A 63,623-nucleotide genomic window follows, 5' to 3' on the forward strand; every position below is an offset into this window, starting at 1 on the left:
ATTAAATTAATAAATAAATTTTGCAAATAATTGGATTTTCCTTTTAATCCATTGTATAAGATGAACTTTTCAAAAACCTATATTAAGCAAGACAGAGAAATTAATTCGGATCATACTATTTTCTCTTGAGTCTCCTTTGTTAAGGTTGAGTTTTTTTATATACTGTAAGGTTGAGTTCTTAGTTGAGTTCTTAGTGCTTTTATTTGTGATTATCTCACTATCATTGAGTGATTCATTACTTTTTTATTTGTTTCTTTATGAGCAAAGGTATTTTTTTCCTTGGTTTACATTTGAGGATTAGTGATCACTTATTTTCTAGGACGTGTGATCCCTTAAGCATAACTGGAGTGGTTTAGTGTGAAGTTGTCAAGAAGGACTTCCTTGAATGTAAGGGATTTGTTGTTGTATACTTTGCTTGGATAATGGGAAAATCTTAAATGTAACTTAGAGACTAGTTACAGAATAATTAAATCTCCGAAGCACAATTTCTCTATCCCTACTCCCTTTTATTGACTTGTTACGATTGTTTGATTTCTTAATTCTCTCCAATTATTTTCAATTGAATCAATTTGATTTTCTCTTCTTCTTTAAAGATTTTATCCTTCACAATTAAATTCATCTCCTTGAATTTAATTGGTTAATTAGACGTTTTACTTTGCCGCCTGCAACTCTGTAGGAAAAGAGGGCAATGTTGATATCTACATAGGAAGTAATTACTGTTAGGACATCGAGCAACTGAAAGTAAAATTGGTAAAATAAAAATCTCTAAATAATATTTTTTAATGATGTTAAGTTAAATGAACTAAATTGCGTATTTCAATATAAAGAGGAAACGACCGTGTAATACTTTCATCTCTCAAAAAGAGGGGTGTATTATTTACCTTAACAGTGATAAGTTTTTATTTTTTATTTTTTAAGGAGAAACAGTGATAAGTTAAATGAACTAACTTGAACATTTTAACATAAGGAGAACAATGTAATACTTGCATCTATCAAAAGAAAGGAGTGTAATTTTAAAAATCAAGATAAAAAATGCTACCTTCTTAAAAAAATACATATTTATTTACTAAAAGAATAAAATTGAATGTACTTATTTTAATTTTTTTAATTAAATTTAGAATCTATATTTTATTAAGAGTCATATAATATTTTCTAATAATATTTTAGTGCGTTATAAAAATCATTGTAGAAGAAATAAATATATTTAATTTTAAAAATATGAAGATATTTTTTTATTTAATAATAGAGTATATTAAATTGGATTTTTTAAGACTTTATATACTTGATTGGCTGTCGATGTGCTATTTCATCCTACAAATGGCGGCAGCTAGACAAAGAATAAAAAACTGGATCAAATACAATTTCATTGTCTGTACCCTAGTTTTCGTTGTCTTATATTTTTCTTCTTATTTGTTATTTTTGGATGAATCACTGTATGAAATTGAAACCCACAATTTTGTTTTTAGTAGTTTAAGTTTTCAGTTATGTGCAGTTTAATAATTTTTTATTTTACCAAAAAATATTATCTGTCTAAATAATATTTATAAAATACACAAAAAATATTTATATAAAACATTAACTAAATACACATACAATTATTCTGTAAAAAAAAAATACACATACAATTCTAATTTAACAACCTACGTTTCACGTGTTTAAAAACTTATTTTTGAAACAATTTTTTCATGTAATTGATCACACACGTAAGATGAGTTAGAAAAATACCATAAATATTAACAAGAAAATAAGAAACAAAACAATGAAAAAAAGTAGGAAAATTAGGGGGGGAAATCGTGCAGATGCATGAAAAGAGAAAAAAAAAACCCTCAAATGAGTGGCTATTGCTTATTGGGGACGGGATCATATAAATGAGAGAGACAAATTAAAATAAGCGGAAAACAATATTCAAATGTGTTAAAAATATATACAAAAAAGAAACAAAAATAGGAGAAAATCATCGAAACGAGTAAAAATATACAGCAAATGGATAACAAAATTTGTTGAAAATTATGTAAGTGGACAAAAAAAAATTCAATTAGTGAAAAACTATGAAAATAAACAAAAAAATAGTAAAATGGGTAAAAGAAATATAACCTAAATTGATAGAAAAAAAGGCGGAAACAAACATGCCAATAATTTTTGTTATTACTTTTTAAAAAAATATATTTCATAGACTATTAATAATGTAACATTTTATTTTTCATAATATATATACATAATTATAAAAATACATATAAAGAATATATATATAAATATTATTAAAAGGATAACCATAAGTTACAGTATACTTCCTATGTTCCTAATTCTTATGTTAGTTATTATAAGACTGTTATTATTTTTGTTAAAAGATGATTTTTTAATTTTTAGATGTATTAATTATTTTTTTATAAATATTTTTATTTAAATATTCTCTTAAAAAATTATTAAAAAATAATTAAGTAGATAAAAAATAGCAATTTTAAAATAATAATTCAAATAATTAATAAATTTAACGTGATTAATTAAATAAATTATTTTTCTAAGACTGTAAATTAATTAAAAGATAATTAAAAAAATCTTATAAGTAGTTAAAGAAGAAGAATTACTACGCAAAAAAGAATAATAGTTTGATACTGATCTCAAAAGCCTCGATTATTGTCGTTAAATATTTTGGATGATGCGAAATCAATTATGACTTCAATGAGGATCTTCTCTTAAATAACTTTCTGAACTTCACTGACGAGGGCTGCCTATCTGTCATTACAGTTAATAATGTCTGACAGAACATGCGACTTTATTTACATTTTCGTTTTTTTTTACTCTGCGACCACAATAAATTCATTGTTTAAACATTACAACAATTATGTTTTATTTTTTATACAGTACATTTATTTATTCTTGTTGTTATATGATTGATGGTTGGGATACCTCTCCGCTACTTAGGTTGGAAAAAGGGAAATTGTAATAGTGTTCACAAGTTCATTAGTTATATAGGGAAAATATCTTATATACCAAAAGAGGGGCAAAGTTTTAGCCTCGTTCTATTAGTGTCAATGAAGTGAGGAAAAATGAATGTACAAAATAAATTATTGCTAAAAATTACAAGTGGATGTGGTTGCGATCACTCCGCATTTTTCAGGTTATGTGAGTATGTTATAATTAGTCATATGATAATGATATACGAAATATCAGGGATGAATTTAGGAGCTACTTTATTTGATTTTTGTATAATCTTTTGGGGTTTAAGAAATAAGACTGTCCAATCGTACGTGTTCCATAATCTGAAAAATAAAGTGGAGGAGGATATTTGCCGCAATTGACTCCGTACTTGAGAGTTGAGATTGTTCACACACAAGCTAGGCGCAAAGTAGGAGAGGAAAAAGAAAATTAAAGACCTCTAAAATTCTAAAGTCAGTCTATTTGGTTCGCTATTGTAATTTGACTGATTTCAAACTAAATAAGGAATTACATATATATTTTTCTTTTAAAAATGACTTTTTTTTATATAAAAAATTCATCTTTTTTCAACTTAAGGTTTCATTAAATATTTTTGTTAGTAATTAAGATGATTAATTTGTGTGTCTTGTTCACATGTTTGAAAGAGATTTTCAATTTTTCAAATGTCACACTTTTGAATTTCTCCATCTCAAGTTTATCTTAGTGTATGTTTGACAGTGGAATTATTTCAAGTTTTTTTAGAATCTTGGGTTAAAAATATTAAATTTATGTTTGGTATGACATTTTTAACATTCATTCCCAAGGAACTAACATGCCTAGAAATATTTTTTTTTTTTATGTTTATAGCTAAAACTCTTTAGGAAGAGGTGGTAATCCAAAGGAGAATTATAATACCTATTGGGAAATGCAAGAGAAAAAATCCAAAGAGATTTAGAAACAAACAAATCACACAAGAAAATTTGATACTACAATTTAATTCAAAGTCTTATGACATCAAGTTTATGAGTTTTTTTTTTTTAAGTTATACATTACTCAACTTGTTTATTTTTATCCAATGTGAATTTCAATCTTTCTCTCAAGTGAGTTTCTTTGATAACTTCCTTTCAAGTGAAAGTCTTTTTCATCCATGAGTATTTAATAGTGACACTTAAAGCTTGCTTAATCATTGTTGTCAACTCGTCCGAGTCGTGACCTGATCAAACCATCAACTCTAATACCAATTGTTAGGAATTCAATGAAAATTAAATACTAGGACCATCTCCATTAATAGACTACAAACAAATTATATAAATAATTTTGATATCACACTTCAACTTAAAATCTTAAGACATAAAATTTATGAATTTTTATCACTTATATGATATTCAACTTGTTTATTTTTTTCAAATATAAGACTTCACATTCACATTTAAACTCAAACAAGACCATAAGCCCCACCCCGAAAAGAATAAAAATACCCAAACTTGTCCTTCTAGAGAAGCACATGCTGTAAGGCAATCTGAAGCAACACCAGGATTAGGCGATTAGCTACTAATTAAAGAAACAGCTAAGACGAGATACCAATTTGAAATTCATTGACAATCAAACTATTATTCGGGTTGACATTGATAATCAAACATGGATGGAGTTAGAGCTTAAATTCATTTAAAAGATCATAACAAGGACCGATCCAACGATAAAGTTGTTTATGAAAGGCTTAATGAGACGTGCACCCCTTACTACAAATATGAAAAGCTGAAAATAAAGCCTTAAGTTATTTTACCAATGCACAAGTACTCAATATAATTGGATCCAATGGACGAAATCTTCCTCAACTAACTAATTAGGGATACAAGACCCTCATCAGTTAACGTTGCCTGTCCAAGGAATAGCTGCAATGATTTAGAAGATATTCAAGACCTGTCTCACCGAAGGGACGCCTCCAGGCAAAAGAAGCAATTCCTTTTATACGGTTTTATGAATAAACTCGAGAAGCAATGGACAAGTGTTAATTACTATGACTTAAAAAACCATTCAATTTAGAAAGCTACCAAATTATGAATTGAGAATGGTTATTTCTTTTGTCATTATTGCTCCATTCCAAACCTATTATTATTTAAAATTTCGTGAATCAAATTAAACGAGACGTATTTGGGCATTAACTTGTTAACTCACCAATTGATTTACAGATGAGTATGAGTGTATGACTGCGATTCCGACAATGAATGCGACACAAGCATGTCAACTAAATAATTAGTTAACCAATCTTCGCAATCAATTTTCCCTTAGCACCCATGTCGTAGAAAACTACAAATACAAGCTATAGGTAGTAGTATTTGGCTACTTGCTGACACAATTCAAGTAAATGTTCGATTTGCAGTGGTTGGTGTGGATTAGACAAATTCAATTTATGAACCATGACGTGTCGTATCCAAAACTCGGTATTTATTGTTGGGATGAATTTGATATTTTTGTTCTAATTGAACCAGAATGATTTATGTCTAAAATTTTAATACGAATATTTCGTGCTAATTTTGGGATTGTTTTATGTCTTAATTTGATGCATTTTGTAGAGTTTAATTTTAATATACTATTAGTGTAAAGATTTTTATACATTTAACTAATTAGAAACCATTTTAAATATGATTTAAAAAATATATATAAATTAGTTAAATTAATCTGCATGTCCCAGTTGAAAAATGGATACAAATTGAAGAAAAAAAATAAAATAAAAAATTAATAAAAAATTATCAAAGAACTGCAAATTTATTTAACCTTATAAATCCAATAATTTTCAATTATATGATAATTTAGGCTTGAATGACAAGATAAAAAAATATTTATAATGTTAGTGTATTTCAATTAAATTATTGCTTTTTTTTTTTATCTTATATCATTAAGTAAAACTAAAATGGTTTTCACATCAAGGATTGTAGTTTTATTTTTTCATCTATAAATTTTTGGCTGTGGGATTGGTGAGGGGGAGGGTGACAACCTGGTTCGATGCTCCCCTTTTCCTTGATGTCTCTTCTCTTTCCCCCCTTTTTTTTTAAAAAAAAAAAAAAGAAAAAAAAAATTCTACAACACATACATTTTTTTTACAGAGTCTCCAACACATGCATGGTTCTTCCGGGCGTGTGTAAATGGTATAAGACTATACTAATAAAATAATATATTATATTAGTGTGGGTCAACGTTATAAGACTAGTTGTATGTAAGCGTTATAAGAGTACACGGATGAAATAATACACTACTATATTACAGATAATTTATTAGTATACAAAATGTGTCTGTAATATACTAATAAAGTAGTAGTAGTACATTATGTTACATATAATTTTAAGGTAAATAATTACTTTGTTTTTGAATGAGTAATTCACTTATGAATGTATTTTTTAAAATATGTAAATATAAAATTTAGTTCTCGAAAGTGTAAAAAGTACGACAAATATATTTGACCGTTAATTTATATCCGTCACCATTAATAAAATAATCTACGTGACACAGATGAATAAATTTGTCACTAAAAAGATTATTAATGTGGTGATCTTTAATTGCCAACATATGAACATATTTGTCATGTAACATTTTCTTGACTTTTGATCTTCCCACACTCAGGAAATAAGGATATTTGTGACATTAATAATTTTAAATAAAAATTCATCCTTCACGCACATTACGCCTCTTTTTCTTCTTTTGGCGTTCCTTTCCCAACGCTGACTCTTGTTCTTCTTCTCGCACACTTCCATTGCTTCCTTCCCCAAGGTGCTTCCTTTTTTAACGCACTGTGTTCCCGACGACGATCGCCATAGCATTTTCTTCTTCTCTATCGCACACCCAGGTTTACATTTTTTCGTTTGTTCACTCATTTTTCTACGCTTTTCATCACTTTTTTTGTATGTGTATGTCATTTTTTTGATGTTATTTTTGGTTGGTCGTAACGGCACCATCGTTGTCCGTTGTGGTCATTGACAATTGTTTTGGGGTTTCGATGGTGGCCGTAATGGTGCCATCACCGTTGTGTTTTCCGTCGTCGTCATCATCCATTTGGATTTTGAAATCTGGAACACAGTGATTCATTTTTCCTCTGTTCTCAAACTTCTTCTCTTCTCTATTTTGGGGTCATTTTAGTGATATTGTGTTTAAGTAGGGTTTGTAAAAATACAAATAATGATTTTTATGTTTACCTGTAGGATGTGTGATGAAATCACTCTTATTTTGCACCATAATGATAAATTCATACAAAATGCAAATGGGGCATTGAGTATGTCGGTGGTGAATTCTGTGTCTGGAAAGAAGTTGAAACATATTTGGTTAGTGTGTGGATAACCCACAAATTGTGCAAAGTTTGTCACAACTATGTGAAGTTTGTTTCAATATATTATTTGGTGCTTGATACTAGTTTACAGAGGCTGGAAAATGATCGTGATGTGTTTGTCTATGTGTAAAATTGGGCTTGCTGATACAAAAAAACAAGTGCGTGTATACTTAGAACATGCTGATCTAGAGGAGGGGTCTTCTTAATGAAATTGGGTCAGAGATTGAAGTATATGCATTGCCTGTAAATTATAGTGTAGAAAAAGTGGTTGAGGCTGTTCCTGAGGACTCTACTGAGAATGGTACTGAAGATATGGATGTTGATGGTGCTAACAATGTGGGTAAAGGTGATTTAGATGCTAAAATTGAAGTGGTTGGAGTTGAAACTATACCTTATGTATAAGATGCTGAACTGAAGTTGTTGGAGTTGAAACAAAACCTGGTGTATAAGATGCAGAAACTGAAGTTGTTGGAATTGAAACTCAAGTTAACAATGGTGCAGATGCTGATGAAGTTAAAGAACATGATGAGGATGTTAACTTTTCTTATCATTCTAAAAGTGACCTAGACTATGTATATATGTCTCTAGAAGATGATGGACAATCAAGTGGCACAAGTAATGATAATTACCACTCTGAAGAATTTCAATCTCTTCCCAACAGTGATGATGAAAGGGACACCAATTCTAAAATTGTTTATCATCAATGCAATCCTAGAAGTTGTTTTGGACAAGTGCATTTGAAGGTTGGGATGGAGTTTAATACTATCAATATGTTTGTTGAAGTTGTAAGAGACTATACCATTTTTAATGGCAAAGATCTGAAATGGGTAAAAGTTGACACCATTCGAGTTAGAGCACGCTATAAACAAATTGGATGTCCATGGGAAAATTTTTGTTCATGGTATGAAGTTACAAGAAGCTTTCAAATCAAGACTTTTTTGGAGGAGCACATAGTGGAAGGGTCTTCAAAAATAAGCTAGCTACAATGAAATGGGTGACAAAAATGGTGATTGATAAGCTTAGGGTTCATCCAAACCTAAATCATCTGGAGACACATGAACATCTTAGAGAATATTATGGTGTGCACATTGATGAAAGAAGGATGTTTAGGGCTGTTGAAGAGGCTCGATCGCTGGTTGAGGGAAGTATCCAATTGCAATATGCTAAGCTTTGGGACTATTCACATGACTTAACAAGAAGCAATGAAGGATCAACTGTGAAAATGAATTGCATTCCCATACCTAGATCTTCTCCACAATTCCACTGAATTTATATATGTTTAGATGCATGCAAGCAAGAATTCAAGGCTGGCTGCAAACCTTTTATTGGTCTTGATGGTTGTTTTCTGAAAGGGTACTTTGGCAGTCATTTGCTTGTACCAGTGGGACAAGATGCAAACAATGCATTTTTTGTGATTGCATATGCAATACTAAATGCTGAAGATAAAGATAATTGAAAGTAGTTCCTCACATTGTTACATGAAGACTACAAGCAATATGGTTGAAATTTCATGTCAGACATCCAAAAGGTGCAATTCAATTGTCTTATTTTCAGTAATTATGATGCAAAGTAAGGTTTAAATATAGAAAGTTGATTCCATGCATGCACATGTGATAGTTTTTGTGTCATGCTAGCAATATCATATATGTTTATGTTGTGGATATTTTTGTTAGTAAGTATAATTTTTTAAGGATACAAATGTCAATAAGTTATAAACATCAGGGTTATCTTTGTCACTGTAGTAAATTGTTCCTCAAATGATTTGTCAAACTTTTTCTTTTCCATAAATGTTGCTTTTATTAATTGTTCCTCGACAAAGGCTAATGAAATTGAGAAACAAGGAAAAAAGAAGTCTAAATTGGTTTATATAATCCTTCAATATCTGAACTTATATTGGTTTATATATCTTTTTGTATCATTTAATTCTCCCTGTCTGCATTTTCTTTCACAAGTTAAATATGAAATTATATTGTTCTGTATAAATGCCCTTTCTTGTTTTAATATTTAATATGTAATGTTCTTTATATTCTATGTGTAGGGGTTGCTTCTTGCAATGCAGGAAGTTATGCTAGGTGTTAAACACAAGTATTGTGTTATGCACTTATGGAGGAATTTCTCCAAGCAGTGGAAAGGCAACAGGTTAAGAGGCATAGTCTGGAAATGTGCATAATCAACTACTGAATCAGAATTTAATGTTAGTATGGAAGTTGTCAAAAGGAAGAATGAAAAGACATGGACTTATTTAGACAAGTGGCCCCATAAATCATGGACCAAATCCTACTTTAGTGAAAATTGCAAAGTTGACAGCATAACCAACAACAATTGTGAGTCTTTTAATGCAAAGATTCTAAAGTTAAAAAATAAGCCAATTTTGAGTCTGTGTGAGGATATAAGAACCTATACTATGTGCAAGATGACAGCTAAGATTAGGACCATTGGTACCTATGCAACAGTCAAGGCTTGAAACGGAGAAAGTTGAATCCAACAAATGGATTGCAAATTGAGTTGGTTATCCTGGTGGAACTAGATTTGAGGTATGCCATTATGAAACAAGAATTGATGTCGATCTACAAAACCAGTCATGCAAATGTAGGATGTGACAACTTACAGGTATACCACTAAGTTACTTAAATTTGTCAATTTTGGATATTATGTATTGCATCACTATGAAAATTTTGTTTATGTACACTGGTCTGCCTTGTAGGCATGTGATTGTTGTCATTAGATACAATAACCACAGACCAAAGGACTACAGTGATGGTATCTAACCATTGGATCTTACAACGCAACCTATGAAAATTACATATGCCCTACCAGGAGTCAACAATATTAGGAAAATACACCTTTTGATAGGCCGATACCACCCCATATTAAAAAGAGACCTGGTCGACCCAAAAAATGTAGAAGAAAGGATCAGAATGAAAGTCAAGTCAACAATAGTAGACTAAAAAGATCATACAAAGAGGTTACTTGTACTAGATTCAGTCTGAATGGTCATAATAGGAGAGGATGCATTAATGGTGGTGTTCTACCAAGACCAAAAAAGTGGAAACTGACTCTTGAATAAGAGACTAACAGAAATGCAACCACAACAACACTAGTAGGATATTTCTAAAAATCTAATTAATTTTTTTATTGTTCCCGGGGCATGGTTGTAGGGGGTTACCAACATAATACATTTGGTTTAGGACATGGATAGGTTGTCTAGGCTTACTGCAACCATACTTTATTTTGTATTTCTTTATGTAAGCAATAGAATTCATTAATAAAAATCTTACTTGACAATAATAATAGTGCTTTGAATCAAATGTGAATTCTCTGTGTAAGCAATAAAATTCATTAATAAAAATCTTAATTGGTTTGTGCTTTTGCATGTGGAATTTGGTTTCAAAGTTTATTGTCTTGCCTCGTAGGGGGATTACTTGCATGTAGACATTTGCTAAAGTTGATCTTGGTGACTTTTAGCATCGCTGTCAACTTGTAAGGGTTATTAGGAGAGTAAATAAGAGCATCATATCACTTAATTTGTTATGATTAGTTATAGATGTTAGTGCTCAATAATCTATTTATCTATAGTTATACTAAATTTGTGCAGAGGCTAAAACACATATCAACACTGTTGTTAGTCCCCTTGTTTGTAGACATATTAAAGCTTCAACACCCATATGTTTAGGATTTCAATACTTGTTGCTCTTGGTCATTTTTAGTTAAATGCTTAAATTAATTTAAGACTATTACTGGATAGCCATATAGTAGGCTTTAACTAGGCCCCCAGTCACTGTCGAACAGTTGCATCTGTCATTGTTAGATAGCCAAAAGTAATTACTTTCTGTTTGCACCATTAACATAAATCTCAAAATCTTGTATCAATCTGATTCTTGAGTAAGGTAGGAATGAACATGGACTGAAATGAATACCTAGGGACCTGGAACATTCCTCTCCTATGAATTCCAAAAATACATGATAGTCCCCTCTCTTGGCATCAAATTGAATTTCTTTTTGCATATTGGACTTCAACAGTGGAGTTGTGAATAACATAAAGGCTATAAAGAATACAACCTATACATGACATATTTTGATGATCATTCTCTATATTCGACATATCGAATAATTTGTGGATGATTATGGTCTCCAAAATTTTCAAAAATATGTTTGCAATGCAAGTTGCAAAACTCTAAATCCAAGTCCAATTGTACAACTTCAGTTTGGGTTTTATTATTGCTTACAAGTTATTTATGTTATATGTTACATATTTGTAGGATGAGAATAATTACTCTCAATCTGCTCCACAAGTTGAACAACCTTCAACTAATTTGGAAATTAATCCAACTCCTAATGCTAAAAGTGCTCCAGCTCAAAGTGTTCCAAGTCCAAGTGTTGTGAGTGGTTTTAACATATAATTGACTAGTTAATGTTAAATTATGTTATGCATAACTAATCACTATTTATTATCGTAAGAAACAATCTTCATATCTCCACCAATGTCAATTGCATTTAGATCACCTCCAGTTAGGCCTCCAGCACCAATTTAAATTATATTCCCAGATGGAGTATCTCATATAAGAACCAACCGAATTACATGAGTTTTATACCCACACCAGGACTGCCCCGTCGTCAAGATTCGAAGAAGTGAAATATGAGATATATTTATATTTTATTTATAGTAGATTGTGACTAATTATTATAATTTGGATAAATTTGTAATGATTGATACACTGTTACAATGTTTATTTTGATAAACTAGTACAATATTTGTTTTGGATAATTTATATTCTGATAGACAAATTATGGTTCATAATCAATATTATTTTTATTACTATGTTTGTTTTAAATTATGTTTGTCAAAATATTTTTTTTAAGTGATTATTGTGATATTATACTTGTAACGATAAAAAAATGACAAAAATTTACCATAAAATTATATTTTACCCTTAAATGAAACAAAATTTGGGGTCTAATAAATTAGTCTAATAGGAATATACTGATATTTAAGTCCAATAAAAAATTACTAGCATTTTCGTCTAAAATTAGTAACTTATTGACATTTTGGTCTAACGAAACGTACTAACATTTAGGTCCAAAAAAAATACGAGCAATTTCCTCCAATAAAAAAATATTGACATTTTCGTCTAACAAAATATTACTGACATTTACGTTCAAAAATGATATCTTAGTGACATTTTCGTCCAATCTATTAAGCATGATCATGTTGACAATCAATTTTGTGACAAATTCATCCATTTGTGTCATGTAGGCAACTTTTTTAACGGTAACTGACAGAAGTTGACGACCGGATAAATTTGTCACGCTTTTTACATTTTCAGGGACTAAATTTTATATTTATGTCTTTCAAAAACGTATTTATCAACGAATTACACAATCAGAGATAAAAATAACTATTTATCCTATAATTTTACTAACATAAATGTGTATCGATGTGTGTAAACCTTTTAAGACAATACTAATAAAATAATACATTATATTGCAGACAATTTACTAGCATACAAAATGTGTGTAAACGTTATAAGACTATACCAATAAAATAGTACATTATATTACATATGTACAAAATTAATTTTAAATAAAATATTTATCGATTAAGCAGTCATGTAAACAAGAAATGTATCTTTGAAGTTTAAACTACAGATCTTGTACTAGTCCAGCTTGGAATTTGGTTATTTGGAACAGAAAACGTGAAGAAGGCCATTGAGCCACGACCAAGCACTGCTCACGAAGAAGGAACAAAGTAGGGTGGGAGTATAGATTTAGGGTTTAGGGTTCTGAATTTCTAAATTTCAAGAGATCCCATACTGTTGTATTGCTAGAATTGAGTGAAAATGACATCCAATTGTTGTAATTGATAGAAAAAAGTTTCAATTAGGAAAAAATACCCTTTATTACTATACTGTTGTTTTAGGATACTAGATTGTGTGAAGTTGGGGACCAAACTCCATAAATTGATATGCATTGATATTTTGTGAAAAAACTTGCTCCTTACCATGTGATCCAACGTGATACTGATACTCTGGAAAACAACTGTAAATTTGGTGCATTTGTCTAAAGTCTAAACTATTCCATCCTCACGGGGATAAATCTACAATTTTTTAATGTTCAGTATGTTAATTAAAGTTTTTTTTTTTATCAAGGTTAATTAAATTTTTTAATCCGTGCATGTGTGATGTGTGAATATGAACTTGTGATGGTTGGTTTTTTATTCTGGGTATTAATGTAGATGTAAAATGAGTCTGGTAGGTGAAAACTGAGATACAGACAAATTTGGATATAGATGTAGATTTTTAAATTGAAGAAAACTCAGTATTTACATTTTCGGGTGTGGGTGCTTTAGGGGAGGGGGTAATACTCTATTTACGACTTTTTAATCCGAGTTGATACTTCTAGCATTAAATGTTTTTCTCAAGTTGGATTAAATTAGTGTTACATTCTTGTGGTCAACCCTGTATTAGAGTAAAAATAACGTAATAATAGTAGTATAAAGTAAGAGTAACATTAAAGTCAAATCTATATATGACCTTGGCTATGGAGACGTGTTTTAAGCCTAGAGCCTTGTGCGTGGCCACTACCGAAACACATACTTAGATAATTATTTTTTTCTGGAAAAATAAAAGAATTCGTTATTTTTTTTTCAGTTGATCTCCTTTTTCCTTTTTATACTTGTGTGAGGCTGATTTTCGTTTGAAGTATCGAAGTTTCCTCTTCTACAAATATTTTTTTCTATGCTTGAACCCCTCTATTGTATGATGAACTTATACTAGTCTAGCTTGGAATTCCTTTCCTTTTTCCCACTAAGGTTTATTCATATAGGCAATGTCAATAGTATTACATCATAGGGTCATATTTAAAATTTTTCTTAAAAAAATTGTGTGGATAATTACTTATACCTAATTTAGACCCATTTACGGAGTAAAAATATTGTCCATTATTAATAAGTTCTATGAATACCTATTTGATCTAAGTTGAATTACCATTTCTAACTAAAAATTTAATTGGATAAACAACGACCCCTGGACAAAAGATTGTTTCAACGCTTGTTCACTTTTTATTTCTTGACTTGTGGAAGTACTAGTACTATTTTTAAATGCGAAGTGATGAGGAAACAATGCTAGTTGAAATCAGTAGCATTTTAGATTTAAATGATTAAACAATGGAAGTTTTAAGATTTTTTTTTTTTTTTTTTTGCTCTGCCAAAGAATACTATCATGCAAGTTCTAGCAACATTACAATTATTAAGGAATAAGAGCCATGAGAACCATACAGAAAACTTTATTGGTGATAAGTAAGCATTTCGCATTAGATTATTATTTGGGTGTAATTGAGTTGATTAACTTGGATTAAAGAAAACGTTCAAATTGACTTTTAATTATGCATGACTTATATATAACTACAAATTGTAGAAAGATATTATCCATATGGACAAAAAACCGGATTCTGAATAGTCCAAATTGTGCCCCAATACAGGATGTCATATACATTTGTTAAATTAGATATTAAACGCAACTGTTCAAGAGACGTTATTTTATTTTAGGTATATTATAATCTACAAGGCAAAGTTCATTACCTTCTTAATTGGGGAGAAGGGAAACATATGAAGTACAGTTCCGAGAGACCAAAAGCATATTCAGTCGAGATCATCGATCCAATCTGAATTATAATCAAATGAGTTAGTCAAGGAATTGTATTCCCATTTTTTTCCCTCACAAACTCCCTTCAATTTTTCTTCCTGTTTTAATTTCTCTTCAATGATCTCATGTGCATAATTTTTTTAGTTTAACTTTTATGCATTATTAGTATAGTGTTTTTTTTTGTATTGTCCACCAATAAAAAATATTATTAGCATGTTTTTTAAGTTAGTTATTTTAAAAATTAATAGACTTATTCTACATGATAAGTTTTAAATTTTAATTAAATAACAATGCAAAAATCTTTTATATTATTTCTACATAAATTATTTACTTTTTTTTTAATCTCTCCATTCCTTCCCAAAGAAAAGTACAAATGTAATTGGAGGACAATGTCAAGGATGTCAAGTTAATGCAGAGTGAGTGAAGTGCGGGTGTTTACTTAACCTTAATTTATTGAAATCGTCACTATCAAGAACGTGATACTTCTACTACTAGCTAAAGACTAGTACAAAACATGTGGAATAGTTTAGCGGGAAAACTATGTACACAGCATAATTTAATTACTTTTTAATTAGCCATACTTAAGTCCTATATAGACAAGAATATTAACCTTAGCAAGTTGGAAGAAATAATCATGTGAGGTATTAATGAGTGACATGAAATTTAGCGCTCTGGAATAATGCTTATATCGGTTTTCGATGACCTCTTACATATAATTAAGCACCTGACACTTAACAAGCCCTTGATTAAGGAGTTATGTCTGTCATGTTGTCAAAGTTTTGTGCTTCTTTCGGCACTATGTTGAGGAAACTGAATGTGTATAATCTGAAAATCAAAATTCCCTTCAATTTCGGTTTCTCTCAAAAAAGTCAGAAACTGAACCTCACAGTTTATCCATGTGAAAAGTTGAACAAACTGTGATTGTCATTTAACTAAGTATAGTTGAGCTTATCTCCACCATCGTGCATTATTCTTGTACTTAACTGTTTTTATCTAGAGGTAGGAATTTCCAATTGCCAAATAACTAGGATCTTAATTATTTATTTATATTATTGTCATTAGCTATAAGCCTAGCTAGTACTGGATCCTATATGTATAGTACATTGATGTCATGAACAATTTGCTTAATTAGGTGAGACACAGTAAGAATGAGATTGAACTAAGTTAAAAATGTTTCATTTTATCCCCTTTCAATTAAACTAAGAAAACGCCCCAAGTCAAACTCTCAAGGTAGGAGTAACTTATTTCCAATTTTTTACAATTTTGAGTTTAGTTTTCAGCTGAGAGAAAAAATGTATTGGGATTCTGAGTTTGCAGATTCCCCTGTATCTAGAGATAAAAAATCTCCTTTCTAGGCGCATTGGATATAGAGTTCTGTTGATGTTCTGATGCTCCTAAATATCATGTGAAAAAAGGGTTGGAAATATGACCTACCCACCACATTGAGTAAGTACTACTGTGGACACATCTATGGTACCTACCTTTTTTTGTTCTTATCTTTCTTGTTCTCTTTTTATATATGAAAAAGGGACCAATATAACAAACCTACACTAACTTTCTCAAACAAAAAAGAGAAAAGCCAGAAAGAAAAAAGAAAGAAAGAAAAAGCTACTCAAAGAATATCATATAATTCATGTGTTTTTTAAGATATGTTCTTAAAGTTAACCCTCAATGAAAGATTGAAAGGAATTAAACCCTACAACTTCAATGCATGAGTTGTACTTTTTTTTTTTTCATGTTAAATTAGACAAAACATGTCAATTTGTTCCTATCTTTTCTTTAGTCACCAACTTAGTTTTTGCATTATAGCTAGGTCTTTCAGCTTAATGACCCCGTTAGCAATAAATCTCCATCAAGAACATTAAAACAAGAAGAACTTTTATAGTCAAACTGGACAAGTCTCATTCTTCTTTCCCCCTTTTTCCTTTTTTTAAACAGTAAAAGAGAAACACACATGTTCAGACTTCTCAATTTTTCGGTTTGAAGACTTTGCAGCACAATACACACAGCTAATTGCTTTCAAAATAACCAACTTTGACAAATCTTGAGCAAATTGGTTATTGGTATATACCATCTTCCCAGTAACATGCGCATTATTTTGCGCTCTACTCACTCTCGAGCATTGCCTACAATTGTTACATTTGTTAGTTGCTTTGATTTGGATCGTTCATCCAAAACACAATAATCAATTGTTCGCTGCAGACATACTAATTTTGTCTCATGCACAATCAGTCATCTTCCACTTTTTAAGGTCCCCTTTTTTTTTCCTTCTTATCTGAAATCTCCAAAATGGTCCAAGCGAAAATAAACAAGTAGACTTTAACGACCACGTAAATCAATAATCAATAATTACTATAAAGAAAAAAATATATCCCGTGGACTCTCCTTTTGATATGCTCATAAAGTCATCACTCTGTATCTTTTTGCGCTTGCCATCACTGGTTAACTAACCAACTACTCCCTCTAACGTATTATTCCATTCAATGCTTGTTTTTAATTTTAATAATATTAATTAATGTTATAATTAAGATGATATAGATTTAATAATATAAAAAGAGTAACTGTTAGAGATATGAAAAGTATAAATCATTAATGTATTTTTTCCATAGTAGTTTAAGTTTTAAGTAGTTAATATGGTAAATAAGTTTTTTCTAAAGTCTGTTAAATAGCAATGTATTCACTCTTAAGTCTTAAGATTATAATATATTTTACATTAGATTAATGATAAATAAATTTGTAGTATATAGATAAGTTTAGATTCGAGAAAACTTTTTTTATTGGATTTAATTTCTATGTACTTTTAATATAAAAAAATTATATGGTCAATCAATCAAAACTCATGATAAATATAACTTTTAAAATAATATTAAAAAGTAAACAAATTAAACATATTTAATAATTTATAATTGAATCAAAATAACAATATAAAATTACTTTATATTATCAATGTTTTAGACTACTTTCTCTTTTTCATTTAAAATTAACATGACATAAGTAATTAAGAGTTTGATGCTTATCACTCAAAAATATTACTCCTTGACATGATATAATTAAGAGTTGGATTTTAACATGATATAATCTATACTAATATATAAAAGGAATATAACTTTGTGTAACTATTTTTGGTCTCCAAATTTTTAGACCATTTTATCATTATTCTTAATAATATTAAAGTAATAACAATAATTAATCCTCTTTAATGATGTAAATTAAAACTGATCTACTAACCAAAATTAGGTAACCACTCACTAATCATTCTTCATTTTCATTGAACAATTTTACCTTTAAACCCTTTTTTTAAATTTTAATTTTTTTAACTTACATTAACTTCCCACTATTTTTATATTATTAATTTTTTTATTCTATCATTTTTTATTAACTGCATTTAACTTATATTTTTTTATTATTTAAAAATTTAGAGAGACAGAAAGTATCTCCCTTTCCATGATTAACATAATGTAAGTAGTTAAGAGTAATATAGTTAAAATAGGCCTAAAATTAATTGAGCTGTTGTGGGAACTTATAGACATGTTAAATTTAAACTTCTGAAATAATTAATTTATGACAATAACAGTTTCTTCTAAAAGCATCTAAGAAAATTCTGGTTGTCTTCTCCTATGGGCCATTTTACACACTCAATTGGGCTAAATTGTAGATAAATACATGAATAATGAAGGAAATGAGCAACCAAATCTGATTGCTTGGTCCCACTTTATACACGGATGCAAACAATTTATGTTAAAATAATACAATAACTTTAAGTTTTAGGTGTTATTTGCTATAACGTCTTGGAAACCATTTCTTAGCACTATTCAACTAATGAAACTGTCGGTAGCCAATAGCCATCGTTCCTCTACTACCATTGATAGCTAGACAGCAATTATTATAAGTGCAATATGCAATAACTTCAATTTTTTTTTTCTATTGAAGAAGTGCAATTTGATATTATTAAGAGGTGGTCGGTGATTTTGGAACACCATGTATAACACGCCATATATATATGGCAAAGTTGAATTGGAAGTCTATTTAGTTTAACCTTTGTCTCTCTTAATCTAACCAAAATCCAATTTATCAAATCCTGATTTTTAGGTGTGATAGACAAATCACAATGCAAACTAGCTACAATAGAAGGGGAATCTCAATTACACCATTTCTTCTTTAATTTGTCGATCAAGAAGAGAAAGAGTACCCTGAAATTGAATTGCGTGTCTACAAAACGTAGATCATAGAGACCCACTTGGCAACTCTCCTTGACTACACCCACCATACCCTTCTTTACTTATTTCCCAAAAGCCCCATTCCTCCATATTTTATTAATTTTTTTACAAAAATTACAAAGATTTAGTTTAGAATTAAGAGAAAAAAAAGGGAGAAAGAGATTATAAGGAAAAATCTCTTTTGTCCAACTCAAACTCATTAAAGATTATGAGTAATTAAATTAATTTTATGCCCACCTAATCGATTTGTTTTCTCCGCTTATAGAAAAGCAAATTTAGTCATAGTCATTGTTTAATGACAATTTCTTTTTCTTTTGTATAATTTTGTCCCTTTTTGTTCCAAAAGAAAAAGAACAACCCACTTCTATTATGTAGCTATAAATTTTTGTATCTTTCTTCCCGGTTTGCTATTCTTTCCTCTACAGAATTCGACTTTTCTATGCGTTTGTCACATTTTTCTTTGGGTAAGTAATCGGGTCAAGAGGGCAAAAAAAGCTACACCGAAATTGTACGTGCTTATTACATGTTGTCACTATTAAAAAGATGAGAAAAAAAGAGTTATGCCTTAATAAAGATAAATTTTTTTACATAATCATTCCATCACAATTTATTATGTATATATGATAAATTTATTAATTTTTAAAATAATTTAAATGATAATTTATGATTAGATGATCGTATAAAATTAATTTACACCGTTATACATAGATATTAAACTCTAAAAAATTGATTATAACCAGTTCAATAAAAAATTATTAAATAAACTTAGAATACATTTAGTTTAAAAAATTAATAACAGTTACTTAAAAATTAGTGAGGATCATGATAATCCCAAATCAATTAATAATTTGTCCAATTCAAGACTCAATCATACCTAACTAAAATACCAATGCCTTTCTTTTGTACCCCAATAATACAGCTTTTTTTTTCCTTCTTTCTTTCATATTCTTTTTTTAAAAAAGAAAAAGAAAAAACTTAATTCCTACGTAAAGCAGATGCCCTGGCTCCTCATATTAGACTACGAAATAGCACAAGACTCATCTTAATCTTTAGGAACTTTGTTTTCCATATTAGTCCAAGAGATCATTTATAAATTTATAAAATGACCCAAATATGTTTGAGAAAATTTAGACCGTGATTTATGAGAAGTTAGTGCGTCTCTAATGAAAAATGTCTACATAGACAGTGACATTAAACTGTCAAGGGATTTTCTCGAAGATAGTTGCGCATGCCATAGAAAACAATGTGAAAATGACCAGATTTATCGATTTTGATGGAGATAATTGTCGGAGAAACAACATACATGCATGCCAAGAAGATGGAGAGAAAAGAGAGCTGGGAAGATATTAATGTGACATGAGCGTTAATAAGATAATAATGTTAGTTAATGTCATTTGTTTTTAATCCCAAAAAGTCCAAAACTCTGTTACCGAACTTTGGCAAATCAAATGCATATCACATCAGCAGCAGCTTGACGCTTCATTAGAGGTAAAGGTAATCATCAAAATCATACACTTTGTAGGCCAAAATTATGTATATTGGTGAAGCACAAAGAACCGCAATTGCAAGTAAATAAGAAATGTATATTCTGTAAACTTTATTAGGTGGAGCCTAATTGCACACTTGTGTTGTCGGAAGAGTGAAGAAAGGAATGTAAATCAATATATTTTCAGTCAAACCTTACTCAACCATGCAAGCAGACCCTGGCATAATGCATATTATTAGCAACAATGGGGAAAAAGGAAAACCTTAAACTACCAGAAAAATAACCGGAAAATATACATACATATATATATATATATATATATATATATAAAGAGGTGTATTATCATCAAATCACAAATCATAAGAAGTTATGAATGATAAATTTATTTACTTTTATATTTATTAAATAAGAAGAGTTTTATTGTTTATAATAGTTCTATTGGACTCAAATAGGATTGTGTCTAATAAAGACATGTAGCCAATAAAAAAAAAGAGTCAATATCATGATTTCTAAATAACCAAGAGTTGCAAACTTTTCTTCAGCATTAAGATAATTTATCAAACCCTATTAAGCTTGTGGATTTAGGCATTGGGATATTTTCGACATGTCATATGTACATTAACTCGGCCCAATCCCATTTAAAGTTAGTTTTGAGTAGTCCTATTCAAGTCTAGTATCTTGTAGTATTAGTCTAAAAGTATATTTTTTTAATAATTATATATTAATAATAAGTTTTCTAAAGGACAATATAAATCTAATCATGAAATTATATTTATATCAATATTACAATTTAGTTATATTTAATATTAAAATTAATATATATCTAATCTAACAATTTTAATTTATATTTTCTTAATTTTACGATTTAGTTATATTTAATATTAAAATTAATATATTATATTGATTAATTGAGTTGATTCAATATATTATCAATCTCAAATTCTCAATCAAGTTAAATATCAAATTAATAATTTAATCAAAATTTTGAGGCAGATAGAGGTGAAAATAAAATTTGAATTTAAAGACGATATATTAACAATTTAAAATAATTTTACATTATCGATTAAACAAAAATCATTATTGATATCACTTTTAAAATAATATTATAAAAATTAACAAGCTTATCATATATAATAAATTATGATTGAATGATAATATAAAATTATTTCATACTCTCATTTTATAATTTATTTTTTTATAAAATTTTCTTGAATATGTCATGAACACACTTTGGTATAGGCACATATATATTCCTAAAGCCCCCTTACAAAATTGGCTGTGATGGGCTACATAGGTCTGATGCAATCATAGAGTAGTTTAGTTGGTTCTGCCCTGAGATGCAAACAAAAAGTAATTGGAACCAATTTATTCCATTTGTGAAAGGCTACAGAACGATAATTATAGGCCAACACCGCTTGTATATCCAAGTACTGATGATATCAGTTGAAATGTGTAGATTGTTCATTCACGAACTCCCTCGCGGTCCCCCCCTCCAGCACATGTATGCACAAATAGAATTTTTCATGACGATAATCCTTCTTATTTACCAGAAAATTCCTTAGTGCTATTTTAATTTTATTTTCATCCTTCGTGCTATGCTATTACTACCATTCACGTCTAATTCCAAATATCTAAGCGACCAATAGAAGTGATACAACATGTTACAATTTGTCAGAGCAATCATGTTACTCGTGGGTGTTATAAGGGGAGAGGAAGGGAGGAGAAAAGGGGAAAATGACACAGTACAGCATTGTCGGAAATAATATTTGTATAATCACCATTTTTATAGTGCAACTTTGGGTTTTTTTTTTTTTTTTTTTTTATTGTACCACTCTCTCTGGTTTTAAACGTGGATTACTTTTCAATTGAATGTTGACCTTGTTCACTATTTTAAGTCTTTTCATGTTTACTCACTTTATATATATTTAGTTTTTTTTACTTACAACATTTGAGGATGAACCCTTGTGTATCATTTCATTTTTATTGGATTGATCAACCTACAATTTATTAACTATAATGTCAAATGATTCAATTTAAATATATCGTTATTATATAACTTATTCTAAACCTAGAAAGTATGACAAATTACACTCAAATGCTTCTAAGCAAGGTCTCTTTTTTTTTTTTTTTTACACAACCTAGCGACCGAAACATTTACATTACCATATGATACAATCAAATTACACTAAACACATATATCAGCTTTTTTTTGGCATGATTTCTGTCAAACTTTTTTTATTATTTAATTTATTATTCATCCAATTATGTGCACCCGCCTTAATGTTTCCTAATTCCTACTAACATATCTCCACAGAAAAATGTAACTCTTGAAAAATGACAACAAATTTTAAGACATATGTTTGCAAGTTGGTTTATAAAACAAAGCTATGCCACCATGGGTCCAATTTAGCTCTACGTGATCTATATATAGTATATATATTCCTCTCCCAACGATCCCCTAAGTGCCACTACGAACTTAGCTGGCTCTGTGAGGACTTGTCTGCCTCCACTTTCACATTCATATCTGGTTGGAAAAGTTCCAACTCTTCATTATGGTTTTATGGACCAACTTTGTTCAATTTTGGTTTTGGCTTAATTTAATATCATCATGCAGAATGAAATATTACGCTCTGTAATCATATTTTTAGGATTAGATCAGAATCGGATCTTGTGTGTGCTTTATATATATACTTAGATCTCATAGACGGAACAAAATCAGATCTTAATACTCAAAAAATACTTATAAAAATACTTATAAATTATCCAAAAAAAAAAATCTCACATCAACATCAAAAATCAAATTTACATTCTTACTTACCAATTTAGTCCATCTTTGTTGGTTTCAGGCCACTGTGCTGACCCATGCAATTTGCTTGCAACCGATGAGGATTCCCTGTGGTGGGAGAGAGAAGAAAAATTAATCTGAATCCTTAAATTTTATTTTTCATTTTTTATAAAATTCATCGAATATAAGGAAAAAAAAAATCAGCCATTAGATCATGGCTGCGGGCCTAAATGTGTGAAGCCTGACTATAGTGAATCCAGTGTGGCTTTTCACCAATGGCAGCACGGTGCCTTGAATAAGAAATGGTATTCAATAAGTAATCATAACTTGGTTATTAAGTTATTAATTAATAAAGGTATTTTTATAATATAATTTAGATTATTTGAATAAACTCAAGCTTTACCTGATGAGAATAATATCATATTTTGTTTTAATTTTTTTATAAAACGTTTAATTATTTTGAATATTTTAAACATAAACATATTTCCCAGAAAAAAGGTCTAAAAAAAGTAATTTTTCTTTGCATTCTATTTTTATTTTCTAAATTTAATGAAATACTGTTTATATTTTTCCTGTGTGTCCAAGATTTTAGAGAAAAAAATCAATTTAGAGTAAAATAAAAAGTCATCAATTTGAGAGTACAATTGATGAGTTGAACAAGTAATAAAATAAAGAAGGATTGAAAGAATGTATGATCTTTAATTTTATTTTCACACATGAGAAATGTCAAGTAACACTCTCTCTAACACTCTATTTTTAATATCTTCTATGTAATTAGTTAAAATTTATTGAAAATTAGTAATTTAGTGGATCTCACACATCTAAATCAAAAGAAAAAATCATTTAATAATAAATGGAATTTACTAAAATTGATAATTTTTAATAAATTTTAACAAATCACATAAAAAGGTATTAAAAAGAGAGTGTTGTTAACATTTCTCTTTCATACATTATTGATGGGTGACTTTAAATATGAGTTTTAATAAATTTTGGTTATTGTGTAGGATGTTCAAGCTAACAAAAAACTTTATTCGAGTGATACATTATATTATTTATTGATTTTTGTTGTTGTTATTTAAGATTTTCAGTTTATATTAATTTCAAATTAAATTTATATATTATATTCAATGCTTAAATGTTTTTTTGCTGTTATTTTTTTCTTTTTTTGTTCATGTATTTTTTTTAATTTCTATAATAAAAAATTAAGAAAAATAATCCATCTAACACTATGATGACCTCAACATCCATGATATCATGTTTAACATTCATGAATGTTTGAAAAAGTTAGAAATTAAAAGTGAAATAAAAATTTATAGAGACTATAAATATAAAAATACTAAATTATCTTTTCATTATCATTAGATAATTTAAGAGATTAAGATTTATGCACTGACAGTATAAACTAATATTACATTATCATCTAATCATAAATCACTATTTAAGTTATTTTAAAATGGTTATTTTAAAAATCAATAAACTTATATAATGATTTGTGAATGAATGATGGGATAAAAAATTTTAGAGTCTATAACCATTTTTCTCACAATTTAATCTTATAACAACTTTATATTTGCATCTATTTCCATAAGTATTAAATAAATAAAATTTTACAAAAAAATAATGAATATTTATGAAAGGTTATATACAAATTTAACAGAAAAAAAAATTCATGAACCAAATACAAATGTGTATGTCTTCGATAGTAGAGTTTTGTTCTTCTTTTCATTTTAATCTATTTTAAAAAATCGATATAAATTTTTAAGATAAAAACAAAAAATCAAAAGGGTATTAATTAAAATTTAAAAGGAAATTAATAAGTAAGGGGAAGTAGGTAAAAAGTACAGTAAAAAATATTTATTTCTTCTATTTTCTCTTCATCCAGGGAAACAATTCTTAATTTCTTTATTCTATTTTCTCTCCGTCTAGGGAGAATTTCACATACTTATTTACTTTTTCCTTTGGCCAAAACCAAAAACAAATAGCGGTTCTTATTTAAGAACATTAATTTATGCCAGCTTTTACCTCAGGCAAACAAAGTTGGGTGTTGGGCATTAATATAAATGTCCGTCCTACTCAAGTTGAAGAATAGCCAACCATGAATATGACAGTTTATATGTTATAAACTTTTTTAAAGACCTATGATTCCATAGGGTACCCTTCAGAAAACTCAATAAGGGGCACATGAATTTAATTCTGGAAATGAACTAAAGGTTGCCCGTCTTTGTGATTAGAGTGTCGGTGATTGTCACCCATTTTGGAACATAGTGCATTGTGCCTTAGCCAGATATTTCAATCTATTTAATTACCTTGCAGCATATTCTATAGGATCTGTAACTATCTTGCTGGATAACTTACAAGGTATTGGCTAACAATATTACATATGTTAAAAATATATTCATGTTTAAATAGTAATATTTTTTTTTTATATGATGTGATAGGTAATACTTATTAATTTTTTCTCCAATTTAAATGCATATTTTATTTTATTTGTTTAAAAGACTTAATAATCAAAACTATATATGTGCTGATTTTAAAAAATATTTACTTTCTAGCAAAGTGTGGTATTTTGTTACATCTAGAAATTCACTTCTTTTCTTTTTCTTTTTTCTTCTTTTTATAGGATAAAAAGAAAAGAAGGTCTTATAAAAGGAAAAGAAAAATATGAAACTTTCATATTTATTCAACTAACAGGAAATAACCTCATTAAAAATAATCATTCAAATTTTTTGATAAAAATTAGTTATCAATCAAATCATTAAGTATTATATATCAATAACATGATAAAAAAAAATCAATGCACTATAAAGATTACTTAATATTTGATGTTTTTAATTTTTATTTAAATTGGCCTGGCTACTTTCTCCTTTATCTTTTTCTTTTTTAAAATTTTAATATTCTACTAGTACTTTAGTCTATGCAATGAACAAGATGAATGAAGTTATAATAAATAAATAATTTTGAATGTATAAATTATATTATAATAAAATGTGTAATAAATAATTTAATATACAGATTATATTTTAAATTTATGATAAAAATTTAAATTGTGACATAAGATAACTTTTAACTATCGGTAATTTTTAAAGTATTAACATTTAATTTTAAAAAATGAAAAAGATAGCTCAAAAGAAATAAGAGGTTGAAAAAAATCTTTAAAATAGTCTAGCCAACGAAAAAATCCTAAAAGAACTATCATTCAAGGTAATTATTCCAATATATATATATATATATATATATATAAAAAGAGAGAGAGAGAGATAGACTTATTTCATTTTTAGGAAAGGATTATTTCGTCGAAAATTCAACATAATGTGTTTTTTTTATTTAGTAGTTATTTTTCTATAGAATTTATTTCATTGTTATCTTTTATAAAAAAAATATTTTTTTACTTCTCAAGAATTTCTTTTTGATAAATTTTCAGGGTGATTTTATTGTGTGATATGATTACTATTTGATTGATCTTGTTCATATCAAAGCTTACACTCTGATTTCGTTTTCCTTTTTATTTTGACCATTCCATAATTGTTGTTGCCTTCTTCTCCCTTGTTCACAACAAAAGATTTCATTTTTAGGAAAGTATTATTTCTTTGAAAATCAAAATAATTTTTTTTATTTAGTAGTTTTTTTTAATTTATTTAATTGTTATCTTTTTATAATAAAAAAATATTTTTTTACCTCTCAAGAATTTATTTTTGATAAATTTTAAGGGTGATTTTATTATATGATATGACTATTATTTGATTGATCTTTTTCCTATCAAAGCTTACACTCTGATTTCGTTTTCTTTTTTATTTTGACTATTCCATAATTGTTGTTGCTTTTTCTCCCTTGTTCACAAAAAAAATAGTAACGTATTGAATATGGGTCTCTTTTTCCTTTTTGTCCATGACAGTTTAGGCCTTCCATAAGAAAATAGAATGGGCCCTAGCCTTTACTTTGCAAAAATAAATGTTAACAGGCTGTAACCAATATTAAAAGCAGTTGCTTCCTGCACCTTTAAATTTGTTTCCGGCACCATTTTAAGTTTCTAAAAAGCTAATTCAATTTTATTTTATTTTTCCAAAAATTTTAGTTCGGTATTTAATTATATTCAGGAAAGGATAATCTAGAATAAAAAATTTCATTTCCAAATTAGATGTAGGAAATAATTATGGAGATACAGGAAGCAACTGCCCTATATTAAGTGTGATGAACAGTTGCCTCAGAAAACACTATTAATAAAACCCACCATTCTCTGACATAAGGAAGGTCTGTAAAGTTTGCCAAGATGGGCCTTAAGTCCATACCCTTGTCCCAAAATAAAAAAATAAAAACAATCCTAGCTAGTAGCTAGAGAGAACCACTTTCAGAAAAGGGCAAACAGGTTGCTCCACCATGCAAATTGAATGCATTACTGTGAGAAATTACGATGATAATTTCGTTTTACTATTGGGTCATTTTTATGTTGAAAGAAATTAAAAAAATTAGCATATAATTTTTAAAATTAAAAAGTAATGGAAAACTACTATCCTTTCTTTGTCATACTCAAAAGTGACCAAACTTAAATAAATGAAGTTGTGAAGGCCCATTTGGTGACTTAAACTAGGGGCACGCTTTAGTGAAATTGACTTAAACCAATCAAATTATTTAGAATGATTATTTTTTGTGTTTGGATAAAATTTGACTCAACCCATTCAAACTTGTTAAATTTTGGATTAAATTTCATAGTTTTAATATATAGTATCATTGAACTGCTAATTTGTATTATATACAATAAATATTTTTAAATTAAAAAATCATTTATTATTATTTTTTGACTTAGTAAATAATAGTAAAATTGTCTCTTCTTTTCTTAGTTCTCATGATTTTACTTAGTTACTCTCACAAAATTAGAGTTTCAACTCCCATGCCAGTTGTAGAACATTATTTTGCTTTTTAATTTATTTTAAACTATTTTAGATTTAATTTAAATTTCAGCTGCATTACTTATTTGACATTTGTAGAACATTATAATTTTCAAATTATGTTCTAATAGTTTTAGTTGTTGAGTTTTTAGACTTCGTGGGTGTGGTGCTTGAAGTTGTATATTATATTTTAGGTTTAATTACTCATTTAATCTTTATAGTTTTTAAACTTATCTCTTTTAGTTGCTATAGTTAATTAGTGGATTTTTTAATCTTGAAATTTACATTTTAATTCTCAAAAGGTATATGCGTTAAAATTCTTTAACTAATGGAGTTAAAAAAAATGTAACGATAGGGACCTTTTAAGAATTAAAATATAAACTCCAGAGACTAAAAAATTAATTTATTAAACTTGAGTGACTAAAAAAATCAATTTATCAAACTTGGGAGACTAAAAAATTCACTTATTAACTATAAAGACTAAAAAAGATAAGTTTAAAAACTATAAAAAACAAATGAATAATTAAACTTATATTTTAATTTTTAAATCATGTTTAACATAATATGTTAGTCAATATGATGATAATAACAATTATAAATAATATATATAAATAATGTATGTGTTATTTCATTTAAAGAAAAATTATTTTATAAAAAATATTAGATTTTAAAAAATAACATACAATATCAAATGATTTGATCCGTTGACTTAACTCAACACAACCAAACAGTTTTCAAGTGAGTTAGTTTTGGTTAAGTCTTAAAATGAGAAATTCAACTCAAAATCAATGCCTTCAAGTTTAAGTGGATTAGGTTGGATGTTTTGTCAAATCCAATCAAAATTGAGATGTGTACGCCCGTACTTAAAACCCAACAGAGTTGTTTTCCGATTTTACGTTAATATAATTTAAAAAAAAAAAGGCATGAGTAAAAAATGAGAAGTTTACTTTAGCTTCTTCTGTTATTCAGGCTCTTCCGAGTTATACTATGCAGACCACCTTGCTGCCTAAAGATACGTGTTTGAAGCTGGAATCTCTGATAAGAAAGTTTGTTTGGCATACTCATTCTGATAGGTCTTGGAGTGTTTGCTTTCAATTCTTTAAAGTGATTAACCACGTCAAAACAGAAGCCACAAATACTTGCTTTTCCCTAATGAAAGTATTGGACGAGGAGAAAGAGTATCGCATCCATATTACATTATTCGTTCCAAACATACCCGAAGACTTGTGGAGGCATGGATTTTCGAAACCTTCTTCAGTTTAATAAAGCATTGCAGTTTGGGATCAAGTTATGAAGTGTACTTTGTAGAGTATTGGTGATGGGCACTTTGTGTCTTTCTGGAACCAGTCTTGGCTTCCTTCAGGGATTCGTTTGGCTGATCATTGTATTGGAATTATTCCGTGGGAGATTTGAAGAACAAAACAGTGGATATTTTTTGTTGAATCAGGATTTTGGCATTTTGACATCCTTAATGATTTACTCCCAAAAGAGATTTTGTTGGAAATAGCTGGAACCTTGTCTCCTCGTCAATTGTTAGCGCATGATTGTCCCATTTGGGCCCCACTCCTGATGGGGTGTTCACTACAGCTTCAGCTTATCATTCCTTTGAAGGTTCCCTTGACTCTAATATTATCCCTAACTGGAAGATCATTTTGTGATGGGAAGGTCCTGAGAAAATTAGGTTGTTCTATTGGACTGTTGCTAAGGGGGGTTTAAAGACAAACAATAGAAGGCATCACTATAGCTTGGCTTAGGATGATATGTGTATCATGTGCTCTGGTGCGGCTGAAACATATCTTCATTTGCTAAGGGCTTGTTATCATGCTAGACAGGTTTAGTTCTTTGATTTTTCCAACTATATTGATTCTAATTTCTTTTATGGGGATATCAATCAATGGTTGTTTATTAATCTTAAACCTTTTAGAATTTGCACAAACTTTGCTCAGCAGACACACATTAAGTTTGGGGTGATTTTGTGGCATATTTGGAAGAGGAGAAACTCCAATGTCTTTGAGGATGCTTTGCTGCTTGTGCACAAAGTTTTGTTACTTATTAATTCCATGGTGCATGACATCTTTTTCAGCAAGAGTCGTTTTATTTATCACAGGTGTAAGGCTTACTCATGGATTAATGTTGGTTGGAAACCACCTGATATTGGTTGGTTTAAATTTAATGTTATGGTTCGGTAATTAATCATCCCTATTCTGCTTCTTGTGGAGATATTTTCAGAGATGACCAAGGTGTTTGTACAGTTTTGATGGCTGAATTGTGGGGTATTTTCTCGGCTATTCAGTTGGCTTGGGAGAAAGGTTTTAGATAGATTATTGTTGAGTCGAATTCTCCAACTGTTAAGTTTATATGCAGGCCTCTTAATATTAGTCACCATTATGCTTCCATGGTTAATCAAACTCATGCTGGGTTGGCTAAAGACTGAGAGGTGAAGATAGTTCATATTCTTCGGAAAAGTAATGTGGTAGTTGATAGTGTTAGGGAAAAAATCCAAATTCCATATTAAAGATTAATAATAATAAAAAAATTATCTATTATCGTTCTTCACGTACAGAAAGTGTTGGACGTGAGGAGATATGTTGGAAAAAATCTAGGTCACACATTGACTACGAATAAAATCAAATTAGAATATAAAAATAAAAAATAATCCTTATCTCTTAAGTTATCTTTTGAGATTGAATTAGGTATCAATTGAAGGACGCCTGAGTCAATGTGTATAAAACATTTGCCTTGCCTGTATATTCCTCCTAATTATGCTAATATGAAATTTGGACAGTACTGAGGCCATTTTGGATTCTCTGTTCTTAATGAAGCTTGGGTCATATCCCTATCCCTATATCCAAGTTTGGCCGGTTGCATAGCGCAAAAGGCGTCTATAAAAGCAACATCACTGAGGTATGTTGTCAAATTGACACTATTTTTCTCTAAAAGGACTACGAGGTTATTTTAGATATATACTGTTATTCTGCCTTCAATCACGTACTCTATTCATTTGTTAAGGCCTTAGAAGACAGAGGATGGGTACCCTGCTTCCAGATGAAAAATCAGAGAATCCAAGTGCTTGAGAACAACTTCACCACCAAAAAGATGTGGATGCTGGCGCTCTCTTTGTCCTCAAATCCGAAGGTATTCATCATTTATGCCCTTCTTAAAGTCTCTTTGTTCTTCTGTTTAGTCTTTTATGAAACATTATTTAGAGCCATAGCCCATAGGATTCTTGTCCTTGTTTCTTTCTTTTTCTCCCACCTTTCCTTCTTCAGAATATGTTGCACAAAAAGTGTTGGTCCTTCCATAACCTTTGTGATTTCATAAACAAAACTATAAAAAGAAAATGGCAAGTTTTCTTCCCCTAAACCAACACCAAACACCTCTAGTCTACCAGTACCACCACCATAATTATAGAAAGGAATATGATGAGCATCATATTTTATCAAGGAAAATGATTGGTGACATCCAAAATGTTATTCAATACCTAGTACGAGAGTTAAAAAAAAAATAAGAGAAAAATATAAGTACAATTGAATCATAGTCTCTTACCATAAAAATAGCTGCATGCAAAAAATTGTTAGTTACATGCTTAATTAAAGATAAATAAATCTTAATTCAAAGAAATTATAATAAAATTTATGATATGATAAAAAAAAGTAAAAAAAATGAAAAATATTAATGAAATCTTTAAATATAATAAAATATTCATTTTTTATAACAATAAAATATTCTTGTATTATTATTCTTTTATTGATATTATATGATATGATTAATAAATAATTTTATTTATTAAAACTTTAATTTTGAATTTGATATTCAAGTTTGCGTAAAAAAATACATATATTGGATTGATTTTTTAAATTTAAATAAATTTTAACATCACAAAAAATTAGTCATTTAACTTTTTTGGTAGATGAATATACTGAAAATTGAAAGAAGAAGAAAATTATAAGTGGGAGTTTAATCATTACTAACTGGCTTTCAGCGATTTCATGATTTCATCATATAAAAATCATTTCCTTGTTGATTGTTCTCCCAGCCGACTTTGATGAAGGAAAAATTTGATGCAATCGTGTCTTCCTTGACTGTCTTGTTTTAATAATTGGAGCACATGGATGTACAACAAGCAATTAAGACAAGAAAATATTCTACACACAATGGAATTTTATATGATATTAATACGTGCGATTTTGTAGGTTCTTGGATGCATTGTGGGTACCTCTTTGACAACTTCAATTGTGGCACCACCTCTTCTAAGCCTTCCTTATGCATTCACCTTCTTAAGCTTAGTTATTGGAGCTTTTGTCACTTTCTATTCATACAATCTAATATCTAGGGTTCTTGAACACCACGCTCAGATGGGTAAGCGTCAGCTACGGTTTAGAGACATGGCTCGCGATATTTTAGGTACCTCACACTATCTATCCTCTTCTTGTGTTCATTTTGTTTGCTAGTGTAGCAGGTCTATGACATGATATGATATATATAATATAAGCCTACGAGTGATATTATATATATCCTTTTGCATCAATATCAACCGATAATATATTATTTCTTTACACGTGAAATGACTATTCTGCACCTGAAGAATTGAGTAATAAAGTCTATGATCATTGTGATTGGGGTCTTGCTAGGTGCATTTAGTGTTTTTTATTAATATCCAAAATGTCTTTGACTCGTTGTTCCATTTTAAGTTGTTTTTTTTTAAATGGTGATCTATAAGTAGATTTTTCACATACGAATTAACTTGATCTGTATGAATTATACGGATGAAGTTGATTTGTAAGTATAAAATTTATCTGTATAAAACATATGGATCCGTAAGTATGAAGTTATACCGATGAAAGCACAAAATTAAAAAAAAATGTGAAATTGTGCATGTGATCAATTTTTTTATTTTAGAAATCACAATTTTTTTAAGGGAAAAAGCATAAGTGTTATTATTGTGCATAATAATAATATATAACTAATGACCCAAAAGATAGTAATTTGTATTCTTTAATATAATTTAAGGTTTAAATTTTAATTTTATATAAAAAATAAATCATATTAAAAGAAAAATATTTATCTTATGTACATTTTTATCTTGACAAAATATTTTGATAATAATTACTTTATTGGTTAACAACAGCATATATATATATATATATATATATATATATATATATATATATATATATATATTATAATTTATTTTGACTTGAATTTATTTTTGATATCTATAGTTTAGTGAATAGGCAACTTTTGTCCTTAGAAAATTTTAATTACACATTTAATCCTCAATATTTTTAAAATTAAACAAGTTTAGTTTATCATTAGTTTGTCATCTAAAATTGGAGAAAAAAATGTTGATATATATGGTCATGATTGATAACATGTGAGACTAACTTATCAACTTAAGAGATTATTAGTGCAAAAATAAAATAAAAATGAAATTTTCTTTAATACATTTTAAAAATTGAAAAATAATTATTTGAAAAAATATATATTTTTAAAATGTATTAAAGCATTTTTATTTTTAATATTATTAACTTTCTGTGCAGATAAGTTAGGCACACATGTTATTAATCAGAACTATATGAACAGAACTATATCAACAGTTTTTGTTTAATTTTGAATAACAAACTAACGAATAACTAAAATTGTTCAATTTTAAAAATATATTAAGGATGAAATGACTAATTAAATTTGTATAATTTGTATAAGGACTAAAGTTACGTATTCATGAAACTATAGTAGCTATAAAAGTATAATTAAGCATAATAGTTTTTAAAATTAAAAAAACTAATAAAAATTTGATTTTTTTATTCTTCTTTATTTCTTTCGATTCAAACAAACTAGAAATTCATATATTTTTTTTTCATTTTTTCTTCTCTCTCCTTCGTCTAACTTCTCACCATCAATGTAAATCCTTGACAGGTCAAGGATGGGGTCATTATTTTGTCGGCCCAATTCAATTCGCAGTCTGTTATGGTGCTGTAGTAGCTTGTACTCTCTTGGGAGGACTATGCATGAAGGTTATCTTGAACTATTCATCTGACTTACTTAGATATCTCCATTAAAATGAAAAGTATATTTTAGAATACAAACTATGTGCATGTATTTCAAACCAATGGTTCTTTAATCAAAGATTACTCCATATTTTATACTTTAAAGGTCACTTGTGAATATAGAAAAATCAAATTGATGACCTCCACCTTGTCCTTACCCTTTTATGCTTTTTCCTATAATGGAATTAACTCCAGGCAATTTACTTGCTGTCAAATCCAAACGGAACCATGAAGCTTTACGAGTTTGTAATCATATTTGGATGCTTCATGCTGATTTTGGCTCAAATCCCATCTTTCCACTCATTGAGGCACATTAATCTAGTTTCCTTGGTTCTCTGCTTAGCCTATAGTGCCGGTGCTACTATTGGTTCCATATACATTGGTAAATTAAATTCTCAATCTCCTTTTCAATTCTTTTGGTAATTTAGTAATTTGCACTTTATGCTTGACAACTGAGTTGATTTTATTATTTGGTTTGCATTTCACCAATATACAGGAGAGTCATCAAAAGGACCAGAAAAGGATATTCTTTGAAAGGTGATTCAATGAATCGCTTATTTGGAATCTTCAATGTAATAGCTATCATTGCCACAACTTATGGAAATGGAATCATTCCAGCAATTCAGGTCTGAAACAATTTTATCTCCCTATGATTAAGACCACATATTTGGTCCATCAAATTAATCGTTGTAATAAAAAAAAAAACTCATTTTCTTCGATTGAAAACATTAGCACCACCCATAAAAGGGAAGATGCTCAAAGGACTATGTGTTTGTTATCTTGTACTAATAGTCACTTTCTTTAGCGTATCTGTATCCGGTTATTGGGCATTTGGTAATGAATCTGAAGGCCTCATCTTAAGCAACTTCGTGGACAATGGGAAGCCTCTGGTGCCCAAGTGGTTTATTTACATGACCAACATTTTGATTATAACACAATTATCTGCGGTTGGTGTGGTAAGTGACTCACTAACACAGTAACACTACATTCCATCATCAGTATCACCACCTAAATTGAGAGTTAGTATATGTTTGATTCAATTTATTTTATAGAAACCATTGTTCGGTTTTGTTAACTTATGAGAGAGTTTTTGAATTTTTTTAAAAATTAATAATCTTTTCAAACTTACAGGAGTTACCCTTTCATGTTTAACTTATGTTAACTTTTAACATGATAATTGTAAGTTTTCAAACTTTTGTTAACTTACATCATATTTAAACATGATAAGAAAATTTGTATCTGTGGGTACCCGTCCAAAACTGTCTCGACTTTGACAGTTAATATTCGAGTTGGTCGGATATGGGTTTGGGTTCGGGTTTTTCCCGATAACCAAAAGTCGGATACAAGGTACAGGTATGAGATTACTACATCCGTCCCAACCCCAAACCCGGACCCGTCCCGCCATTTAAATTTTTTAGAATTTTGGCATAATTTAATCAAAAGTCCTAGAATTTTTATTACTAGTTAATTTTATTTTAAAATTTTTACAGAATTTAATATTTTTTTCTTAACGATTTTTTAAGACATATGCGCTATAATAAATTTATTGATATATAAGTAGTTAAAAATAAATGTTTAACAATCAATTTATTTTTTTCTAAAATCAAATTTTTAATATTTTTTTTACAAAAAAATTATTTTTCTAATTTAAATCGGATACGGGATGGGGTCGGGATACCCGATATCCAACGGGTACAGGATGAGAGAATAAATTTTAACCCGCCAGGTATCGAATACAAATATGGGGACATGTTGACGGAGTCGGGATCGGGGATTGGAGAGACAATATCCGTCCCTGCTCCACCCCATTATGATATCTAATGATAATTTCATGTTTAAATTTTCAATCTACCTTTCTTTTAATAAAACATTAAATACGTCCTACCTATTTAATGTTTATCAAGCGGAAAGAAAGAAATGTAAATTTAGAACTTCTTTTTTTAGTGCATATGATTGCAAATAAATATCTCGATCGGTCACCTTAATTTTTAAATTCCTCCTAAGAAATCTATTGGCATTCATAGGTAAGTTATTCCATAAGTACCAATTAGGATTCAAATCTCTCACCACATGCTTAAGAAGTTTAAGTCCTAACCACTTGAACCAACCATAGTTAGGTTAAATTTAGAGTCATATGCATGAGAACCATTGAATTGCATACATTATCTAACCTTAACATCTTTCATCTTAAGGAAAATAACCCTTGAATTTTAATGCAGGTTTATTTGCAACCAACAAATGAAGTGCTGGAGCAAACATTTGGAGACCCCAAAAGCCCTGAGTTCTCTAAACCCAATGTAATCCCTAGAGTGATTTCTCGGTCATTAGCTACTACTATTTCAACCACTATAGCAGCCATGCTTCCATTTTTTGGAGACATAAACTCTCTTATAGGAGCATTTGGCTTTATCCCACTTGACTTCATCTTGCCTATGGTTTTCTACAATTTGACATTTAAGCCATCTAAGAGAAGCCCTATTTTCTGGTTGAATGTGACAATCGTTGTGGCTTTCTCCGCATTGGGAGCTATAGCAGCAGTTAGGCAGATAGTTCTTGATGCTAAAAATTACCAATTATTTGCTAATATATGAAGTTTTGTTGTTCAATATCATGGTTCATATCATATTTTCTTCACGTTAATGTTCTCTATTAGTTTAAGACCAATCATTGAGCTATTTGACTTAATATAATTAAATGAAGACTGTTACAGAACGACATTATGAACTAAAGAGACACAATAACTGAGACTGAGTAACTATTATAAGATGAAGCATTGTGGACACTGATTTCAACTACACATATATTCATACATCGCAATTACTTGAAGGAATTTGAAGTTTTAAACTAAACATTGCTAATCAAGGAAATTGAATGTCTCGTGTGTTCTAAAAGAGGGCATATGACCTCTCAATTCCTAAGGTGGAACTCTGATTTTTTTTTTGTTACAATACTTTTTTATGTATAAATTGTAAATTGCATATATCTCCTATATTCAATGAATAATGAGGGTATCAGAACAAGATCATGTATGAACTGGAGTTATAAGATTGGTTTAATGGTGAAGAGAATAAGAAAAATCGTGAGTTTGGATGTGATCTTCTGCCCTTGATTCAGTCACAATGATCCACAGTCTCCATAGGATTGAGCTTAAAAAGTGACAAAAAATCACACTTTAACCAAAGTACAACTAGACCCCACACTGGGTTTAGAAGGCAATGGTGGTCTGTCACAACACCTTAACCAAGACTTTTTTTTATATCCATAAGAATTAAACACGATACCAAAGAATTTACCTTAGCAAGACTTCAAGAAAGAAAAATTATTCTCATCCATTTAAGAAATAAAGCATGAAATGAAATCACCAAATGAAGCATCACATTTTTACAAAGATAACTAACGAGTTCTCAGCCACTTAACCAAAACCTACATGATGAACAACTTTTCATAAAGTCAGACACTATAAAAAAATTTAACCACTGGCATGAACAAAAGGAAACATAAAACTTAATCTCCACAATGAAAACTTGAAGAAAGAGGCTATTGTTGATAACTTCATAAGACAATGACACTTGCATTCACATCTGCATGAGTCATTTGGTCAGAATAGTCTGATGCGGGCTGCGGGGCCTGGCTGTCCAAATCAGCAACACCATTAACAGAGGCAGAGTGCACACTTTGATTTTGAAGAAAAACATTATCAACCACTCCATTGGATGTTGCAGTAAAGACATTATCCGCTACACCATTAGTTGTTGCTGTTGTTGGCTCAAGTGTTGTTGTTGGTGGTGGTGAAGGACAACTCTTGTCACCACCTTCCGTCAACTTTAGAAGTTTCAGTTGGTCCCTTTCTGAATCTGAATTGCACAGCATTAGGGGTGCATTAGAAGATTCAGACAACTGTTTTCTCTTGATTTGTTGGCTGCTGATGTTTTGCTTGAAAGAGGCCATAACAAGCTGATACACACGAGAGATAGAAAAGGTTTGAAAATGGTCTTTATCCAACAGTGATCAATATATTAAATAAACATAGCACATCTAACAAAATTTAAAGGCAACTTACATATAGTTTTCTAAGTGTTAATGTCATTCTCCGATTAGAATTAAAGTTACACCTTCATAATTCACATATAGTTTGCATTAAGTATGTACAACTCTAGTTCTAATTGAAGAACAATACTAAAAGTACCTAAAGAACTGTATTTAAGTTTTGTGCAAAATTTAACTTCCTAGTCAACAATAAACACAATGAATTAATTGTCAATAAGTTTGAACAACACTAGTTTACATAATGCTTGTCCCATGAAAGGCTACAAATGATCATAAGGTACAACTTATCCCAAAAAGTACAAACTACAAAAGTTTTACATAAGTTCATTTAGCTTTTAAAAGATTTCTTGCCATCCAAAAAGTAAAGACATCTTTCATATGCCCTATATGTTCCAGAATATATATAATATAACTATACTTATAACTCCAGACTAACTGATATGAATCACCTTTCAAATTTACTTTAAATTTCATCATGTTTCAATTTTAAATAGCATAGCTTCCGTGAAATAAAACGATAAATCTCTACTGCATTTTACAAAATTCTTACTTGAATAGGGCATGCTGCTACCAATGCGCTCTCAAGAATACCTCCAAAAACCCTCCCATCAGTTCTAGCCAATGAAATACTCAACGAGCCAGTTTTACTAACTGGACCAGTAGGGCTATTAGCGTAGGTAAATGCTCCAGATAAAGACAATATCTCAAACGTACCCTGTATGTAGCACAATTAATTTGAAAAAAAAAATCAGAAAACAAAACACAAGCACACACAAAAGAAGTGAGAGAACTTATATAAACATTAACATGCAAAATTTCAGTATATAATTGTTAGCAGCCTCACTCTTATCAAATTTCCTTAACCCAAAATCATGTAACTCTTGTAACACAATGCATAACTTTGATGTCAAGTGAAGCACAAAGTAAAGAAATGAAGATTCACATGAATATACTATTTATTACGTACCTCGAGTCTCGTAATAACATGAGAAGCACCATTTTGGCGAATGGCCACATCTGAAACAGCACCAGTGGCAGAAAGTATGCAAATTGCTTGAGGGTCTTTGTCAAAAAATGACATTATCGTGCTGACCAAATCCTGAAGAAAATGACCAAAAACATATAATTTTATGTTGATAGCAAATTTATAGAATAGTTGTTAAACTAAGAAAAATCTGAAATTTGAACAATTCTTTTTACGAGTCTTGCATTACCTCTCCAATTTTCACAGTCAGCACGTGAGGTATGATGCTTCCCCCAGCTGTTTCTGCCACAAACCCACCCGTAACAAATAAAGTTTCAAGTATGAGAAACAGATCAAAATATTTTTATGCATGGAATGTTTAAAAAATAGAAAATGAGATTAAAACATAGCGCATTTGTCGTTCCTTTAAAAAATACTCATGCCAAAACAAGGAAATAGAATAAGACGTTTCATTTCGATTTATCCACGTCTAGACGTTATCTTCAAAATTGATGACTATTTTCAAATTGTTAGTGTCTGGTCTAAACAATAAAAAAAAAATGAATATTACTTTTGAAGTTGAAGTTAATACACCTGATAACTTAAAAAAAATTATCATGTTCTAGTTATACATGTAGTATTTAAGAGTCCTACAATTTTTGTCTAATAGACTAATAGTCCATTTGTATTGCACCACCAGTCTACCACCAAACCTTTAATAATTAAGCGTGTTTGTTTTTCTGTTCAACAAGCTTCAAACTTATGTCCAAGGATTACTTCTCACAAAACGTTGCATTGGAATGCATGCCGATGGTTTGAAACGATAAAACAAGCACACTCAAGCATAATTTTTTAACATAAAATTATGTTGGTTTTAAAACTAAGAGGGGGGACACAGAGAGAGTTCTCCCTTCCCTCAAATAATTTAAAGTTAAAAAAATCATTGGCAAAACTTTAAAGTTTATAATAACAATTTAAAAAATAAAAAATAAAAGAATTGTTTACTTCTTTTTTGAATTAATTAATAAGATAAATAATAATAATAAATAAATATTTATAAAATACATTTATTTATTTTTGTAATACGTATTGATGAAAGAAAAATCTTGTAAAGAGCAAATATTTAATTTCATTATACATATGCCTTGTTTGTGTATTTACTTTTTCTTCATGGAAACTTTTTTTAACTTTTTGGTGGAAAAAATCTGAAAAAGTATGTTTTTATCTTCTAAAGGTCCCTTTCAATTCAGAATAAATGAGGCCTTGTGTAAAAAAAATTATAAATTATGCCGCGGCGTGTATTTTTCAAGAGAAACAATTTTGTTCAAATTACATTAGATCATTACACATATAGCAAGATCTTCTGTTGTTCAAATCAGATGATTGCTATGTGCAATAAAATTCTCCCTTGTTCAAGTTGGTTCAGATTATTACCTGCGGCAAAATTTTCATTCCAAGCACTCATGACATAAATTTAAACTCATATTTTTTGTTACAAATTTAAACTCATACATACCAATTTCTTTTAATTTTTTCATAAAAAAAAGAACCATAATTTTTCTCATTCTATAAAAAACATAATTCTTCGCGAAAAAAAAAAATATTACTTCACAAAAACAAACTTTTTCTTTCTTCTTCAAAGGCATGCATCTTCTGAGTTTTACAAAATCAATGGTTGGGTAACGACTCATAACAAAACAAAAATAAAAAAACGCAAAATACGAACAAAACACGAGAAAACTCACCAATGGAAGCTAGAATCTGCAGTTTCCTAGAACCACGGGGACGTCCCCTGCCTCTCTTGGCAGCCTGATCGGAAAATCCCGGCGGCCCCGTCGCCGGCGACACCGCGTTTTCGACAATGTCGTTCTTCCGAGGCCTCCCCCTCCCTCTCTTCACCGCCTGTCCCGAACCTACAGTCTCGGATTTCGCTACGGCCACAACATGCGCCGAACCAGAACCAATTCCAACGTTAACTGCGCCGCCAACAACGTTGTTGTTGGTGTCGGCGACGTTGACGTGCGCCATTGGAGTGTGTGGCTCATTCGGTGTGGGGCCCAGGATCAAAAACTGATCAGTGTCCGTCGTATGGTTCTGTTGCTCCATGAAAATAGGGTTATAGACACCTTTGGGATTGTCAACTTTTCGCAGCAAAAGTAACAAATTTTCTTGTGGGTGACAAAAAAAAAAAGTGATGGAGGTGTTAGAATGTGAAAATGTAAAGAAGAAGATGACAACAGACACTCGTGCAAACTATTTTCTTGACTTAAGACATTTGGATTTTTTTTATTTCTTTTCCAGAAAAAAATAAATAACTGTTCTGTGTTTTTTAATGTGAATTTATAAACAAAGGAAATGGGGATTTGTTTGTATGAACACCCTTAATGGGAATTTTGAGTCTTGAGATAAAAAAGGACAAAATAAGCTTAATACGGGCTATTATTATTTCGTATTGCAATTGATTTTCTATTGTTTTTAATAAATATACAGGGCGAAAGAAGGAATCTCGCGGATTATGAAAATAAAAATATTTGAATATTAAATGGTTTATTTATTGGCAATTAAAATTTTAATTGTTGGGAATTTAAAAAATTAATGTTTTATAATATTTAATCAGATTTTTCCCAAATATTATTTTCCGTGTAAAATATTGATTAGTTTTTAATATGGCATTTATTTTTATTCTTGAAAAATATTTCTCTGAGTCTTAAATCATAAATTAAAAATTATAGCAAAATGCGTCAAAATCTTAATTAGAAGTATAAAGCTTAAATTGTCACAAAAAAACAAAAAAAAAAGTTTAAAGTTTAAACGGTATGTAACTATTTATTACAATTTACAAGACACCACTCAAAAAGTAGTTTTAAAATTGAAAAATAATAATACCTTTCTCTCTTTCTTTCATATAAAAACTTCTTAAATAGGTTTTATATTTTATAATGAAAATCATTTTATTCTTTTTTGAGAAAACTCATTTAAACTTTTAAATTAATTTTTATATCAAATTTTAAATAACTTAGTATAAAAAGAAAATAAGATTGTTATTTTTATTGTGAAATGATTTTATTCTTTTTTGAGAAATATATTTTAATTTTTAAACAAATCAGAATCGAAAGAGAAAACAAATTAAATTACAAAAAAGTTATAATCACAGGTCTTAATACTATATTCGAAAAAGAAAAAGAAAATGAGACTGAAAAAGATTGCAAGTAAAGAAGTTCCATGTTACAAGTTGAAACCTAAATCAGAATACTTTATTAAAGGATTGGTAAAGCAAGACGTATCATTATTATAAATCTTTTAATATTATTTTCTATTTTTATCGATAAAAAAATATTTTACTAGTTGTAAATGACAAAGAGGTCATACCATATTACTTCTAAAACTAATATAATAAATTATTTTAAAAAATTATTATTTAATTAAAAACGTATGTTGGTTACCACTTTTACATTGAAAATAGACGGTAAAAGATTTTTACAATATCCAATAAGATACTATATAAATTTAACGGAGATTATGATAAAAACAATTAATTTATTTTTTATGTATATGATAAACACGATTGATTTATTGTGCTAAAAAATTAATATTTATATTTTCATTTATAGTAATTAATACAACTATTTAAGTTTATAATAGAGTTTCTTTTTATACTAAAAATATAATTTTTTTAGGTCTATATATATATATATATATCATATTTAATATATTTGTAATGTTTTTTTATTTTAAATATGTCTTTGTGTTCATACATTTCTACATTTCTGTATAAGTATGGGAATGAGTATGTGAATGCCTGTAAGTGTATTCATAAATGTACCATTAAGTTTGGATTATTATCTATCATGTATAAAAATTGATTTATCTTACTCTTTTAGATTAATTATAATTTATATTTAATATCTTAAAAATAAATAACTGAATATTCAAATTGTGGTATTAATTACTTTAATAACCAACTTAAATATATTAATTACATTAATTAATCTTTTAATGCATCAATTGGCTTAAATCAATGAATGTAGGTTTAAGTAAATAAAGCATACCAACCTTTTTCTTTTTTAAAGCAAATGAGGTTGCCTTAATACTATTTTTTATAAAAAAATATTAAATGAGAAGATATATTGTTATGGGTTAGTTATAACATTCCTCTAACTATGATTCTTACAAATATAAGATGATATCTTAAAATAAACATTTCAAATAAATTAATTATTTTTTTATTTTTTAATTGAAATTTATTTTTGTTTTAACGGAAAAGATAAATTAATTACACAAAAATATAATTTTACAATTATTTGTCAGGTGTAAAGAATTACAGTGAGCAACCCTATTTTATATAATATATAGATATATAACACCTTTAAATCAATTTCATTGCTTAAATTACACATAACATTCAATCTCTCACAATGAAATGGCATTGGTCAAAAGATGCTGTAAAGTGTTTTTTTTAGCATGAATATTTAAGGTACATGTTAAAATAATAACTTTTGAAATTATTAAAAATATTAATATTTAATATGATTAAAAGTTAAAAACATTTAATAATTTATTTTTAAATAATTAAGATGCATATCTAATTCAAATAATTATAAAGAATAAGTTATTTTAATGGCTAATTTTATTAGAGAAATATTGGTACTATTTCTTAAACATTTTACAACGTATTTTAAGAAAATATTAAATTTAGTGTAAATTTTTTTATACTGTAAAATAATTAGCAATTATTATAATATAAATTTAAAATAATTATTAAAATTTTATATATATATATATATATATATATATATATATATATATATTAATTTAATGCTAGTGAAAAAAAAATAGGTTGGACTGCAAAACTATAAAAAAAAAAGTAAAATAATCATTTTGAAACATATTACAAAAAGTGAAGAGGTTTTGTCACTTCATCATGAAAATTCTCAATATACGTGACAACTTTTTTTTAATCCATAATGAATCAAATTAAATATTAAAGAATTTGTAATAATTATATATATCGGTTAATCAATTAAACTAAACTTTAAGATTACGTGATGACCTCAAGTGTTGTATGATTTTTTTTTACTTTTTTTATAAAATAAATAAAATATGTGTCACATGACCAGCACAATTTAAAAAAATTGTCATATGAATGCCGCCTATCCATGTGGCAACCTTTAAAATTTTAAAAATGAATGAATAACACTAAATTGTTAAATAATGAAATTATACGAAATTAAAAAAAAAGCATTAAATAAATAAATAGTAAAAAGTAAATAAATTGAATACTAATTAAATAAAAAAAACAAATGAACCTAAATAAAAAATTCAAAATTACAATGATAAACTAAATTAAATAAATAAATGTAATAAAACATTAATTGAAAATATGACGTTGAAATTAATTATAATCATTAAATAAAATACTAATTAAATCAAATAATAAACTTTAATAAAATATTAATTAAAATCAATAAATAAACTAAATAAAATAATAATTAAATTTTATGAATAACTTAAATAAAATATTAATTAAAATCAGGATAAAAAACTTAAATAAAAAATTAAATTTAAAATAAATAAAGTCAATCTTGAAAGGACAAACTTATGCATGATAAGCACTTAGATAAATAAAAGAAAAAAAAAATCTTCCAAAGACATATATCGCATTCATTGATTATTGTTTACAACATCTTCCAATGTCACGTTAACTTCTTTGACATGAGGCACAGTATCCTTTATCAACTCACAAAAAAAAAAACAAAGAACCGATTTAATTTTAAGCATAACTTGATTTTCCTGAGAGTGTAACTGAGGTAGTGCTTAAAAAAACTACTTGACCAGTTTGTGGTGCTTGTGCTCGTTTTGAAAGGATAGGAAATATGGTTTGATGTAAATTATTGTGGCTAAACTTATTCATGCAAGTTGAAGGAATAATGATACCGCTAATAACATGACTTTAGCATGTCTAAAGAGAAATATGTTTAATTAATAGATGCACATCATTGGGTAGGGATTAAATGCATTTGAGGTGATATAATGCTCTCATATTGAATTTGATTGTTTGTGATGGGATGAAGGACATAGATTGTTCTATTGATAGAACAAATGTTTATTGCAAGTACGTGAGGCTATTTTTAGCTAGTTTGGCACAAAGTTTGCCCAAGAGGCCAACTTAAATTTAAAATAATTGCTTGGATTAGATGTGTCAACCAGATGAAATTATACATATTTAATGTTCGAAGCAAAATATATGAAACGGCAATTAGTAGTCTTGATTGATTATTATGATAATAACTTTGTGTACAAGCTCTTAAGCGTGGAAAGTGAATCTCTAAATGGTGTGTTTGATTTGTATTTTCATTTTCTATTTTTATTTTTTGAAAATTGTCTTCATTTTTAAAAGATTAGAATTCTGAAAATATGTTTGGTTTGACTTCTTATTTTTTATTTTCAGAAAATAAAAATACTGAAAATTTATGATATATTAATTTCTTGTATTTTTTTGTATTTTTAGATTTGCTTAAAATTACATTTCTTGCCATCGCATTTTTATTTTACCCAAAATGAGGTTTCTATTTTTAACTGAAAACAAAATTTTATTATTTTCATTTTCTAGCTGTTTCCTGTTTTCATTTTTTGTGAACTTTGGAATACCAAAGGAGAGAAATTATGAAATGGAATATATTCATTGTCAAAAGAATAACTTACAATGCATAAGAGTAATTAATATATATAGTAAACTAGCTAACTGACAAACTCTTAACTTGGTTAAACTAATTCAGTTACAACTATGATTAACTAAGACTAACTAGAGTTACTATTTACATCATGTAATAGCCCCCCACAAGCTGGACTATGAATGTCTAATAGGCCAAGCTTGGAAATCAATGAATTGAAGGAGGGAGCAGGCAATGGCTTGGTAAGTACATCTGCCAATTGTGCAGCAGAAGAAACTGGCAGGAGATGAATGAGGCCAGTTTGTATTTTCTCACGAATGACATGACAGTCAATTTCAATATGTTTTGTCCTCTCATGGAAGATGGGGTTATGAGCAAGATAGATAGCACTCTTATTATCACAGTAGACTGAGATAGGTTGATCAAGAGAGATGTGAAGATCCTTGAACAAATACTGCAGCCATTGTAATTCACAAGTTAAGCTAGTCAAAGCTCTATATTTTGCTTCTGAACTTGACCTGGATACTGTGGACTGCTTTTTGGATTTCCAAGACAGCATAGATGTGCCAAGAAAGACACAGTAACCAGTCACTGATCTGCGAGTAGCAGGGCAACTTGCCCAATCTGAGTCTGCAAAACCAGAGTTTGAGTGTGGAGGAGGAAGAATAGAACAATCCCTTGGCAGGAGCACTTTTGAGATATTTGAGGACTCTAATTGCTGCTGAGTGATGAACTTGTAATGGCTGAGAGATGAATTGACTAAGTTGTTGAACAATGAAAGCAATGTCAGGCCTGGTTGTAGTTAAATATAAAAGTCTGCCAACAAGTCTCCTATAGACTGTTTCATCTTCATAAGGGGGTGAGTCACTGTCATGAAGCTTCAAGGAGCAATCAAAGGGAGTTGTACTAGGCTTAGTAGCCAATAAACCATTGTCCTCAAGCAATTCCAATGCATACTTCCTTTGATTGAGAAAGATGCCTTGAGTAGATCTTGCAATTTCCAATCCAAGAAAGTATTTAAGCTTGCCAAGGTCCTTGATTTTGAATGTGGAGTCAAGGAATTGTTTGACAGATTGTATTTCCTGCAAATCATCACCTGTCAAGACAATATCGTCAACATAGACTAGACGAGCAGTGAAATGAGAATTATGTAGTTTTGTGAACAAAGAATGGTCAGCAGATGAAGGTGAGTATCCAAGGGAGATAAGAGCAGTGGATAACTTGGAGAACCATTGTCTGCTAGCCTGTTTCAGTCCATATAAGGACTTATGTAATTTGCAGACTTTATTAGAAGAAGAACCAGGTGGCAAGAACCCAGGAGGCAGATCCATATATACTTCCTCATGCAGATCACCATGAAGGAAAGCATTGTTGATGTCAAGTTGTTCTAAGTGCCAGTCCTTAATAGCAGCCACAGATAGAAGGGTGCGAATTGTGGTAAGCTTAGCAACTGGTGAAAAAGTGTCAAAATAATCCACACCCTCTAGTTGAGTGTATCCCTTTGCCACCAAACGGGCTTTGTATCGTTCAATGGATCCATCAGCATGATGCTTGATCTTGTAAACCCATTTGCAACCAATTGGTTGCTTACCTTCAGGCAGATCAACAACAGACCAAGTGTTTGTGGATGCAAGAGCATCTAACTCAGATTTCATAGCAAGATTCCAGCAATCAAACTTACAAGCTAGTTTATAAGTTTTGGGTTCTGTAAGGGAACTAATGGACAGACAAAAACGGTTGTGACATAGACTACATTTGTCATATGACAGTACAGAAGAAAGAGGGTAAGGAGATTTACCTGGATTAGATGCTGGCAGCATTGAGGATAGCAAATTGCAGTGGTATTCAGAGAGATAAGCAGGAAGTTTTGTTAGTCTATGTGATTTTCTGGTTGGTGCAGGAGGGGAGGTAGGTTCATTTGGTGGAGGTAAGGATAGTGGAAGATCTAGGAGAATGTCAGATGTGTCTAAGGTAGTAATATCGGGGTTGACACTGACAGGATTATTGGCAGGTGGAGGTGAGGCAAGACAGTTTCATGGAAGATTACATTCCTTGAAACATAGAACTCATGGGTGATAGGATCATAAAGAAGGTAGCCTTTGGTGCCTTCCCTATATCCAAGAAATATGGATTTTCTTGCCCTTGGTGCAAATTTGGTTCTATGGTTATGTAAGGTCGAGGAGTATGCAAGACATCCAAAAACTCTTAAATGATGAAGGCTGGGAGGAGTAGAATGAAGCATTTGATAAGGGGTGAGGTTGTTCAAAAGAGGGGTGGGAAGTCTGTTGATAATGTGGATAGCTTGTTGTATGGAGAGGTGCCAAAGGTTATGAGGGAGATGAGAGTGAAAAGAAAGAGCACGTGCTACATTCAAAATATGTTGATGCTTTCTTTCCACGATGCCATTTTGTTGAGGTGTTTCAACACATGACCTATGATGGATGATACCTTTAGAAAGGTAAAAGCTAGTCATGAGAAACTCAGGCCCATTATCACTACGAATACATTTGAGTTTCTTATTGAATTGAGTTTCTATGAAGGACATGAAATTAACTAAGTGAGTTCTGGTTTCACTTTTATTTCTCATAAAAATTGTCCAAGTAAACCTGCTGTAATCATCTACAAGTGTTAGAAAATACTTATGGCCAGATATGGAAGGGGTGGAAAGAGGTCCCCATATATCAGCATGAATTAAATAAAAAATGGCAACAGATTTAGTAATACTATGAGCAAAAGGTAAATTTCTTTGTTTAGCCAAATGGCAAGTATTACAAGGTTTATGATTGTCATTGAAAGTGACAAAGGGAAAGTAAGATGAAATACATTTGTGTATATGAGAACTTAAATGTCCTAGTCTAAAATGCCAAATGGTGGCAGGATCATGAGAGATGGAGGTGTTGACAGAACCAGGTGTGGGAGAGAAAACCAGAGGTAAGGTGGTGTCAAGCACATACAATTTGCCAATCCTCCTAGCTGTAAATCCAGTCATCTTGGGATGAAGTAGCTGCACAATTTTACAACAATTAGGGTAGAGTTTCACATCATATAAGGTGGAATCAAATAGAGTAGTAATAGAGATAATATTGACATGAAACGAAGGAAAGTAGTAAACATTATGAAGAACAAGGGAGTCATATAACAAAACTGAACCAGCTATTGTGGTAGTGACAGTGTCACCATTAGGCATGGTCATAGTTTTGGGTGCAATGTGATATGTGGAAGAAAAACTGTCAAAGATATGAGTAATATGATCAGTGGCACCGGTGTCAACAATCCACCAGTGACTGATATTATTTGAGAGATTCGTACCAGATAAAGGAGAGGGAGAGGTATGAGAGAGAGAATTTGTAGCAAAAACAGAATTAACTGAAGAAGGTGAAGTAGATTGCAAGTTGGATTGTTGGAGTAGTTGTAAAATCTGAGTATATTGCTCTTGAACTGTGGACAAAGAAGCACTTGATCCATTTGTTGATGTGGAAGCAGATGATGATGAGGAAATGTGAGCAGAACCAGCATTTTGAACAGAGTTCACCACAGAGGCATTTCCAGAGGAATTGGACTTACGATGTTGAAAACCAGGAGGATACCCGTGCTTGATGAAGCAACTCTCAACAGTGTGATTGGTGCGATTACAGTGAGTGCATAGCCGGTTGCCACGGCCACCGGAGGAATATCCACGACCACGACCACAACCGAAATTATTAGAAGGACGAGAAGGCGTTTGAGAGAAGTGATTCACCGATGATTGATTCTCAATTGAAGAATCAATGGTTGAAGGAAGATTGAACTGGCGTTCTTGTTGAAGAATCAAATTGAACGCATTGTCTAGGGTTGGAAGTGGAGACATAAGCATAATCTGCGAGCGAACATGAGAATATTGATCACCAAGACCTTTCAAGAACTTGATTACCTTATCTTGCTCCTTGAATTTGTGTAAATCTGTAGCAGCACCACAAGAACACGGTATAGCACAAGTACAATCACGAATTGGACGAAAATTCTCAATTTCTTCCCAAAGCGTCATCAATTTGGTGAAATACGAAGAGATGTCAAGAGTTCCTTGTTGAAGACGAGCTACTTCCTCTTGAATATCAGCAACGCGAAAAATATCACCCTGAGAGAACCGATTCGCCAAACTTTTCCATACAAGAGAAGCGCGATCACACCAGAGGAGAGATTTCGCGATTTCTTCAGAGATTGAACGTTGAAGCCATGAGAGAACGAGGTTATTACAACGAAGCCAGGGTTCATAGAGAGGATCAGAGATAGGGGGAGGGGAAAGAGTGCCATCAACAAATTTGACCTTGTTCTTGGAGATAAGAGCCACCTTCATCGATCTGCACCAGATCTGGTAGTTTTTGTTATCAAGCACAGGTTGAACGAGAACAAGAGAAGGATTCTCATTCGGATGCATGTAGTATGGATTAGAGGGATTGGTAGCAAAATCAGAATAAGAAATCACCATTGTTGAGGTGATTCAGCAAGAAAGAATTGTAGAACGCGAAAAAGATGAAGGCCCGAAAAAATTGCGGAAACGGTTTCAAACTGATACCATGTGAACTTTGGAATACCAAAGGAGAGAAATTATGAAATGGAATATATTCATTGTCAAAAGAACAACTTACAATGCATAAGAGTAATTAATATATATAGTAAACTAGCTAACTGACAAACTCTTAACTTGGTTAAACTAATTCAGTTACAACTATGATTAACTAAGACTAACTAGAGTTACTATTTACATCATGTAATATTTTTATTGAAAATGTTTTCAAAAATCCAACCAAACACATTTTCATCACCATTTGCTGTTTTAACTGAAAATAAAAACAGAAAACAGTCAACCCAAACACCCCCTAAACTTTTGGGATTGAAAATGTAGGCTTGTTTTTTTTTTTCAATTCTTAAAGATTTTTGCTACACCTTTCTTGTTTTTTACTACATACTTTCTAAGTTCAAATTGTTTCTTCAAAGTGTCACACAAGATGCATTAATTGAATGGTTGAAAAGAAATATATAAAAAAAAAAACAAAGGAAATACGAAGGCAAATTTTGACAAATATTATTGTGGGATTTATAAAGACCCATGGATTAAATTAGATTATATTGAGTTTTGTTTTAATTCAATGTATATAAAAGAGAAGGTTCTAGACAAGTAAAAGATGTGGTTGACCAAAATATCACCATGAGTTATAAAGATGAGATACTTTCTCAAGGTAGGTTTAGATTAGTAACACTAAACGAAATTCTACATGAACTACAATTAATTACTATGTATTAAACTTTAACAGTATTGACCATTTTTAATATAAAATTGAACTCACATCATTAGCATCTACCGTTTATTCAAAAAAAATATATTATATTCAAAATTATTTATTTTTAGGGTTGTTTAATTTTTACATAAATATTAAGATTTAAAACTACTAAAATAAATCAATAAATTTAATTAAACAAAATAAATTGAAATAAAAAATCAAATTAGAATAAGTACAAAAATTCTCTTGTAAATTTCTGGGTTTAATTTGCAAAACATCTGTTGTAATTTCCACCCCTAATTGTTTTTTATTAGTAAAGTGAGAAATAGAAAAACATCGATGTCTTTTAAATCTTATGCTTTCCTAAGCATAATGGTTAGATGTTTTTTTCATTCAAAACAAAATTTGATATGATTTATGATGTCACATGACATTTCACACCATCTCAAACACAACCTCAACCTCTTCCTATAAAGAATAACAGTATATAGTGCAAAAATCACTGACTTATGCAGAATAACTTAGACCAAGCTAATTGTTCTCCACTCACTCTTCTTGATTTATCTTTTTTTTTTTCTTTGATCCTCACATCTCTTTTGTGTAGGAATCAATCACACTTACATATGAATTTTACCAAAGTTACCTAGTGTTCTCTCTATTTCCAATCTCTCCGTATCATTTCTTCATTTTTTCACAAATTCTCCAATATACATCCACCTCAGTCCTCACTTCCCAATTCATTGTCATTCTTCTTCATTGTGTTGCTCGATGTGCTTACTTTTGTGGGTTTATAAGCCTAGTTTACAGATATAATTGTTGCTAGGAAACAAAAATCAAAATGAGATTAAGAGAGGAAGCATGGAAGAAAATAAAAGGCAACAAGGATGATGGTGTATGTGATACTAACGGCGAGGGAGACATGTGCCCAAGGATTTTCCCAAAAATATTTTTAATGAGAATTTTTTTTATTACAAATGCTGAGTAAGCCATGAGAATCGAGATTTGTTTTTAATATTTAAACAACAATGAGATTCACACTATTTGTGAAGGAGGGTGATTTTGACCAGAGTTAGACAATAAGAAGATTATGCGGAGAAAGACACTACTGATGGGAGTAGGGAGAGTAAGTAGGAATTCATTGTTGAAGTGCTTGTTTCTAGTTGCCCGCGGCCAGTTATTGATGGAACATGACGAGGGGAAGGTGACAAGGGAGATAATGATGTGTAGATGATGATTTCTTTATTAGTATGATTCCATGACCCATAGAAATTTACAGATTTTCTTAGATGAATTGTTTTAAGAATGGAACTTTATATTTTTTTTACCACAGGTTCAATAGGAAGGGATTTTCGGAGCAAAATTGTAATTTCTAACTCATATTCCAATGATTTTTTGTGTAAGATAATCAATGTAACATGGTATATCATCTATAAATCTACATCTCATGTAAATTTATAAAGTTACTTTGCATGATTATTGCATTAGCTCACGGAAAAATGATGAGAAAACAACTCAATAATAGTAAAATTCATGTAATTCATATTCTTGAGGTATTTTATTGAAAATTGCATGATTTGTCACAGGGGGTCGAAAAATTATTATTATATTCTTATGTGCTTGTTAAGTTTTCCAAATTTAAGTTATAACTAATTTTATTTGTGGGTGTACGTTATGGGTGAGCAAAAATTTGTCATCCGATCGAGAACCACAAAACCCAACTAAAAATAGTGTTTCAGGCGGCCAGATTCGGCTGTCAAGTGTGAGAAAAGACAAAAAAAAAAAAAAAGCAAACAAACAAACGGTTACATTCGAATAAAATAGACAGGTGAAAGTAGAAGAAAAAATATCGAGTGAGAAAAAAAAATGGTTACATACGAATAAGATAGACAGGTGGATGTAGAACAAAATCAATCTTTGGACCCCTCATCCAACCAAAACAAGAAAAGTGTACAAGGGTTATAACATTTCAGTTAATTTTTTATTTTTTTATCAGTTAAAAAATTCATTTGATTAATAAGTAAATAAATTTTTTTAATAGTTTTTCAATAATTTTTTAGTATTTTTTAAATGTTAGCTTATAGTTTATATATATTTTTTTCTTTTTTATCCTCAATGTATTTATCAAATTTTCTATTATCTTTTTAAATAAATCAGAATTTTATTATTTTTGTACTTATTTATATATTTGTCGTCTCCTTTTTTTTTCCAATGTACTTACTCTCTCGTCTTATTTCAGAAACTAACCTTTTTTTTGTTGATAAAGATCTTTTTTCTTTTACTCACATATAATATTTTGGTCGGTTCTTTTTACAATATTTTGATGTAAAATTCCCAAATATGAATGAGTGATGACAGAGGTAAAATCTAAATTGCATACCACATGAAGAACTTGCATGTGTCATTAGCAATTATATGACGAAAATATGAGATAAATCTAGTGAGATGAAAAAAGTGTGCAACAATATTACTAATTTATTATGGAATAATAGGTCATAGGTTTATTCTATTTTATTTTATTTTTATATTATATTTTGGATGTTTTTATATTGTATTCTTAATTTAATGTTTGAATTATTTATTTTATTAATTTAGCATTATAAATCAAGACATTAATAATGATAGATGATAGGGTTTTTTTTGTTATTATATTTTGTATTTTTTTATGTTATAATATTTATTTTAACCATTATATTATTTATAATATTTTTTTGTTACTATATTTTTTATGCTATATTTTTATATTATGTTTTGGATATTTTGTTGTTATTAAATGTATTTTCTTATATTATTTTAATCTTAATTAAAATTATTTTAAAAAATACTATAAGATTAATAATAAAGTACTTAACATGGAAAATGTAACATAAAAGAATAAAAATAAATATTTTTATTATTTTATATTTTTCATTTATTTTAATAACTAATTTTATCTAATATTTTTAATTTAATAAGTTAACTTTCAATTAGCAAAGTACATTTTGAATGAAATGTGAAAACAACTATCTTCAACTTTCACATTTTACCGTACAATGTAGAGTCATCTTTTCAAACTTTTTTCATTGTGCACACATAGAGCCTTGTGTCATCTGTGAGAACTGAAAAGCACAAAAAATTGTCTTTAACCTTCTATACTGTGCAGCTAGTAGGTAGTAACCACCCACGTCCCTTCCCCTTTTTTCTTTTTTTACAAACAGACCTCCTTTCTCCTCCTTACTTGTGATGCATAGTAGGTAGTAACATTCATTGTTCTTTTCCTTCATCATCTAGCTTCATGTGATGCATGTCCCTTCCCCTTCATTTTATCCCATACTTTCATAAATTCATAGTGCCTTGCAACAGTCATCGTCTTCCACCTCCCCAAACACAAATCTCCGACAACCAACACTGTCGTGGCCTCATTGATGAAGCTTTGAACATTCAGTCATGCCAAAGAAGTAAGTATAAGTTCCTTTGTCATCTCTAATTTCAACTTTATATATGAACAAAAATAAAAATGGAAAAATACTTCATTACTGTAGCATTTTTTTAAGCAATATGCTCATGTTCTCTTATATTAATATTTCTTTTGATTAGTTTTTCTATTACATAATATATCACATCATTAGTAAATAAAATACACATTAATAGGATGATGATAATGCATTGACCAACAAAGCAAGAATTTGAGACAAAGAAAACAACTCACCCAAAGTCGCGTAACCATTACAGTGTCTCTAAAATCAAACCATATATTTATTTGAAGAATTGGTGGGCCAATCCAATTAAGCGGGAGAATTGTTTCCGCCAATATTTTTCTATTATAATTCTTAAACATTTGTGAGCGAAAAGAAAATATGACATGCCTGTGAAAATTCTTAAAGGGTTTCTTAGACTATCAATGATAGGAAACAACAGGATCTTGAAATCTATGGTTCTCACAAACAATCAATAAACAATAATAGATAATGATGTGTACCCTTATTTTACGTTAGTGGGTATTAAGCTCCTTTTATAACCACTACTCCCACACGTAGTAGTTAGTTCTAGAAACTTCTCCTATTAAGCCCAATTACAATTTAGTCATTAATTGTTAATTATTTACTTATTAGTCCCTACATAAGTCACATGCCTCTCACATGAGACATTAATTCTTACATTCTCCCACTTGGCTCATGTGACATTAATAAACATTACGGACTAAATAAATAAATAGATTAACTAACATAATGCGCATTAAAATTGACTAAATTGTTCTATACATTGGGTACATCATAATTTCATGATTAAGAATAAGAACCAATTCGAGTCATGGCGGTTGTACATTATCTAATCGACATAGTCCCTTCCATGTACTACAAATTAGTCTTCTCCTTAATATGACCATTAGTTAGGAGTACATAATTGGTCCAACATAATGTCTTCATTCAAGACAAAATCTGTTAACATTACACTAACACAAACATGCATGCAAACATAGAGAACAAGTAATCAGAAACATATCATAATTGAACTCAGAGTGTCAGCAAAATTACATAAGGTAAATTACACTTAATGATCATCAATAACAATAATGCTCATACTTTCAACATGTTCTATAATGTCTTGGGCAATAATCCCTTATTCAAAGGGTCAACTATCATAAGGTTTGTGCTAATATGTTCTATTGACACTCTTTGTTTCTGAACTTCTTCCTTCACGACAAAGTATCTCAATTTCATATGTTTAGCACCCTTAGAGTACTTGTCGTTCTTACAAAAATATTGTTGCGGAGTTATCATAATACATTTTTAGCGGCCTAGCAATACTGTCGACAATTTCAAGCCCTGAAATAAAGTTCTGCAGCCAATTAGCCTGAATTGTAGCCTCAAAACATACTACAAATTCAGCTCTCAGATGCAACAACAATTGATGCATACAAAATTACTTTCATTTGTTTTCGTTCCATATCATTTATAGGACATTGTGCGAGACTAACTCTGTCTCATTTCTAAATTAGAATAGGCGATGTTAAACACCTTTCCATTTTGAATCTCTCTAGCACTTTATCGATATATATACTTTCTAAGATAAGCCTAACAATCATTGTGATTTATTATGGAATATTTTTTATCCCTATCACATAGCTTACCTCACCCATATCTTTCACTTCAAAGTTTCTAGAGAGAAATTTCTTAGTCTCATGAAGAAGACCAAGATCGTTAGCTGCAAACAAGATATCATCAATATACAGAATTAGAAAATAACCTTACTCCCACTGACCTTCAGATACATACACCGATAAATAGTATTTTCCTTAAATCTAAAGGAAATAATGGTATCATTAAACCTCAAGTACCATTGGTGGGAAGCTTGCTTTAAGAATGTATATTGATTTCTTTAGTATGCACACCATGTGTTCATTTCCTTTAACTGAGAACCCCATTGGTTGGTCCATACAAATATTCTCCTCTAAATCTCCATTCAGAAAGACGATTTTCACATCTATTTGATGTAGCTCCAAGTCATAATGGACTACTAATGCCATGATAATCCTAAAAGAATCCTTTCGTGAGACAAGTAAAATGTCTCTTTATAATCAATGTCATCTTTCTGAGTAAATTCCTTAGCAACAAGTCTAGCCTTGTAACGTTCAAGGTTGCCATGAGAGTCACGTTTAGTCTTGAAGACCCACTTACAACCAACTCTCTTACAATCCTTTGATAATTCTACAAAATCCTAAACACCATTATGTTCCATGGAATTTATCTCTTCTTTCATGGCATTTAACCACTTCTTACAATTATCACAACTTATAGCTTGTGAAAACAAAACTAGATCACTATCATTAATGCTTAAGTTTGTTTCTGTTTCATATAAGTATACCACATAGTCATTCGAAATAACTGGTCTTCTTTCTCTTTGAGACCTCCTTAATGCTACTTCTTGTGATTCTTTCACAATGGGTTCATTATGTATCATGGGCTCATCATTGTGTTGTACTTCTTCATTATTGTTTGTAACAATAACTGAAGTAGTAATCACCTTACTACTAGAGGCAAAAGCTAAAGGGACTTGTACTCTAACTTCTTTAATTTCCATTTCTCGTGGAACTGTACTCCCACTGATTTTACCATTTTCAATGAACCTTGCATTTTCAGTTTCGACAATTCTCATACTATGATTAGGACAATAAAACATATAACCCTTTGACTTTTCTGGACAACCAATGAAATATCCACTTATTGTTCTTGCATCCAATTTTCTTTCTTGCGGATTGTAAATTCTTATTTCTGCCTGGCAATCCCAAACATGCAAGTGCCTTATACTAGGTGTCCTATTTGTCCACAGTTCAAAAGATGTCTTTGGAACTGCCTTACTAGGAACCCTATTCAACAATACATGGCAGTTTTCAAGGCATACATCCACAAAGATACGGGTAAAGTCTAATTGATTAACATACTCCTAACCATATCCATTAAAGTTCTATTACGCCTTTCTGATACACCATTTTGTTGTGGTGTACCAGGAATTGTATATTGCACACAAATGCGCATTTCTGAACAAGCTTAGCAAATGGACCTGGGTGTTGCCCAATTTTATCATATCTTCCGTAATACTCATCACCTCTATCATATCTAATAATTTTCACATTTATGTCTAATTGCCTTTTTACGCCTTAACATACTCCTAACCATATCCATTAAAGTTCTATTACGCCTTTCTGATACACCATTTTGTTGTGGTGTACCAGGAATTGTATATTGCACACAAATGCGCATTTCTGAACAAGCTTAGCAAATGGACCTGGGTGTTGCCCAATTTTATCATATCTTCCGTAATACTCATCACCTCTATCATATCTAATAATTTTCACATTTATGTCTAATTGCCTTTTTACTTCATTGTAGTAAATTTCTAAGGCATCTATTGCCTAAGAAATGTTGGACAGTAAGTAGACATAACCGTAACGTAAATAATCATCAATAATGGTGATTAAGTATCATTCCTTTCCGAAAGAACTAACATCAAAAGGTCCACAAATATCAATGTGCACAATTTCAAGAAGCTGAGTGTTTCTTGTAGCTCCTTTCTTTGTATGTTTTGCTTGTTTTCCCTTAATACAACCCACACAAATATTTAGATCCGTAAAATCTAGATAAGGAAGAATTTCATTTTTTTTTAATCTTTTCATCCTTTCTCTAGAAATGTGACCTAAACCTTTATGCCACAAGAAAGCAGATCGTTCATTCACTAAACTATGTTTAGTGCCAACATTATGATGCAGAGTGTCTATTTCCAATTTATATAAACCATCACAAGAATACCAGTACCAATGAGATAATTATGCTTAAATAAATTGAAACATCCATTACCAAAATTAAAAGAGTATGCAGTAACATCAAGTTTAGATTATGAAACTAAATTCCTAGATAAACTAGGTACATAAGGAGTTTCCAGTAAATCTAAACGATGTCCAGTGTTGCGTTTTAAACAATAAGTCCAAACTATTTCCACTGGAGCTTTCACTTCATTCCCCATGAAAATGAACTTCTCATTTGGGCTTATGGTTTGGATTGTAAGGAATCTCTACATAATGTTAGAAACATGAGTCATACATCCAAAATTAATCCATATGTATCATGGGAAACTACAGTTAAGTTTGATTCAAAATATACATGAGCATTAAGCTCGCCATTCTTTTCGAACCAAGACTTACACTTTAGGCAATCCTTTTGGAAATGTCTTAATTTCACAAAATTGACAATTATTGTCCTTTGATACCTTCCTCTGGATTTGCAAAGAGTATTGATTTTTAATTATCCTCTACCTTTATCATGTTTCTTCATAAATTTCTTTCTAGCTCCTTGATTCCCTTGGTGGCTTTCATAATGGATTGAGTGACTTCTTTGATTCTTAAGCCTTGTTTCTTCCTGAACTAACATACTGTGCAATTCATGCACATTCCATTTATCTTTCATGGTATTATAGTTCATTTAGAACGGGCCAAACTCATACGGTAATGAATTTAGAATAAACTGAACAAGAAAGTTCTCATTCACAGTCATTATATTCTCAAGGTCTTAAGTCTTGCTGCAATGTTTGTCATCTCAATGACATGTTCATACATAGTACGTGAACTATCAAACTTCATGGTGATCAATGTACTCATTAATGTCCCAACAACAGACTTATCAGCTGTTTGAGAATACTCTTCCACTAATTCCATAAACTTTTTAGCACTTTCGATTTTAGGGAGAGTTGTTTTAATACTGTCTGCAACAGTCATTCTCATCAACATTAGGTTGAGTTTGTTAGGTCTTTCCCAAGTTTTATAATGAACTTTCTCTTCATTGCTACTAACATCAATAATAGTAACAAACTTCTCTTCTAACATAGCAAGATCATGATCCAAAACACCGAGGTGAAATTGGACTTGTTTATTTCAGTCAGAGAAGTTAAGCCCATTAAAATTGGCTCAGATGATACATAAGAATCCAATGAATTCAAAACATGTATTACATAATAAAATTCACATAAGTGTTTTGAGACATAAAATACATGTCATACATATGATTCATTCAGATAACGAACAATGTATATTGATGTTCTCCTTTGGGTGATACACCAACATACAACATACAAACATAATGATGCTAATAAAATTTTAACATTATTTGACAATTAAATATGCATCAATTAATAGTATCTATTTCCTTTGGGCATATAAATAAAACTAATGATACACACAAATTGCCTACAATTATATTAATTATAAGAACAACTAATCAACCTTTGGGCGATCCATAAATGCCTTATAACAATTAATTTCAATTACCCATAAACCAATAATCATATAATTTAGCATCCATTATTCTATGAGTAATTGGAATAATCATTAAGTTGGAATTAAATAACCTTACAAATTTGGTCACTTTGGTGACTAACAAATTCAACATACCTTTGATTTCAACCAAATATTATTGAAATAATCATTAATTTGGAATTAAATAACCTTACAAATTTGGTCACTTTGATGACTAACAAATTCAACATACATTTAATTCCAACCAAATATATATGGTCTGTACATACTTATTGCTATTAACAATTCATAGCCATTCTATTAATTTCGTTCCAGGCCATAAAATAATATTTGTATTTATTTATATTTTTGCATTCAAACACATTCAAGCAAATATGTAGCATATACATATATTTACTGCTACCAATAATTTCAAAGCATTCACGTTAATTTAATTACAGGATATAAACTTTCAATCATTCAATTACGTTTAATAATAATTTCCAGGAAAAAAAAAACACAAGTGAGACTGGAAATAACAAAATGGATTGCAAATAGCAATATCCAAAATTTCTAATTCTCCTACAAGGTAGGTACGCGTAACAACGACTTTTCAATTGAAATTGAAAGAAAGGTACATGCAGCCGCACAACTTTACAAAACCAATTCACAGCATAGTGCGTCATTCTTTCTCCATAATTTAATATATAAACAACGTTAATGGAAAGACAACTTTCTCCATTAGAAATAAAATTGGCAGCAGAAGTTTTCTCTTTGAAGTTTTGTATAATATTTCTTTCATACAAAATTTCATACTTTGCAGCGGAAAAACATAATTAATGCAAAAAACACACTATCCAAGCTTGTACTTTAATTGAAAATACATGAAATAGAAATTAAAATTCCTAAATTTCATAATTAGGGTTTATACATTAGTAGGAGAAATTAAATCATTCTTGGAGAATCATAAATTTCATAACACATGCTCTGATACCACATGTAAAAATTCTTAAGGGGTTTCCTAGACTATCAATGATTGGAAACAACAGGATCTTGAAACCTATGGTTCTCACAAACAATCAATAAACAACAATAGATAATGATGTGTACCTTTCTCCATAGGAAGACTTGTACATTTCTCTTTGGAACTTCTCTTCGGTGCACTTTGATTTTCCTTGAAAGAGAAGAGAAATAAGATTTCACTTCCTTAGGTCTTTCTTGTCTGTCTCTCTCCATTCGTGATGGCTATGGGTGAGAGAGAACACTTTCTGGTCAGGAAGGGGACCCTTATTTTACGTTAGTGGGTATTAAGCCCCTTTTATAATCACTACTCTCATCAAGTAATAGTTAGTTCTAGAAACTTCTCATATTAAGCCCAATTACATTTTAGTCCTTAATCGTTAATTATTTACTTATTAGTTCATACATAAGTCACATACCTCTCACATGAGACATTAATTTTTACAATGCCCGCATTCATTAGGGTGCAAGATCATTATGCTGCTTGAGTTGACTCATCGTTCATTCTGAGTTAACTTATTATCTCGTTTTTTTATTTATAACTATGTTTAGTCGCATTATCACTGAGACCAGGTCTTGATAAAAATTGTATAAAAACAAGAAAATAAAATCCTAGTAGCGCGCGAAAGAAAAAATTTAAGCGTATGAATTACTAGGCAGTAACGAAAGTCTTATTTTGAAAGACACTTCTATAATTATCTTCACAAAATTAATAATTTATTTATGATAAAAGGAATAATTTTATTTCGCTATCCTAATAATAATAATAATAAATTACTATAATATTGTTTAAAATATCATGAATTCATGGCTTGATATACATCATTGAAAAAGTTTTATTAATGTATAATATATATAATGTTTCAACCTTAAGTTTACATATATCATTAGAGGGATTGATTCAATCCTCTAATCTATCTCCACTCGATAAAATTGCGCCGATATCCGATGTCTCCTCTACCAATCATGCGTCTCCTTCATCCCAAGAAAAAAGACCTTAAAGAGAAAAGCATAAAAAAAGTTAAAATCAATAATGTTGAGAATAGTCCCACATCGGATGTTTAACAAATATGATGAGTGTTTATATAGCTGGGTAGACCACCCCCTTATGAACCGATTTTTAAGGAGACCTTTCGGATGTCTTTGCTGTACTATAAAATTTAACAAAAAAATGAATTGGCTTCTATAATTAAATTAACAGGGAACCGTGTATTGGCACCCTCTCTCACGCATGTATATAGAGAAGGATTTTAGAGGCCTTTCTCTTCCGCGCAGAGTTGCGTTGTAGTTCTGTCTTTATTTCCGTCTTAAAAAAAAAAACAGATATTGTTAGATCATCTGAAGGATTGTTCAGTTAGGTGTTCGAAAGTCTATTATAGTTTTGTGACTACCAAAATCAATCCCCCACTCAAAGTTGCGGGGCAAAGATGGCTTAGACTTATGGGTGTTCACGGTTGGTTCGGTTTAGATCAGAGAGAAAATAATATTTAAATCAATTGATTTTAATTAATTTGATTGATTTGAATTTCATAAAAAAATATTGCTTAACTCAAATCAAACTAATTTGATGATGAACAGATTGACTCATTGAATATCTAACCCAATTGAAAAAACTGAAAATAATATGGTTTTGTTACAAAATTGACAAAGAATGTCATATGAGAATATAAGTCTCATTTAAATGCAATTGATTTATACCAACTAAATAGTAGTATAAATTATAAAAAATAACACTAGATTATTTGATTAAATCATAAAATTACATCTATCTATATATAATAATAGTAAGAAAATAAATCAAATTATCTGGTATAAGCTAGGATTTGAAGACAAAATGAATCGAAACACAATAAAAACGTTTAAAAGAAGATAGTAGTAAGTTAAGCATTATATATATATATATATATATATATATATAAAAGCATATCTTCTTAGGGTTAGGTAGACCTTGTATATGGGATATGTTTATCTTTTATTTATAATACATTGTGAGTAATTATTATAATTTAAATAAACTTATAATGATTAGTATTCTATTACAATATTTATTTTGATCAAGTGTTACAATATTTATTCTGGATAATTTTTAATATAACAGGAAAAAATTATAATATGTTTGTCAAAATATTTTTTTAAGTGATTATTGTAAGTTATGCTCATAATGATAAAAAATGATAAAAATTTACTTTAAAATTATATTTTACCCTTAGATGAAACAAATTTTGAGGTCTAATAAATTAATTCAATAGAAACATATTGATATTTAGGTCCAACAAAAAATTAATGATATTTACATTCAATAAAAAAATTAATGACATTTTGGTCTAAGGAGAACATACTGACATTTTTCTCCCAAACAAAATTATTGACATATTCGTCTAACAAAAACTTACTCACATTTAGGTTCAATAATGGTAATTTAACATCTTCATCTAATCTTTTCAATATAATCATGTCAATAATCAATTTTGTGATAAATCTATCTCTTTGTGTTATGTAGACTATTTAATTAATGGGAATAGAGAAACGTTATCAGATAAATTTATCGCACTTTTTATACTTTTAGAGACTAAATTTTGAATTTTAATTTTGCAACGACAAATTTATTAA

General features: G+C 29.7%; 1 protein-coding gene and 1 pseudogene across 2 annotated transcripts; one reads left to right on the plus strand and one right to left on the minus strand.

The window, feature by feature from the left end:
* Positions 1–31,271: 31,271 nt before the first annotated feature.
* LOC100795326 (GABA transporter 1-like) lies at positions 31,272–36,898 on the plus strand (annotated as a pseudogene).
* A 703-nt stretch (positions 36,899–37,601) lies between these two features.
* On the minus strand, positions 37,602–41,524 carry LOC102660361 (AT-hook motif nuclear-localized protein 11). 2 transcript variants are annotated; one of them, XM_026124458.2, is made up of 5 exons: positions 41,049–41,524; positions 39,554–39,600; positions 39,307–39,438; positions 38,890–39,054; positions 37,602–38,246 (listed from the first exon to the last, which is right to left on the minus strand). In XM_026124458.2, the coding sequence occupies exons 1-5, from the start codon at positions 41,407–41,409 to the stop codon at positions 37,845–37,847; spliced, it is 1,107 nt and encodes a 368-aa protein (XP_025980243.1). In that variant the 5' UTR covers positions 41,410–41,524; the 3' UTR covers positions 37,602–37,844. The 2 variants fall into 2 exon arrangements, with proteins under 2 accessions (XP_025980243.1, XP_006591095.1); XM_006591032.4 differs by having other exon boundaries at positions 39,554–39,606.
* Between the last annotated feature and the right edge of the window lie 22,099 nt (positions 41,525–63,623).

The sequence above is a fragment of the Glycine max genome, chromosome 11 (assembly GCF_000004515.6).
Source record: "Glycine max cultivar Williams 82 chromosome 11, Glycine_max_v4.0, whole genome shotgun sequence".
In the NCBI taxonomy this organism is placed as follows: domain Eukaryota; kingdom Viridiplantae; phylum Streptophyta; class Magnoliopsida; order Fabales; family Fabaceae; genus Glycine; species Glycine max.

Excerpts from the sequence above, each read along its gene's own strand:
- LOC102660361 (XM_006591032.4), bottom strand. The coding sequence starts at position 41,409 with ATGGAGCAACAGAACCATACGACGGACACTGATCAGTTTTTGATCCTG. Across the intron at positions 39,607-41,048 it reads GCAGATTCTAGCTTCCATTG|AAACAGCTGGGGGAAGCATC; the intron begins GTGAGTTTTCTC and ends GGTTTGTGGCAG. Across the intron at positions 39,055-39,306 it reads ATGTTATTACGAGACTCGAG|GGTACGTTTGAGATATTGTC; the intron begins GTACGTAATAAA and ends TGCTACATACAG.